This window comes from Drosophila mojavensis, unplaced genomic scaffold (genome assembly GCF_018153725.1).
Source record: "Drosophila mojavensis isolate 15081-1352.22 unplaced genomic scaffold, ASM1815372v1 contig_74, whole genome shotgun sequence".
Taxonomy (NCBI): domain Eukaryota; kingdom Metazoa; phylum Arthropoda; class Insecta; order Diptera; family Drosophilidae; genus Drosophila; species Drosophila mojavensis.
This window is the reverse complement of record NW_025318899.1, coordinates 23791473-23863334: the sequence shown is the minus strand read 5'-3', so window position 1 is coordinate 23863334 and position 71862 is coordinate 23791473. Positions and strand designations below refer to the sequence as shown.

The 71862-nt window shown below is 42.2% G+C and overlaps 5 protein-coding genes across 5 annotated transcripts in view; 4 read left to right on the top strand and 1 right to left on the bottom strand.

Moving 5' to 3' along the window:
• LOC6583459 (glucose transporter type 1) overlaps nt 1-16873 on the top strand; it is an 89228-nt gene extending 72355 nt beyond the window's left edge. Inside the window, 11 exon segments of the mRNA XM_044010114.1 lie at nt 3570-3735; nt 3833-3970; nt 4695-4951; nt 5014-5138; nt 5218-5496; nt 5575-5852; nt 5920-6042; nt 7964-8188; nt 8251-8390; nt 10447-10550; nt 13522-16873. Coding sequence (XP_043866049.1) covers nt 3570-3735; nt 3833-3970; nt 4695-4951; nt 5014-5138; nt 5218-5496; nt 5575-5852; nt 5920-6042; nt 7964-8188; nt 8251-8390; nt 10447-10550; nt 13522-16196 — 4510 coding nt within the window. The 3' untranslated portion in view covers nt 16197-16873.
• A 3812-nt stretch (nt 16874-20685) lies between these two features.
• On the top strand, nt 20686-22413 carry LOC6583457 (divergent protein kinase domain 1C). Its single transcript, XM_002009089.4, has 5 exons — nt 20686-20927; nt 21005-21157; nt 21221-21358; nt 21418-21626; nt 21689-22413. The coding sequence occupies exons 1-5, from the start codon at nt 20778-20780 to the stop codon at nt 22275-22277; spliced, it is 1239 nt and encodes a 412-aa protein (XP_002009125.1). The 5' UTR covers nt 20686-20777; the 3' UTR covers nt 22278-22413.
• A 282-nt stretch (nt 22414-22695) lies between these two features.
• Nucleotides 22696-25791, bottom strand: LOC6583456 (diphosphoinositol polyphosphate phosphohydrolase 1). Its single transcript, XM_002009088.4, has 4 exons — nt 24707-25791; nt 24280-24378; nt 24019-24174; nt 22696-23953 (listed from the first exon to the last, which is right to left on the bottom strand). The coding sequence occupies exons 2-4, from the start codon at nt 24376-24378 to the stop codon at nt 23666-23668; spliced, it is 543 nt and encodes a 180-aa protein (XP_002009124.1). The 5' UTR covers nt 24707-25791; the 3' UTR covers nt 22696-23665.
• Nucleotides 25792-49288: 23497 nt separating this feature from the next.
• On the top strand, nt 49289-50327 carry LOC6583453. The gene is made up of 3 exons (XM_002009085.4): nt 49289-49399; nt 49458-49564; nt 50008-50327. Exons 1-3 carry the CDS (start codon nt 49376-49378, stop codon nt 50237-50239), a joined length of 363 nt encoding a protein of 120 aa, XP_002009121.1. The 5' UTR covers nt 49289-49375; the 3' UTR covers nt 50240-50327.
• Nucleotides 50328-64996: 14669 nt separating this feature from the next.
• LOC6583451 (chymase) lies at nt 64997-66025 on the top strand. The gene is made up of 2 exons (XM_002009083.4): nt 64997-65302; nt 65359-66025. Exons 1-2 carry the CDS (start codon nt 65064-65066, stop codon nt 65945-65947), a joined length of 828 nt encoding a protein of 275 aa, XP_002009119.1. The 5' UTR covers nt 64997-65063; the 3' UTR covers nt 65948-66025.
• Nucleotides 66026-71862: the final 5837 nt, after the last annotated feature.

Genomic DNA, 71862 nt, shown 5'->3' with positions numbered 1-71862 from the left:
AACACTCAGCCCCACTCACTCAGCAATCGACCCCTACTTTGCATGCCAACAAAGTCATAATTATCATTCAACCGCCCTAACCCGACCTCACCGGATGTGATTTAGCTGCATAAAGCCGAACAGCTCATCTGCTCGTTCAAATCGCCCTTTAAAAGTCACTCAATATTTCAGTCATGTTTGATTTAGCTTGATTGCCATCACTTTAGTAAAGTTTTGTTAAATTAATTATATTATTATTCAGTTATTTATTTGTCAGTTTGTTTTTACAAAACTGTTTAACTAATTGGCGGATTGGTCCTCTCACCACAAAAAAAAAAAAAAAAAAAAAAAATGAAAGAAAATACGATACGATATATTTAAATTTAAAGCTGCAACAAATCGAAAAACTCGTGAATCAGCTCCAATTTGTTGATTTATCCATATCACTCCATTGCGACTGCCATTTAAATTGGTGCATTATGCTTTCTGTATCATGTGTTGTCTCATTTTAGCATACAATACAAATCAAATTTGATATCCACAAACAAATGTTAATTCATGCAAATTATACAGAACTGAAAACAACAAAGAACAAATTAAAAAAAAAAACTAAAAAATTAATCAAATCTAAAATGCAACAAATTCAACGTGAACTCCAATAAAATAAAACAACATATTTTCGTAATTGCAAATTGTGTTTGCCGCAAAAAGAGAGAAAACCAAAAATAATAATTCAAACAAAAAGAAATAATATCGAATTGCGTACATTTGGTGAATGTCCCATATGCCAATTGGTTTGAACAACTTTAATGAGTATGTTACAAATGTGTGTTATATTTCCCGATATTTTATTGTTACTATTTTGTTTTCCTTTTACTAAGCTTGACTGTAACTTTGATTAGCTGAGCTGACTACAAGCGCCACTTGAGCTGAGCTGAACTGCCAATGAAGCGGGCTGCCTTATTACTCCTCTATTCACTATATATATCGTTGCCCAGGCGGCCAATATTAAGTGGCTCTCCATAGGATAATACTCTTTTATACATGTACATATGCATGCACATGCAGGTGCATTCGCCACAAAGGACAACATTGTGAAAAGCGTCAGGCTCACGTATAAATTCGCGAGCACCTTAAATGAATACAAAAGGTAACTGCAGCAGCAGGGGCAGCAACTGCAGCAGGAGCAGCAGCAGGAGCAGGAGCAGAGGGAGCAGAAATTGGCACAAATTTTATTAAATGCTCACGTATACAAATCCGTTACACAAAACCGAAAATGCTTGCATCTGACAGACACACAAACACACAAGCACACAAACACACATGCACACATACAAATACACGTATGCGTGATGCGCATACAGATTCCTATAGAGATTCGGCTATAGCCACAGTGATATAGGATAAAGATATGCATGCCAATACATTTGCACAAGCCACAATTGTTTTCATGGAGAACAATAACTTACATGGGATGCCGCTCGTTCGGGCTCTCGTTCTGGTTCTGGTTCTGGTTCTGGTTCGGTTTCTGTTTCTGTTTCAGGCTCTAGCTGTGCTGTGCTACTCGTGGTGCTGCAGCTCGTTTGCTGATGTATGCATAAAATAATCCTTTTATGCTCGGCACAACAATGTCCGTGAAATGCGAAACAATAACAATAATAACAACAGCAGCAGCAGCAGCAACAACAACAACAATGAAATGACAACATGTTGCGAATAACTCTCGCCTGCCTGTACCCCGCCACCTCCTGCCAGCCGCATAGGCGCATTAACATAATGCGCAGCCAACTCAAGTGCATGGCTTTGCAGAGGACTGGCCGGGGGGAAATGGCTCTGGCTCTGGCTCTGGCTGTAGCTGTGGCTGTGGCTGGTCGTGCAGCCTATGTGTCGTATGCGCATTGTGTGCGTCGGTTATCAACGTTATGCTTCCCGTCTGCCGCCTAGCGCCTCCCGCCTCTCGCCTCCTGCTTGCCATCTCTTTGTGGAGCATGTGCAACTGTCGCCTATAACTTTTGCCACACCATGTCCTGTTTTGTTTGTTGTTGCTGTTTGATTTTGGGCGCCACTCGCGCGTTCTGTTTGCACAACCAACAAAAATCACTTCTCACTTTCAGTCATAGATACGTACTATGTACACATAATGCTTTTTGGCTAGCCCCAGCTCAGGCAAGGCAAATGCAAACACACACACACACACACACACACACACACGCACACATGCTGAAATAGTGTGGGCGTTTATTTGTTTGGATGTCGCTGCATGCTGATGAAAATGTAAATTTTATGCATTCCGTAAAGACTAAAAGTCGAATCTAAGCCGGAAAACAGAAGTGATTACTCCACTTGGTATACACTAACACCAACTGCGGTTAGCACAACAAAGGCTGTGCCATTTATAGGTCTCTTTTGGGGATCCAAAGATGCCAATTGAAATTCTCTGCAATTCCGATAAAAATAAAAATAAATTTCAAATAGTTCGACCCGCAGTATTTTTCCGTTTACTATTTGGAATTTACTTCTATTCGGAGAGTAGCACAGTTCTTATTTACAGGTCTCCGGACTCTTCCTGCCTGGCTCATTGCTCAACTGAATTTATAGTCAGCTCAGCTTTATGTAACCAAGTGTATATTGCACTCGGCGTTCCACGCAGATCATTTATCCTTTTAATTTTGAGACTTTTACTGCATAATTCTTGCCCTAACCTAAACGAATAATGCCAACAATTTACTTTAACTCACTTTTTATGTACTTGGTGGCTTGGCTTTTAAGTTGGTGCTGTTGTTGTTGCGCCTTCCGTCGGCTCTGTCTCTCCGCCCCTCTGCGCCAGTGTCCCTCTTACGCTCTGTCCTTCTGGAACCGCAACAACACACAAATCCTTTCGTTTACTTAGAGCTCTCTGCCTGGTTTTGTTGCCTGTATTTTGGCTCTGCTTTCTGTGTTTCTGTTTTGTATTTTGTATTTCGTATTTCGTATTTCGACTTTCGCATTTCGTATTTTAAGTTTTAGTTGCAGCTCAAAGCCATAAAATTTATGTTGCTTCATTCCTCAATAATTGCATAGCTCGGTAAATTTTAATGCAAGCGGTCATAAATAATTTCGTACGGTGCCTTCGTTTGCTTGACTTGCGCCACAAAATAAATTACGTTGATACACTAAATAACTACGTAGTCTGTAGCATAATAAAAGCCAGAAAGGCATTCGCCAGCTATCGTACAACTAAAGTGCATTTTTGCTTGATATTTTCTTTAACTGTAACAAACACAACAACTTCTGCCACAACAACAACAACAACAATTGCGACAATTCTACAAATGAACAACAACAACAACAACAACAACGACGACGTAACGTCTTGGGGCCACTTTGCGTGACTTGGCGTCGGCACGTGACGTCACGCAACGCCGTCAATTGAATTGTATGCATTGCACGCATATGACCCGCACTTGGCCACGGCCACGCCCACCACACAAATACACATACCCACACACACACACACTTACACTTACACTCACACTCACGTGTGGAACGGCCATTTTTGATGGGGCGAACGTAATTGCAACTGCATTGGGGCCTGCATCGCCGTGGCGCAGTTTGCAAAAGCAAGTTAGCGTGATGAGCATGAATCTATCAGCGAAACTCGATGAGCTGCAGCGAGGCGATCGACACCTGGAGACGACAGTCGCCTTGTGCGAAATCCGCACACAGCTGCAAGAGCTGACCAAGTCCGTGGAGAGCTGCCAGAGTGAGGTATCGGAGGTAAGTGGAGCACACCGGCTTAACACCAAATTCAATTGTCTTAAATTCGATTTGCCATTATGTGTGTGTTCGTGTGTGTGTGTGTGCTTGTGTATAGGTCAAACGTGACATGGTGGCCATCAAGCACGAACTGGACACCGTGCAGCAGGTGAAGGAGGAGATTGAGGAGCTGCGCGAATATGTGGACAGACTGGAGGAGCACACGCACAGACGGAAGCTAAGACTTTTAGAACAAGTTTGTAGCTTAAATTATTTGCCATGTTGTGTAATTAAATACTTGAATTTCATTTCTATTCATGTACACCAAACCAAACCAAACCAAACCAAACCAAGCCACAACCGAACCAAAACCAAACACCTAAACAGTACAAAACAAAACAAAACAAAACAAACACAAACATCGAACAAAACGACACTGAAAAGTTGTGCTCATGATACAAATTTCTTGGAATTCAATTCCATTCCCCTATTTGTCTACATCTATATATATATATATATATATATATATATATATATATATATGTATAGGCGCAACTTTCGAATACCCCACATACAGAGACACCGGCTTTCAAGTTCACACATTTTACATGATTATTTTCAGTTCTGTTATGTTTTATATATTCTCTATTGGTTAATAAATTTTTAAGCAGAAATCTAAACAAAAATCGTTTTTTTATTTCAAGTTTATTCTAATAAGTTTTTATCAGTTCACAGTGTAAATCCAATTTGTTGGATTGTCCACCTAGTTTTAATATTTTGTTTTAAGTTGAAATCAAATAGCGATTGGCCTCATCTCAAAGAATATGACGTAACATTTTATTTTTATTTTTAATGCACACTTGTTTGCAAAGCGTTTGAGAAAACCCGCACATACCCAGCCAATCATCCCGGATCCCGTCCCGCCGCCTGTGTAGTCGTGCTTTGCTAATTGAGTTCTGTTTTTGGGCCACCTGTTGCAGGGTCTCACCTTCTTCCTCACCTACTCCATATTCTCGGCGGTGCTGGGCATGCTGCAATTTGGCTACAACACTGGAGTCATCAATGCGCCCGAAAAGAATATTGAGAACTTTATGAAGGATGTGTACAAGGATCGCTATGGCGAGGACATTAGCGAGGAGTTCATACAGCAGCTCTACTCGGTGGCTGTCTCCATATTTGCCATTGGCGGCATGCTCGGTGGTTTCAGCGGTGGCTGGATGGCCAACCGCTTTGGCAGGTTTGTAGTCAGCCGAAACAACAGTAAAAAGTATTTTGGCTAATATTGCGATACACTTACAGAAAAGGCGGTCTATTGTTGAACAATGTGCTTGGTATATCCGGCGCCTGTTTGATGGGCTTTACCAAAGTTAGTCATTCCTATGAAATGTTATTCCTTGGCCGATTTATAATAGGTGTTAATTGCGGTAAGTAAATCACTTTCCATAAATTATATATCTATATTCATTTATGTATGTCTCTCTCTCTCTCTCTCGCTCTCTGCAGGTCTCAATACATCATTGGTGCCAATGTACATCTCTGAAATAGCACCACTGAATCTGCGCGGTGGTTTAGGTACTGTTAATCAATTGGCTGTGACTGTAGGTTTACTATTATCCCAGGTGCTGGGCATTGAACAAATCTTAGGCACTAATGAGGGCTGGCCCATTCTGCTGGGCCTGGCCATATGTCCAGCAATATTGCAATTAATATTACTGCCAGTTTGTCCCGAGTCCCCAAGGTATTTGCTCATAACCAAACAATGGGAGGAGGAGGCGCGTAAAGGTAACAGCAAACAGCAAACAGCAAACAGCCAACAGCTGAGAGTAAATGGTAATCAAATTAATTCGCTTATTTTGGCAGCACTGCGTCGCCTGCGCGCCTCCGGCTCCGTGGATGAGGACATTGAGGAGATGCGCGCCGAGGAGCGCGCCCAGCAGGCCGAGAGCCATATATCGACCATGGAGCTCATTTGCTCGTCTACGTTGCGTCCGCCTCTGATCATTGGCATCGTGATGCAGCTGAGCCAACAGTTTAGCGGCATCAATGCCGTCTTCTACTACTCCACGTCGCTCTTCATGAGCTCCGGGCTGACCGAGGAAATCGCCAAGTTCGCCACGATAGGCATTGGCGCCATTATGGTAACCCGGCTGCAGTTAACCCAACCAAGACTTGACACACTCACATGAATCCTTGCTTTCAATACAGGTTGTCATGACTCTGGTGTCCATTCCGCTAATGGATCGCACTGGCCGCCGTACGCTGCATTTGTATGGACTGGGCGGCATGTTCATCTTCTCCATATTCATAACGATTTCCTTCTTGATCAAGGCAAGTACAAGGGTTGCCATCACTCTGCATAAATCCCATTTAGCATTTGGTATTTTCAAGTACGGCAATTATTTGCCAGCAGTTTTATTTTTAGCATTAGCATATATTGCATATTGCATTTGATTTGATAATGATTTAAAGACGCTGTCTACATATTTTACATCTAATGCTACACGTTCTATACTTGTATGTTTTGATAAATATTTGAATATTGACATCGATATTTTATGCATGAAGTTGTGTAGACCCCCTTTGCCAACAAGCCCTAGAGTAAAACCTAAAAAAAATAAAATAAAAACAAAAAGAGAAAGAGAAAAAAAAAGGGCGGGCATGACAGTTGTCCCGCGCGTATATCTATAAATTATTGATGTGAGATATGTATATTTGAATTTATAACAAACTGAATTTATAGCTGCGCCTCTGCCAGCAATCAATTTGCCATACCCCTCGATCGCATTGCATTTACTGCAATGTGCCTTGTAGAAATACGTTTAAATTAGTGAAAAAATATATATGTATATACTATGTTATTTATGGGCTACCGCTAAGCCACTGCAATTATTAATTTTGTGTAAAATATATTCTCAATCTAGCACACATATTTAGCATGCAATGCACCCAGCAGACACAGATTTAATTTATTGCTAGCTTTTTTACAGTTTTACCTTATGTATTAATAAATCTAGTTTAAGCTTTAAGGCTCCCTGTACATATAGTATTTATGATTGCCATTTTTAATATGATTAATATGAATATATTTCTAAATATGTTAATCTAACCTAAAGCCTGTTGCGTGTCGCCCGTTTTGCACCTAAAGTCAACTTTGTTGCTTGCCTCATACAAAAGTAGTTTTTCATTGCAACGTTTCTATATTGTGTTGTGCCTAGGTTAAGTTGTTGCCTAAATGAGCTGCCCATTTATTCAAGTATTTGACTGAGTCTAGCATGTGAGAGACACGAACCAGCAGTCGGAGCTATCAGCCCATGAGAGGCTTGGCTCCAACTGAACGCGTTCAGGGGGTCAGCTCATTTGGGCAATTGTCTCGCCCCTTATTTAAAAGCTATTCTCGACTTGGCAGGCTTTTGCCCCCACTCACACACACACAGACACAGACACAGACACACCAACATATTTGAAATTGATTTGTTTTCCTATTTTGATTAATTGACAAAGAAAAGCAGACACAGTTTCAACAGCAAAGACAATTCACACGATTTGCAACTTGCAATTTGCAGTTTTTCCGGGCACCAAAATGCAAACAGTTCACAACACAGCCAGCCGCAAGCCAGTGTTGGATAATGTACAAAGCTGTCGCTAAATTGATTCTAGAGCAGAACACGCGCTGACAAACGCTTCAAAGGCCACTTTCAACACACAAACCTCACACTGTCACACCGTCAAATGTGTCCACACGCCGCTTGATTTATTTAAATAGACTCGAACTAAATCCTTATCTATATAATACTACTTATTTAAGATATACATACATACTAGTATTCTCCACTACTTGTACTTTAAGCGTTCTCCAAAGGTGTTACAGCAAAAGAATAAAAGCTCAAGTGACAGTTTGTGACGCGACGAGAACGATTCAACTCTTTGAGAACCAAGATAGCAACTACTTTTACAGTATCTTAACTAAGTATATGTTCCAGTGGACTCTAAGCCCAACTCATGCACATAAGCGCTCAGACTCATATTGTGGTAGAGGGTTTAACTTAACTTACATTACTTTACGTTTCTGGTCCGATGGCTGACCAAATTCCTTGATTTGTTTTGGTTTGTTATCAACGAACAGTTCGTTAAACATCAAGAATATATATAAATATATGTACTGCATACATGTACATATATTTGCATATATGAGAATGAAACAAAAAGCCTACAAATCATCGAGAACGCGAGTACTACGCATTTTGTATAGGAGTTTTTTGGTTATGTGCAGGAAATGATCGACTGGATGTCATATCTGTCCGTGGTCGCTACGCTCGGCTTCGTGGTCTTCTTTGCCGTGGGACCCGGCTCCATACCCTGGATGATAACGGCGGAGCTCTTCTCCCAAGGCCCGCGGCCCAGCGCCATGGCCATAGCCGTGCTGGTCAACTGGATGGCCAACTTTGTGGTCGGCATCGGATTCCCCCGAATGAAGGTGAGTCGCTATATATTGAGTAAAATCATGCATAACCTATTTATATTTCCTCATTTGTGCAGAACTCACTGGAGAACTACACATTCTTGCCATTTAGCGTTTTCTTAGCCATATTCTGGATATTCACCTACAAGAAGGTTCCTGAGACCAAAAACAAAACCTTTGAGGAAATCTTGGCCCTCTTCCGTCATAACAACGGCAGGTATGTACGCGCTTCCATTCAATCATAGACTTTGCACACAGCTCACTGCGATTCGATAACTACATAGTTCTGACTGTAATCAAACCTAAAGAGATTAGACAGACGCCTATTCAATGCCCCAGAGCAGCTCAGCCACATTTCCACAAATCTATTGTAACTAAAACCTCTCCCTAAGTGAAACGAATATCTTTCCTTCAATTATGTACTTGGAAGTTTATTATGCGGTATGCATAGAAGTCGTGTGTAGCCCGCCAGCTATGCGCCTAAGTTGTTGAATTTTGAAATTTATATCTTGTTTATTTTGTTGTAACTGATTGCGTTTTAACGACTGTACTGAAAATAATACCAACCATGTCCATTCTATGTATGCCCGAAACTGAAGGACATTTCGAGATAGTAGACTGTACGGGTAAGTTGCATGAATTTCAGAGAAACTGACAAAACAAAAAATGAAATCAAAAACAAAAACAAACTTAATAAACTCCAGATCGAAGCTTAAACAAAACTACAATCTGAAGCGTTTCGCTCTATTTAAACGTAGCTCGTTTGCTGTACTTTATTAGTTCACTCTAAAAGCAACTTTATTGTACATTTTAACTAATTAAAACAAAACAAAAACAAAAACAAAAACAAAAAACAAATCAATGAAATTCTATGAAAACTTGCGCTCAAAGTTTCATACTTTTTCGGCATGTCTGCTTAACTTTGCCTGTTCTACTCGTTACTTTTGTTACAAATTACAAATTACAAATTACAAACTACAAATTACAAATTACAATAAAAATAATTAACTCTACTACAACAATCAATTAACAGCTGGCTACAGCTGACAAACTAATTAATCAATACAAGTTCATATTTAGCAATTTAAATATACAAATTACTCAAATATTTCATATGAATTTAAGTACTCTGTATACCCTTCTATTTAAATGCCATGTTTCATTATCAACCGTTTTGTAATTCTCTATTCTATCTCTCTCATGTCACCACCACCACCCCAAAATGAAACTATATATGTATGTATGTATGCATATACATATATACATGTATTTCAATCAATTCAATTTCTAATTCATGCAGCGCCCCTACATCTAAACAATCCCCCTCCGAGTCTTTGTCCTGATTGCTCATTGTTCATTCTTAATAAATTGGTTAGTTTAAAGCACCACAAATTTTCAGTGTTAATAACAGAGCACAACAACAACTGACAAAACAAAAACACACACGCACACACAGCGACACACACACACACAGACACACACACACGCACACACACAGTCATATAAGTTAACAAAACATTTTGATTATGTTGCTTGTCCATTTAGTGGGGAGAGTGTCAACGGCAATGGCAACAGTAGCTCCACAGCGGACATTGAGATATCGCAACGTGACTCCAATGCAACGCGAACCAAAGTGCAGTAATGTAGGGCAGCTGTTGTCCCCCGCACATTGACGCCCACGCCCACGCCCATGCCCAGCCCATGCCCAGTTGCAATGTCCTTGCAAATTTAATTGGCATTTCAATGTGTGCACAAGGAAACAGTCGCAATGTCAACAGTCGGAAATCACTTTTTTTTCCTCAATTTCGCTCGAGTTTCGAAGTGGAACTGAGCGGAAAAGTTTGCTTGCGACAGCTCTTGCGATTAGTCTTGTTTACTTTTAATTTATTTGATACGTTTTAATATTAAGTTCTCTTTTGTTTTTCAACTGTTTATCTAAATAAATATTATCATAAGTTATTTGATTTGTTGTTTTTATTATTTTTACTTTGGTTTTGCTTTTCGTTTTCATGTAGCGACCGCGCCTAATAACTTCCAAGCCAGCTCAAACATATGCTCTAAGTTCTTTCAGCTGAGGCTAACCCACCTACACATACACACACATATACAGGTGTAAAGAATACAAGGTCCCGATTTTGATCGCCCCACCTGCTCCTCTCTGTAGGCGTACGCGTATTATGCCCAATGTCTCGTAATGCTGTCATTAGTTTGCAAAAATTAAATTTTAAATACGTTTACACTTAAAACATAATCGTAGAGTGTGCGAATTTCAGGAGTATGCTAAACTGCACAAATAGCTTGGAGCCACAAAGTATGAATTCTGGCATCGAGCATGCCGCATTGATGGTATCTGAGGAGAAGACCCAACATGACTCACGTAAGAATTTTAAAAACGAATTACAAACTGCAAGCAAAATTCCAACTTACGTTCTTAATTTCAATCTATTATTTGTTGTGCAAATTGCTCGTTCAATAAAAACAAAAACAAAAATACAAAAAAAAAAAAAAATTAATACAAAAATGAACCTAAAAACAAACACCAATGAAAACAATACACTATATTTACGTATACATGTTGTACAACAAACACAATTACACACATCCAACATAATGACCTCTAGGTAAACTGAAAATAGATGTTTAGCTCGGCCTAAAACAAAAAGTAAACCCACTTACACTTGTAACATGCACACCAATACACTCATACATGTACATGTATATATGTATATACATTTATATACACCTAAACAATACAAATAAATACAAACATATTCAACATGCCGCCATATTAGTGTTAAACATTGCGTATACGCAATGTCACACCCAGACACAAGCAGCGACATGGTGAAACTCTCAAAAATAATACACTAAATTACGCATTAACACATATTTTTAATAATTAATTAGCAAACATTTCTCTTCAAATCTGAATTTCAATTTCCATTTTAATTTCCATTTAAACATTTTTTTTTTTTACTCGAATCCACACATTTCCAGCCATTTCGATGTGTCTAACTCGTGAAGCATGCAACATGGCATGACTTACGCTCATAACATACATCTCTTAATATTTATTCCTACAAAATTACTATTTATTCAAAATGTATTATTAAACTAGTTGCAATTGTAGTTCTTCTAAAGCCTTGTAGTTATATATAATTATAGTTTTCTTTTTTTTTTTTTTTTGACTGATTGACTAACTGACACTAATCAGAGAAATTTAAAATTATATACAAGTATTTTGGTGTTGAATTATAAAGTATTAAGAAAGAGCCTTAAAAATATAAATCTAATAAAAAAAAACTTTGATCTTTCTATAAAATGCATTCAACCGTAAGATTTACTAGGGGCAAATTATTAGGAAAATATATAAGCTGAACTGTTTCATTAAGACCTTAGATGATCATTTCTACTCATTTTCCTGGTATAATGGTTTTGTTAAATGTATGTAATTGGCAGAAGGATACCATAAGGTATCTTCTTGATCAGAGCGACGATCTATCTGTCCGCATGTCTTAATGTGTCGATCTCATTATAACAGCTAAAGACTTGTTTTTTTTTTTTTTATCAGTTGTATCAGTTGATACTATGTGGGGCTTAGGAGCAAAGGGGCTTAGAAGCAGAGGGGGCTTAGAAGCATAATGCTAATGTAATGCATCATCATCACAATTTATATAAATATTATTAGTTGCTTTTGGCTTTTTCTGTTATGCATGCTTGCCCTCAAATCTCTTCCTTTTGGCAATTTAATATTAGCTTTTAAATGTTTCAACTATTAGAATATATAAGTATTAAAAAATTTGATATAATTTTAACCATGCCATATTTTTCGTTTTAAAACTATTCATAATTATCTGGGAATATTTGAATTGTGCTGCTAAAATTATAATAAACAAATTCGAAATCAACGACAACAATTTACATATTGGAAACCAATTAAATAATCAACTGGATTTATACACAACTACAACTACAATAACAACAACAACAACCACAACAACAATACTACCATCATTCACAATATCAAATAATAATAATAAAACATGAACCTACTGTATGTAACCGATTGGGAAACGTCACTGATTTATTGGCGACAATCTGAATAATGCATGAACCAAAAACAAAACCAAAAACAAAACATTCCAAATCAATTTGTTGCAAATTATATACTAAAGTCTTTGGTACGACTTCGTTCTCGTTGACGGTTGAAGGCATGGGTCCATATCCGTTAAGTGATAGCACCAATCTCTTGGGTCCAACGTCGACGAGCTATGCGAGCGGCGGTGTCGGTGTCGGTGGAGCCGGCTCCACGGCCTGCTACACAAACTACGGTACAAATATACAAACGCCAGTTCCTAATCGCAAATGCTACTACAATGAGTCTGACTACGGGCGAGACGATAGCTTTCGCAGGCACTCGGCGCATGGAAGAATGTCATGTAGGTTAACAGCAACTACACTAAGAGACCCTAAGCCACATTCACAGAGTCCCCAATCAAGCAATTTATAAGACACCAGCTATTGGGCCACCAGCCACAAAGCATTTACATGAAAATGCCTCGCGTGCCGCTTGGACAAGACTTAACACACAATCGCACCCAGCTCGTCAGTTAACCAGTTAACAATATCTGCTCGTATCACTAACCTTCTAGGCTAAGCTGCAACGAACTGCAGAGGGTTCGCTCTAATGCTGAGAACCTTGGTTGATCAACTGCTTTAAATATATATATCATTTTGGTTTGTTTGTTTGTTTTCTTTTCCTATTGTTTCCCATTATAGTACGCAAGTGAACGAGAACTCGGGACCTGCCTAAACCTTGTTGAGCAATAACATTGAATTGGCTAAGTAAACAATATCTAAAAAAAAAAAATAATAAAAATAAAAACCAGCACCTTTCAAGAAACCACTGTACTACATAAAGGGTGCCAATAATGCGAGCAAATTAAAAATCATGCGGGTTATATCTTGTATTCAAAATTGTCCGGGAATAACTTTGAGAACTGCTTTACAAATCACAATTCATTTCATTTCCATAAGTCATTCAGTTGCTACGTTTTTTAGGCTGCATGACATTCGCTCGAGGCGAGAAATCATTTGTAAATTGTAAATCGAAATAGATGAGCGCATGTGTATTATTGGCATGTACTTTTTGCATGCACTGTTAGACTTAACCACTACTACAACTACAACTACAGCTAAAAGTAAATCCAGCCAGAAAACTAATAAACTAGCTCGAATAAATAAGAGAAATAAATCGAATTGAAATCAAGTTTTACTGGAAGCTCTATTAATTGGAAAACTGTTTCGATTTTCATTTTGTTCTTTTGGCACTTTTGCGCTTCTTGTAGCTGCATCCGAGCGATTTTTAGACGGCGGCCGAAGTACACACCAGGGCCGGAGCGCTGCCTCTGCGCCCCATCACCTTCGTCAGCAAGCACCTGCCTGCCAGAACAGCGGGCCTTGACTGAGGAACGGCTCACCTCCTGAAACTGCCAGTGTACATTCAACGAGTCGCGCTGAGGAGGAGCACCAGCAGCACCAGCAGCACCACCAGTCCTCCTCCTCCGCCATCAACTCTGCCGCTGCAGTAGCAGCACAGCCCCAGCATCAGCATCAGCATCAGTCCTGTTACACCTCACACGATTACGTGCATTGTAGCTATGAGAAAGATATCGTATGTGATCAAGCGCCGCCGCTACTGTCGAACAGCAGCCAACACAAGCATGAGCCGCCCCAGCAGCAGGAGGCGGCAGCCGTCATCTCGCATTGCCATCAAGCACAGCAGCCATCGCAGCGCAAGCACAGCCACAGTCACAGTCCGCATCACAGTCGCCACACATCCCCGCACAGCCATCACTCCCACCTGGGCCAGGGTCAGAGCCAGCAGGGTCAGAGGCAGTCACAATCGCACTCGCACCATCATCATCGCCGTCGACGCCGGCAGCACAGCGTCGCTGCTGTGGGGGGCAGCGGCAGCCTGCCTGGCGCCCACACCCATCAGTCGTCCTCGGGCGGCGGGCAGAGCACTTCGCGGCATGTGTGCAGCAGTCGGCGCCATCGCTCCGTCACGGATGTGTCCTGCAGCTCGATTAACGCCTGCCAGGATGCGGCATGCGCCGACCGCGAGGTGCAGGAGATAATGGTGCGCAAATCCTGCTGCAGCTCGTCCCGCACCGAGCTGGCCCAGTACTTTGCAGAAGACCTGTACGGCACTTCGTCGCGCCGGCCCAGCTCCTGCTGCACCAGCTCCGACTACTGCTACCAAACGGACTCCACTAGCCTGTACGGCTCGCGCTCCTCCCTGAGCCGCAACAACTCCATCAAGTCCGCATCGGCCGCCATGCGCAAGCAGCAGCGCCTCCAGGCGCGCCAGCCCAGCTACACGTCAATATCCTTGCGGGGCCTGAATGCCAGTCGGCCCAACAGCCAACTCGGCTCGCTGACCTCCATCTTCGATCGGGCCAAGCAAATCGCCGACGAGAGCAACCAGGCCGAGCACGACCAGCGCCTGGCCACGGTGACGCCCTCCCGCAGCTCCACGCTGGACCGGCACAGCTCGAAGGGCGCCCTGAGCAACGATCTGCCCGAGTATGCCTGCTCGCCGTCGCCCATTCGCTGGAGCTTCCTAGCTGATGGCAAGTCGCCCACTGAGCTGGAGCTGGAGGGCGCCGTGGGTGGAGCTGCTGAGGCAACGGAGCCGACTGCGGAGGATAAGATGGAGGCCTGGCACGTGCCCCAGCCGGAGATGAAGCCGTGCCGCAAGCTGACTAGCAACACGGAGACCAGCAGCTGGAAGAGCTCCCTGTACGATGACAGGCCCAGCACCTCGGCAGCGGCACGGAAGCGACGCGGCAGCAGCTACCACTGCGAGTTCGAGGAGTCGACGACCATACTGTTTCACCAGGACCAGGAGGGGGAGCCGTACAACAACTGTTGCAGCAACTACATACAGTGCAACACCTATCTGGATCAGGACCTGCAAATCACCAGCGAGGACATCCATCAGTACCTGTCCAAGGGCAATCCGATGGCGGGCGATGTGCTCAACAATTCCAAGAACTATCCGTTTCAGCCCAGCAATGCGCTTGAGTTCCAGTACAAGAACAACTTTCAGCAGGGCAACAACAACACGAACAACAACACCAACACCACAAACACGGCTTCAAGCGACGCTGGCGAATGCTTCCATCGCTACGAGCGCAGCTGCCACGCCAGCTCCAGCAAGGAAACAAATCTGAATCAGAATTCAGGTGGGGCTCAGGCGGCGCTGGAGCAGGAGCCGCTGTCTCCCAGCAATATCAACCTCTCGAGCAGCAGCAACAACATCAACATTGTGTTTGGCAGCGGCGGCCAGGAGCGGAACGCCAACGAGGTGAAGTTCATCAACAACCGAGCAGGCGAGCGGGAGCGGGAGGGCGAGGCGTCGGTGAGTGCCGAGGCGCACCACGCCGGCTACCTGCCCTACACGTATCCCAGCTACGACTACTCGAACATGTCCGGCAATTCGCACTTCGAGAAGCCGCTGGCCATCGATGAGCTGCCCAAGGAGTTTGCTGGCATGCACCTGGACGGCGGTGGCTCCACGACCAGCGAGCATTCGTCATCGTTGCACTTTGACTCGTTTGACGCCGCCTCGGAGCAGAACTTGCTGTCGCAGCCCATGTCGCCGGGGTCGCCAGCATCGGTTTCAGTCAATCCTGCTGCCGATGGGTACATGCACCACGCCCACTTCGATCAGCATCAGCCGCATTATCATGGCCAGTACACGCATGCGCATCAATTGCACCCACACATGCACAGCCACGCACACGCCCACGCCCACGCCCATGCCCATGCCCGTGACCATGACCATCACAGCACCAGCACCATCACCAGCACCAACACCAACACCCACACCAACAACAGCAGCACGCTCCACTATGGCACCCACGACCTGGCCGAGGACCAGTTCCGGCTGGGCAACGCCCTCAAGAAGGTGCGCAAGCGTGCACGCAAATACACAGACTTCCTGCGCAAGAAGTGAGCCGGGACCGTGAGCCAGACCCCCGCTGATCAGCCTTACTATTCCCATCCCTAGATTCGCCCTACTTTGGCCGCAAGTATGTGGTCGTCTCGAAGTCGCGGGCGACGCAGCCGCGGCGCTCGCAGAGCCTGGATGAGGATTAGCTGTGGACGGACCATTCGATTGCATTCTCAGCTCACTCTATTCTAAAAGCAATAATTCAACATTTTTCGTCGACACACACACACACACACACACACAGAGATCGCGAAATGAATAAATAACTTAAATTTGTACACTGCCAAATGATAAAGATGATTTAAATAATGTTTATTTGTGGTAAGCTAAATTGTATTGTGCGATATACACACACAGACACACACACACACACAGACACAGACACACTTACACTAAGGCAGATTAAGTCATTCGAGTACGGCAGCCAGCTACCAAATAACAAGAAGAACAACCACAACAACGACTATTTTAAAAATACCTAAGCTAACAGTGCGTATACATGATAAGTATGAAAATTTGTATATTCAACTTAAAGATAAGAACAGGTTTTGAATTTGCATATTTAACTTAAAGATAACTAAAACAAAGAAGAAGAAGAAGAGAAGAAGAAAAAACAAAATCTGAAGCAAATGAAAATAATAATGCACAACTACCAAAGTATAGTTTTAAAAGAAGCAAAACGAAAAACAAAATGAAGAATTAAACATCTTTAACTAATTATTTATTAGGGTAAGTGATCGAAGGAGCGCTACAAGATTTAGAGTTTCAGCAAATGCAGTAAGAATAACAACAACAAAATATTAACTATTTAACTACTACAAAATTATTAACATATGCAAGCAAAGCAAACAACTGTAGCAGACACATACAAATGCAAGCTATTGAGCATTCCACTAAGTCAGTAAGTTAATCTTAAATATCGCATATAGGAAAGTGATTTTCGTTGTTGTTCTTTTTTTGGAATTATTTACAATTTGATAAGCGAGTTTTATGGTTGAAATTAAAGAAGTTTCTTCAGGGAATGCTTGCAATTTATGTATAAGCAATATGCCGTGTTGCTCAAACGACAATTGAACACTTTTATTATATTTTTAAAAATACCAAAATTTCATATTAAATTAAGATACATTTAAGTTTTCCCTACATTTTCTATAATTTCTTTAAGTTTTTGGTTCAATTCGTGTTTATTTTGCAATTTTTGTTGATTGCATGGATCCCAACAACTGTCTTCCAATTGTATTTGATAGAAATATTATAGTTTGAATTTCTTTAAATGTAAACAATTTATATATATTGATTACACACATACACATACACATACACATACATATATAATTTGAATAAATTATTCAATCGAACGTACCTTGCGTGACACAAATAAATCAATACAAAATTAATGGTAAACAAAGGACGAAGAACTGTAAATATTTGCTGTTAGTTAATCATTAAATTAATTTACAGATAAATTACATAAAGAAAGTAATATACTTAATATAATTTGTAGTTATTAGCTGTAATCATAAAAATAGGTAAACCGGAATAATAAATATAAATGCACTGCCAAAAAGGTTTTATAAAAGTAAAAACAAACAAACAACCACAAAATAGATCGACGACGAGAGATCGATTGAAGAAGAAGACGAAGACGAAGACGAAGAAGATGATGATGATGATGATAAAACAATAACTGTTGTAAATATAAGAATGAATACATATAGAGAAAATCATAGACATTTTTTAATGGCACATTAAATAACGAGGAGCATGCGACTTGCAGATTTTTTACATTATTTTAAAGAACTAAGTAAAACACAACAATAAATGAATTACAAACAAATTCTAAAAAAGAAAAAAGGAAAAAACAACAAAAAGAAAAAGCCACGCGGCAGCGATTTTGTAGCAAAATCAAAATCAAAAGGAAAATGTTAACATTGCATAAAACTTAAAAATAAAATAGAAAAATAAATTAATTAAAGCCAAAAGCAAGACACAAATAAATTAGTTAATAATAAAAGGAAAAGACCTGCGCTAACACGAATACGAACGATGTTAACTGGTTGTGAGTTTGAAAGGATAAACAGCCGAGATACTTCCGATCGGGGGAGTATCTGGGATGCATATCACTTGAGCCGAACTAGTCTAATGTTGTGTGCACTAGTCAAATGCAGATGTGTAAATAATACAATTGGAAACCCAACTTAGTTAATTGACGCCCATGCAACTAAATATACACACGCAATGAATTAACTATGCAACTTAACGACAAATTAGTTCATAACGACAATGACAGCAACCAATCCAATTAACGATGCATACAATTTTAATGTTCACTGAATGCAAAAATTAAACACCGTGAAGTTCGCGTAAACAAAACAAAATTAATTTAAAACAGAAGCAAAACAAAATAAAACAATTTATGATAATCATACACAAAGTTGAAAGCAAAACACAACACAAAATAATAAAAAAAATGCAAAGAGAAAACATTTAAACAAAAACAAAAATCCAAAGGACAAAAGTTTGGTTAACAGAAACAATTAGACGAAAGCATAAAAGAGAAAAACAAAGTAAAAGAAAATGTGAGAGCCGTTAGCAGAAAAGTTATACCCTTACGATGGATCCATAGAGAGGATTGGTCGATTCCCTGAACCGGATGGTTTGATTTTGATTCACTTCTTAAAGGTTTTTTATGATTTGTGGGCGGAGCATAGGCGATAGATACAGTTAATTCAATATGTTCTAGCATTTGTCATAACAATATATAGTTGTGTACATAACTATTTAAAATTATGTATTACCATACCAGGGGAGTTATCTTAAGTATATAAATACATGATAAATACTTATAAAGGTGAATAATTAGGCACAACTATACATAGCCACACACACACACAAACACCCACACACACACACAAACACCCACACAACACATGAGCACACAGAATATTAGACAAATATGAGTTTGCGTTAGTTAAAGCAAAATGGGCAATGGAAAATAATAATTAATAATATAATGATATACAATAATAAACTTGAACTAGGTATGTAATTATGAATTTACATTATTTTTAGCAAACCCAAAAATTACAAATTTAAAAACCAAAACAAAAAACAAATAAAAATCCAAAACCAAAAACAGAAACAAATAATGAAAACTCTAATACCACTTAAATGCAAGAAAGAAAAACTTATTGAAATTAAATTGATGAATTAAGTAAATAATTGCTCAATTTAGCAAAGAGTATAAATAAAGAATTATACGTTAAGTAATAATTTCAATAAACACGACTTTTACTAAATGGTGCGAATGGGAATGCATACATATATGACTAATAATTCTAAAGATGATCAAAAACTTGAATAGAACTCAATAATACGTGACAAAAGATCAGTTCATAAGTTACGGCTCGATTAATTGGTAGATAGCTCTCGGGCTGCATATGAGAAACCAGTTAATATTTCATTCTCTTCAGCTTGAACGCAATTTAAAAAATCATTTGAATTTACATTTGCATGTAGAGCTTGCAAAGAATAGAAATAATAGATATTTGTGGAGACTTCTCCATTAAATTAATTTTTTTTTATTAAAAAAAAAAGTTTGCTAATAGTTTGTTACCCAATTAATAAAATTGGAATTACTTGTTACTTCTGTGGGCTTAAATATCTTTAGAAACTTTTATCCGTCTAGGTAAAGAGAAAGATTGAACCGTACTTTGATTTTCAACTCAATCAATAATCACTATAAAAAGCAAGCAAGCAAAAAAGACCTAATATTTATTTTTTAAGCTTTACGAATTCTGTCTGAAACAAGTAGGATTTGTATAGCATAAGCGATCCACAATAAACCATATAATCGCCATTTTTGTCTTCAAATATGCATAAATAACTGGGCATTAAAGAGAGATTTGCAAAACGCATCTAAATCTATTTAAATAAATAAAAGTAGGGCTATTTGTCGACTGATATAGAACTGACTGATATATATTCTAAAACAGTAACAACATTAATACAACGAGCAGTTGTACATACGACGCATTCCCGCGAAATGATCGTATGTCGAAAAATGTAATTTTACAGGAGAAGCTTGTTTTAATTTTTGTATTGTAATCTAGTATATATACGGTTAAATTAAAGTAGATTTACTCCGAAACTAGAGCAAATTCAGTTGTTATTTTTTGCAAGTGAGACAGACGTTTTTTAACCGTTCTGCATTAAAATACCAATTTCGCAAAAAATCAACATACGATACTTTCGCGGGAATGCGACGATAATTCGATTCATTAATCGATGTCAATAATACTGATCTCTAAATAGATCATCTTGGCCTGAAACAAAAGTCGAAATTAAGGATGTTCTGCTAATGCCGAATGAATACAATTCGGAAACTTATGGCGTTATCGATTTCAATGAATTATCGCCACTCCCATATTTTAGCCATCAGGGTGCGTATGTACTGCCCATGCGCAAAACACGGCAAACTATTCGCAGATGACAGTTCCTGTATGCGCTGCTGTATAGTATACAGCGAGTGGGCATGTCAAGGAAAGGCTGAGCCGAAGATGAAAATTTAATGCACTATAAAATATGTTGACTGCCTTGCGTCGCAAAATTCGGCTAGGAATGCAGCGAACGGTTCTAATTGCGGTCCTGTTGGCGGTTGGCGTCTTCAGCTATGCGTTCCTCAACTTATCCTTCTGCTTTAAGCTAATGTCTCACAGGAGCCTCACGCACATGGTAAGGAAGAAAATCTGCAAGCTATTTATATGTCGAGCATCGACTATATGTACATACATATATTATTTGTGGGGCAGTGCCAGAAGTATGAGCAGCACGAGTTCAGCGGATCCCTCTGCGAGGAGCTGTGCAGCAGCCAGACGGCCTTCGACAACTTCCAATGTCCGTTGAACGACATGAAGACCATCTTGTTTACGGCTGAAAAGAATGGCGACATGCTCGCCGTAAAGGTAGGTCAGTTTGATATTAGGACTTCAGTTGCCATGACTACTACAGTTGGCATTTGCACGCAGCTGGCGAAGCACAACGACGACGACTTGAGCTGGACGAACAGCAAGGGCGAGGAGATTTACCCAAAAATCGAGGAGTTCCACGAGATTGTCAAGCTGCACATCATCCTGGCGTACAATGTGACATTGGATGATAATATGGTAAGCATCTGAAGTTCTCATAAAACCAAATAGCTAACTTTGTTCATCTCGTGTGTCAGATACGCGCCCTGGTCAACCAGGAGATTGCGGATAATAACTCACAGCAGATGGTTAGCTTTTGGCGCTTGTTCAAGGACAACAACTACATGATGGGCAAGCTTTTTGACGAGGACTCCGTGTTTCCGGCGGTGTTGGGCTCGTGTGGCCCCTACTATGCCACGGAGGGCTTGGAGATCGTGCAGGCTAATCCCAGCATCATTCAGTATCTGTGAGTAAATGCCAAACATGTATCATTCACATCTGGCTAAATCTCTTTTGCGTACCTGACAGCTCGTCCAATAGACAGCAGCGCCTGAAGCACGCTATCAGCATCATGGAGTACATATTCCGGCTGGAGGAGATGAAGCCGGAGCCGCTGCGTATGTGCAAGATGCAGGTGAATCGCTTCGGACTCACGCCCGACAGGCGCCTCAAGTACCAAAGCGCGGAGCACGTCTATGTCGAGAGCTACCTGGACAAGCGCATATCCAATGGCGTCAAGTGCCACAACAATCAGGACTGCAGCTTCCACTCCTGTCGCGGACTTTGCGACGCAGAGCGCCAGGCCTGCACACATATCCAGCAGAACAACAACTTTCAGATATTCTGCGAGCACGTCCTCTTGGGCAGTGGAACCTTCCAGCCAGGTCTGCTGAGTGGCATACGCTTGCCGCGCTCGCTGCAGAAGCTTGTGAAGATGTGCGTGCAGCCGCCCAAGGAGCATCAGGTGCCAGGCCGTCGCCAGGCGCCCAGTCTCCAGCTGGCGCTCAGGCTTTACAATGAGCTGAAGCAGCTGCTGCAGGCGGTAATCACGGCCTCCGGCTCGGACGTTGAGGTGGACAGTCAGAGCTCTCGGCTGGGCCAGCGAGGAGGCGCTTAGCTGGCCAGGATGCACATGTAGTAGAATTGGTAACTACGCCTGATGGCTTGCTCAACAATTGGTAGAATTTTTACAGAAATTAGATTTAATTAAGTAACACATATAGAATTAACAGAAATAAAAGTTTTTTAACATATGATAAAGCTGTTAATTTTTTTTTTGGTTTTGTGTTTTTATTTTCGTTTTAAATTGTCATAAATTATTGTTAAACTGAAACAGTTTGTTTCTCTATTGTTAAGCTTGCCGATGAAGTATTTTATTTTTCTGCAACTTATTTCGAGTTCACATTGAAAATCAATTGGCCTCGCGGGCGTTTCAAACTTCAATTAAAATTTCGTCTTTGAGAGTGCTCAAAAGTGTATTCCAAAAAGAGCTACATAAAAGTGTTGATTAGTTTTTATCACAATGACATTTTAGGTTTTCAATTTTTATATGTATTTATCATTTATTTATTCTGCCTTGTATTTTTGAAAAGTACAGCGTGCATATGCCCTATTGTTAAAATGTAGCTTGATTAGGAATCCCTCTTGATTTTGCTTGGATTCACTAATGTCACATATTTTTCTATTTTACAATAAGTTAATTTTTTTTCTTCCGGCATAGCTTTGTTTTATATTTTTCCTTGTGTTTTCATACTTTTTCTTGCATAGGCATAGATAGTCAATTATTTTAGCGTTCTAATGATTCTACCTGTAACAGAAGTTTATACAGAGGTTGTTCAATCGTTTAATCGTGGCAGATATCGAACGAAATAGTTTCGTGTGTTCTTCTCTCTTTGTTATAATTTTATAATTTAGAATTTAGAATTGTTTGTTATATGATTTAGGGCGCTTAGCATAATTAATTAATTTTAGCGCTTCCTTAAAGCCATTTCCAATGGTTTATTACAATAATCAAGATGTTTTAAGTAAATTATAAAAGAGTAGAAAAATCTAATAGATATCGTATTTGTTAGTACATGTTTTCGTTTTGCAAAAAGTGCCCTATGCGCTCAAAAATTATTACATTTTTGTTGTAGATTTATTCTCATTTGTTAATTTAGTGTTTGTTTGCTTGTTTTCTTTTTCATGCATTCTCTTATTTAAAGTACATACATTTTTTTTTCTCAATACAATTTCTAAAAACATAAATGTAGCGTTCGACTTAAACTAAACTCGAAAGGGATGCGGACTGCTTAGTCAATTATAATGGGAGCGGGGAGCGGGTGTTGGATTAATGATTTAAACGTACTGAAAATATGAACTGCCTGTCTAATTGTAAATTTTTTAAATGTCAAAATGTGGGAGTGCAAATAATATGTGCATATGGGTTCATGGTGTGTTTCTGTGTCTGTGTCCGTGTTCGTGTATGTATGCGTATGCTGGTGCTTATTCATTCTGCATTTGTCTTTATGCCGTTGTGGGCGACGCTGCTGCAGAAGCGGAGTTTGCCAAGATCGGCGGATGGGTAGCGTTCACTACACGACCTGGCGTGTGGGCATTCTCCAGCGTCTTCGAGTGCTGCAGCTGCATCAAGTAGTGCTGCTGGGTGGGCTTGTGCAGTGCCAGCTGGGACAGTGCATCATCAATGGTGAACCATTGGCGCTTGCGTCCAATGCTACGCGAGTCCTCCCACTCATCGAGCTCTTGGGTCACGTTCATTACGAACACCTCGGTACGATGCATGTGATCGTTATTCTATAAAGCATCATAAATATATATATGGAAACTTGAATTCATGAATTCATGTTGCTGCTCGATACCTCAAAGACACCCAAACAACGTCCCAGACTGCCAACAACGCCTGCCTCCTCCAGAACCTCGCGCACGGCGGTGACCGAGGGCTCTTCCTCTGGCTCGACCCCGCCGCCAGGCACAATCCACAACTCTGGACGGCGTGAAGAAGTCACCAGTAGAACCTGCAATAGATTAGAACATTATTATGCCATTTGATTTCATTTTCAACTAATAATCAAATCTCATTGTGACTGAGCCATAGATCGAACCAAAGTTTCGACGATTACCTCGTCTTCGTTCTCGGCTCGCACACAAATGCAGGCAGCTCGCCGTCTAAAGCCATCCTTATCATAGATGCGTGTAGAGTTGGGTTTCTCCTTGACCATCTGCAAGTATAAAGATATGGTTAGTGTATCGAACAATTCGCAACGATTCGGGCCATATTTCATTCAGCTTTATCATTTTATTTGTGTCGCGTTTAATTTGAATGTGCGCGCACATGAGAATCGTGATTCCCTCTTATCAGACATTCGATTGAGAGGCCGCCGGTAACTGCAGCGCCGGCTTATCAACGATTTATTTATGTGCGCTGTGTGCGTGCCTGTGCGCGTCTGTGTGTGCGTGTGTGCGTGAGCTGGGTACCGTTTGCCGTTTGTGAATTAGCCGTGTCATGAATGATGATTGAAACACTTTCGCAAACATCTGGGTGCTTACCTTTGCGTTTTTAATGTGCGGTGGCTGATAGCTGACTGCTTAGGCACTTAATGGAGAGACGGCCGCCTTGACGTCCCTTTTCTATCTCCCTCTCTCTCTCGTAGTCGCTCCCTCTATAGGCTCGCGCTCGCTGGCTTGCTCACTCACTCTCCGCCTCTTCCTTTTGCTGCGATTGCAACAAGTGTGTTTGTGTGTATGTGTGTGTGTGTGTTTCTGTTGTTGCGTTTTTCGCTATGACAGCTGCACCGGGAGCCGGTCGCTGGTCTCGTGCCGTATTTGCAGGTGCTTTTTGTTGGCTGCTGCGTCACAGCAAATAAACTGTTGTATGTCGGATTGTTCGTGTGAGAGCCGTACGTGTATGTACTGTATGTGTGAGTGCGTGTGTGTGTGTCTGTGACTGTGTGAGTTTTGTATATTGCTGTAGTAGTTGTTGTTGTTGTGTAGTAACGAAAAAAGAACTGCGCGTCGGATGGTTTAAAAGAGATGTGGGGAAAGCGAGAACAGAAAACTTGTTGAAATTAAAACGAGTACAAGAATGAAGAGGAAATAAAGCGCAGACAGGGCAGAATTATTTAACTACTTTGCAGTGGGTGCATGTTGTTGTGGTTTTTTTTTTATGTGTGTGTGTGTGTATTTTGGATGGTGCGTGTGCTCGAAGTGGGATTGTAGTTGTATTCGTGTTGCAGCTTGTTGTTGTTGCAGTGCTTTTTGTTGTTGTTTCTGTCACAGCCTTTGTCCTGCTTTCAGCTGATGTTTGGATAATCGCAGTTGCTGTGTTGTTCGATTGCAAGCCTAGCCGGAAACTTTTCGCAATTTGTTAAATTTGAGCGAGACCGACGCACAGCTGGGCCTTATCTGAGCACGAAACATGCGTTTTCCATTTTCTCGCTCCAAACACGCCCCGAAATTGTGATGAATAGCCGCGTTCGGCAAACAAACACACGTGTCACGCCTTGAACACCGTTTTTTAGTTGCACTGTTACGATTTGTAGCTGCGAGCCACTGTCAAAAGTTAACAATTTTAACAATTTCACGAATGTTGCATCGGCGAACAGCTCGACAAAGAGGAGGATGCAAAAGACAGTGTGACCTCTCTGCGGAAAACGAAACTGCCACTAATTACACCAGTGGGCAGCCCCATGCAGCAGTTGGCAACGCACTATTATATGGTTGGCAGCACTGGCTGCTTACATACAAAAGGCAACAGATGGCGGTAGCTCAAACGCCAAATGTGAAAAAGAAAGAGAGAAAACTTTTAATTTTGTAAGATTTATTCGTATTCAAGATTTAATAATTACAATAGGTAAATATTTAAGAAAATAGAATTCCTAAAATAAATCAAACCAACAAACAAACAAAATTGTATCATAAACATATTTCTTCCACCTATTTAGAATGTATAACAATATTTTAAATAAAGCTAGATTTAAACTAGATTTGCAAATTAAGTTTATTTTATCAACTTTTATTTTATAGTCAAAGTCGTTTAAAAGATCATTAAATAGAACATGCGTATCATTATGGCTTTGCTAATTAAATTGAAGGATTAATTAACACTTATATCGGTATAGTTAATATAGAGATTGAACAGATCCATATAATATCCCCTGATATTTACATCTTATATGTAAAAATCGATATTAATAGAGACTGACAAAATTAATTATTTTAAATATTCCAAACATTAATATCTCTACTAAATCGATATTTATATCCCTATATCGCGGTATGCAATATAATGTTATTGAATTTGTAAATTATTCATAACCATAATATATATCTAAATAAATTTTTCAATCTGTATTTAAAAGGGTAATTGATTACATAAAATCGAGTCGATATTAATCGATACCAATTATAATGCTGATCAACCAGATCGCGAATATATATGGTAATTTATATGATGTTGTAACATAAATATCAATTTAATCTACTGATATCGAAACTGATCAGCACTCACAAAGATATTATACTATTCAGGTATTAAGCTATGCTGGAATGGAGTAAACGACCTTCCTTTCCCATTAAACATCCATAATGAACCGTTTCAATAATCCTCGCTCACTCAGCCATCGATAGCTATCGAATCACTCGATTCACATCGATTATTCATATCGAATTAATAACAGCTTTAAGGTTGTCAACTGGCTGAGCAGGCAACGAGAAATGATTTACTGCCGCAATGGAAGACGTTACTTGAGCGCCTGCCAAAAAACCCGAAGCGGCAGCAGGGGCGGCAAGGGCGCACAAAAAGGGCGTGGCAAAGTTTATGGGCTGGGCGCCTGGAAAACTTGCTTTGCATTTGTTGCAGTCGCTGAGCTCTGGGTTTTGGATATTCGGTTGTAAGCTTTTAATGCAACTACTTAGCGTAGGATAACTGAAGGCCCCCTCTGGGAGGAAGAGCGGGGCAGTGGCCGGGCGGGGGCTGTATGTCCTTGGCTGGCCTTTAGCATTTACTGCCAGCCTCTGCGTTCGCATTACAGTCGCGACACATTGGCTGCCATGGCCCGTGGCCCGTATCCTGCGTCCTGGTCCTGTGCCGCCTCCTGCATCCTGCATCCCACATCCTGCTCCCTGTGTCTGTTGCTCTGCCGCTTTTTGCTGCTCTGGCAAAGCAAATTGCTTATTTCTTAATGCATTGCCATTTCCTTTTGGCTTTCTTAGACATTCCCAGATCTCCTCTCTCCCTCTCTCACTCTCTCTCTATCTCCCTCTGTGTGCGATTCCAATGAATTATGAGCTTCATTTCTTTCTTTGGGTGTTTGGCTCGACGTGGCCATGCAGAAGTGTTAAACTGTTTAACACGCGTTTTTCTCGCTCTTTGACTTTTGATTGCGTTTAAATTTAGACACCGAAATCTTTATTGTTTTTTTTCCCCCTTGCTCTTAACATTCATATGAATTAATTGAGCCGCAGATCAATGAATTTCTGTCTCTGATACTCTGATAACGTTTCTTTTTAGTTTAGTTGAAGTTTCAGTTTCAGTTTGAGTATGTCTGGCTCTCTGCCTCAATCTGTGGCACGCTTTGTTGCACATCAATTCAGAGCCATAAATTTGCAATAGGCGTCCTCTTGGCTCGCAAACTTTTTCTACTTGATGCGTCCGGCGACCACAATCGAATCAAGTGCAAAAATTTACAATCTGCCAGGGCTGCATTGTCGCATTGAGCTGCCAATTGGCACCAGGGCTGCAATAACTAAAGATTGAATACATTCCTTCGTCATTTAAAGACTTCAAATAAGGTGCGCGAACTAAGCTACTGGGACACTATAAAAACTGAACCGAAATCAAATAAATATTTAGCTGACTAAACGATTGAATGTCTGATTGATAAACGGTTTTAATTTGAGCTTTTGTCGTTTTCTGTCCGGAAAGTGAAATTCCCAACAGAATTTACCACTTTTCGCGTCTCTGCAGCTCAGAATATATTTTGGAAAATTGTAATATCAGATATCTGATATCATTCAAATTTATTTAAGCTGTGAAATTTTGTGAAACATCGATAAATCCATAGCCAAACATCATTCCAAAAATTATCCTAAGAGAGTTATTTAAATAGTTCTTAAAAACTAATGAATAATAATCAATGTTTTATTATTCCGTTATTTAACTTTTTACGTGTAAGCAAAATGACGAAAAGAATTGTTTATAAATCAAATTATTCAATCGATTTATCTCAAATATTTCACTTGCGTAAAATATAAATATATATAATGATTATATATAAATATATCACTTCAATTCCTTTAAAACCTCTCAAAAGACCATAAATGTAGTTTACAAATTTATTTATTTAATTATTTTTTTATTTTTTCAAAGTACAGCAAGTGTGAAAATAAAACTCAGAATTATTTTGCTGTGGCCCTAAATGACCGCCTTTTGTCTTGCATATGACCTTAAGAAGGTCCAGTAGCGATACGGTCCGAATTAGCCTTGGCAGTATTTTGATTCACTTAATTCGCCTTATTCAATATTTGTAAAAATATTTTCTTTTTATTTTAAATTATATATAATTTTGGGCTAGTGCCAGCGCGTATAGGTTAATAATACCCATTAGATCTTAGCAATACATCTAATCTTGTAATTAAAAGTATTTTAATATGTATATATGCTTAATTTTAAATGCTGAGCGCGTTGGAAATGGGAATTCGAGATATTATTGATGTATGTGGGTGTCTCAGAAAGTACTTAGATACATATATTCTTCATTAGGACATTACATGAAAGGATGTACGTATCCCCATCTGTCTATTAAATTTACTATAGACTCGTGTAATGAATACAGGATTTAGATAATAACGTAGCCGGAACCTCCATCTCTATAGCATTTGTACTTGCTCATCTTACAGATCTTTTTAATTAAATGGTTAAGTTCCACTCTACTCTACTCGAGCTATCAAAATAGTGCAAGTTCCGTTACGGGATATCATAATATATGTATTTATATTGTATACTTTTTCTTTTGCTTAACGTTTAGATTAGACTTCTTCTCTTAACTTTCGAGTATCTGTATCGATGCCAATGATTGCTCTTTGGCATCTTATATCGTGTCATCTCTGGCGTTACGTATACGACCCGTTGCATGCTGAGATTTGTGGCTCTTCAATGGAGTTGAGTTGAGTTGAGTTCAGTTGAGGTGCGGCATTGCGACACTTACTGCTAATTGACAGCGAGTCGAAATTCAATCAGTCTGCTCTCATTCAAAGGCAATCCAAAGCTGCTGACTGCAGTCCTGCCGCAGGTGTTGATCCTGTCATTAATTTGCTATCGCTGTCATCAGCAGCCGCAGCGGTTGCTGCGCACGTGCTGCCAATGCTCAATAGAACGCGGCACGGAGTGTTGGCGGTGCGGATGCTTGGCTATGCTGGCTGGCTGACTGGCTGGCTGGCTGGCTGGCTGACTGGGCAACATATTGTTTCATTTTGGGCTACTCTTTCTGCTGGCCCGCAGAACAAAGGTTCACCTACGAACGCAATTTGGCAACAAATTCGCAAAGCAGACAACGGACAACGGACAACGGACGACAGACAACAGCAACAGCAACAAACAACAGAAACAACAACAATGAACAGAATTATACAATTTATGCGATTTACGAGCTCCGGCAGTTCCTTCAGTCCAGCCTCAGCTTCAGCTCCTGGTGCTGCGCTCGTTCCTACTCCGCCCGCTCACCCGCTCGCCCTCTCCTTCTGTGCCCTTTTTGCCACGACAGCCGCAAAACTATTTCTATTGCTGCGGCGCCGTCGCCTTTGCCTTTGCCATTGCCTTCGCCTTTGCCCCTGCCCCAGCCCCAGCCCCTGCCCCTGCCCCTGCCATCGCCACTGGGCAAGGATATGCCGTATTTCCGTTTACATAATAAATTTGCTAACCACGTTCTGTCGGCGTCGGGACCTGGGCCACCAGCTCCACCAGCGCCGCCAGCGTCGCTTGGCATCAAGTGCCTGCGGTTGGCATTTTTGTTGCATGTTTTTCTTGTTTCTCTCAGTGTATCTCGTTGTTGTTTTTGTGTGTCGCCATCGCCATCGCCCGGGCCACCTTGCAGTGCCAGTTGACAAAAGGCGGCGCAAAAAAATTGGACAGCAGCCGCAGCCGCAGTCGCTGCCGCAGCAGGCGTTTGAATTGAGTTCTGCATTTGCTTTTCCTCAGTTTATAAACTTTAACTTGGAAGTCACAGCAAAGCAGAGCAGAGCGAAGCAGAGCAGAGCAACGCCAAGCCAAGCCAAGACAAGCCAAGCACAGCACATATTGTGTCGCTCTGGCAAGTGTCGCCTCCACCTGCGCCTCCCCTGCCCCGCTGCACCACTTCCTTTCCACTTGATTGACGGAAGTCAGCGGCGCAACAACTTTTGCTTAATCATTGGGCGGCGCTCGCCTTGCCTCTAATTAATCTATTAAATGCAAACCAGAGACAGCGCCTACAAAAAATGCGTCGTCGAGGAAGTCATCTTACAGCCGCTTGTTGGCCAGGCCAGGCCCGGGCAGGCAGCGAGCCCCAGCTGCAGCCAGTCAAACGAGCTGCTTCCGTTTTCCGCTGGAAGTGAAATCTCTCAACGGACGTCATAAAAATGCCAAAAGGCGAGCAGCACAGCTAAAACCTACGGCCTCTGCTTACATCCATTCTAATTTGAATTCGGATTCCTGATTGAAGTAATCAAATTAATCTACACGAATATTACACCTGGGAGTGCGTAAGCTTTACCTAACTTCATTTCATCAATCACATTCATTTCATCATTCATTTATCATATTTTATGAAAGTTTACATCTCGATTTTTTTACATACTCTAAATAACTTTTTAGTTAATGTCTAATTAAAAAAAAAAAAAAAAAATAATAATAATAAATAAATAAAATAAAATAAAATAAATAATAATAATAATACTAATACGAAAATATTTTTAATAATTTTATTGACAAGCCTTTTTAACTATGTTTGCCAACAAAATGGTAAATATTAATTGTTGATCGTAGATATAAAAGAGATATTTTTGTATTTAAAAATATATTTTCTTATATTTATTTATTTAAATATAAATATCTGGTAGACTAAATACTTTTGTACCTTAATTGTTTCTATTTATGTTTTTATTATTATTTAATATTTTTGTTCTATTCAAAATCTTTGGCTTTCAAGCATCTAAGCTAAGTTTGTCAATTTTAATATTAAATCCTTACTTAATTTGCAGGACTTTCTGAATGCAAATAATAGAGATATTAGATAGAGATCATGTAATGGAGAGTACAGTATGTTTATTCTCTATAAGTATTTACAAGTATTTTCTAACGGGATATGTGAATTTTATAAAGATTTATATTTAGTGTTTTTTTCCTTTATAATAGTAAACTTTCCATAAGGTATTTCTGGTTCCAATTACTTGCCAGTAAAATTTATCAAAGTTGAGTTAATTCTGTTAATCATATATTTCTTTCAGGAACATAATTTAGTTCAGTTCAATTGTTTATTTGATTATTTTGGTTTGTTCCGAACATCGACGGACTGACGGACGCGCAGTGCTCAACGCCAATATACACATTCACACATTAAATATAACTTGGAAGGAAAATAAAGTTTATAGCTTTATCGCTAACGATTTATAGTAGTTAAATCAAGCTGGCAGCTGGCTCTAGCTCATTTTGGTGAGGAGGCGCCCTTCAATGGCGAGTGTGGGCAGAGGCTGCGCCCACTTGTAGGTGCCACAGGCTCATCAGCTCAGCTGTCGCCGTGGGGTAGGTTCAATAACCCGCGGCTGCAGACTTTGCAACGCGCTGCCTGCCACCTCTGCCACCGCAGCCACCTCAGCCACCTCTGCGAGATCTGCCAGCTCGTCCCGTTGCTAATGGCTTGCCACACTTTACATTAGCGTCACAATTTATTGGCCGGCTGTTGATGCCAATGCTGCTGTGGCTGCTGCTGCTGCTGCTGCTGCTGGATTCGCTGCGTCGGCTGCTTGGCTGCTTGGCTGGCCGGCGCGTCGTGACGTGGTCGTGGGTTGACTGCCTCCCGGCCCACTTGGCCGTATGCTTTACGCATGCTTGGTAGCTAAAATGGTCATAATAATAATAAAAATTTTCTGCCCGGCCAGCGCGGGGGCTGCGGGGAGGCGTCTGAGCGCATGTTTGACGCATCAGATGACGGCAACAGGTTACGCAGTATCTGAGCAGCATCCCATGCTGATCTCGTTGCAAGTGCGTAAGCAGCAGCAGTCGAAGTTGGAGTTGGAGTTGGAGTCGGAGTCGGAGCAGCAGCAGCAACGACGACCGGTTTATGGTTTATGTCAATGCATTGGCAGGTGTATGCTGCTCCATTTATGCCAGCTCTAGCTCCAGCCGAGGCCCCAGCTGCCCCGAAACTGGCTTGGATGCATGTATTTGAATTGATTTTGGGAGGCAAGCGCAATGTCAATATGGCCATGAATTTATGTTTAATAAATGCAGTCAACTGGCCACTCTTTAGGCTTTCCGCATTCCTCGCCCAGTAGTGACTGTTAACACCCACAAGAAGACGCTGGCCAGGTCGACGGCAACAGCAACAGCAGCAGCAGCAGAGGCAGCGGCAGCGGCAGCCATTGTGCAGCCAAAGCCGAAGCTGTAGCCAACAAATTCTCCAAGAGGCGGCGGTGGCGGCTCCTTTGTGCCTTTGGTGAGCGCGCTGCAGTTTTAGATTATTTGTTGCTGACAGCTTCATGAAATATTTATTATTATGGTATGAGTATGGGTATGGGTATGGGTATAGGTATAGGTATAGGTCGGGGCTATGGCTTTAGTTTCGGCTTGGGCTTGGACTTGGGCCTGGGCTGCGCTCTCGGCCCGCCTTTCCGTCTCTTTGGCTGCAGGTGTTGGGGGTGCAGCAGCAGCAACTGCTGCTGCTCCAGACAATTGCCTCGGCATAGGCAAAGCAGCTCGCGCTGGCTACCAAAATTGAGAATTGAGGTGTTTGCCGCTGCGCACCAAACTTGAAAGTCAAAACGCCGAACGCCGCACGACGAACAACGAACACTCGAACACCAAACGCCGAGGATCAAAGAGAGCTCCAGAGCCGGAACAATGCTGCGTTAAAGGTAATTGTTTGTCAATTACTTGACTCCCGGCCAAGCGCGTGGCCATTTTTGCATTGGCCGGAGAGAATGTAGCTCAGAGACTGACTGCCTCGAGCAGCCTCGGTCTGACAATGTATTTGTATCTGTATCTGTATCTGCATCTGCGCGTGTATCTGTGCCTCTGCTCTGGCCCGGTCTGGGCCAATTATAGCTGCCTGCTCGTTAGCATACACGAACTGTATCCGTATTGCCATCGCAATCGCTGCCGATAATCGCGCAGAGTGTAAAATTATTTAATTCCCGCTTATCGCTGCCGCCGCTTGCCGACTGCTGCCTGCCCCCGTGAAGAGTGTGTGAAAATGTTGCAAGTTCAAGACTTTGTTATCTGCCATACGCAGAGGTATGGATATGCCTGATTTGTTATACTCTATTGCTGTGATTTGTTGCAAGCCTTTTGCTGTCTAATTATCATTCTTATGGTATAATGGATTAGAAATTGGTTTGCTCTTATGCAGCGATTGTACACCTTAAAATGAAAATATAGTTTATGTCAGCAATTGAAAAACTTACTTGCAAATCTATTACTAAGCTTCCCATCTTCGCATGCACAGCAAACAAGAGTCCACTGTTCAAAGACTCAATATTATCAATCCTATGTTCATAATATTATAGTATGCCAATAGCTTTTAGAGATGGCGATAGATAGTTATTAAAAGTAGCGAGAGCTCCTTAAAAACGGCAATGGAGGCAACACTTGAGAATATAGGGCATCTATATAGTCTAAGCTGGAAGATATAAATAAGATACAATTAAATGCGCATTGCTAGTCTAACTAATAACTAATATTTCATATTTACATATTTCAAATAATAATAATTAAATCAAATAATAATCTGGTAACAACACTAAGTCCCCTAATTTTAAAGTTTAAAAACTTCACTCTTTTCAAATATTCACAAATATTCTAAAAATGAGTCAAAAATAAATTAAATCTTGAGCTTTCCCATTGATTGCATATTAGCACCGCTTCAACATGTTCAACTATCAACTGCATTATAGTTATCAATAGCTATCGCCTTCCACCTGTAATTCCTATTGGGCTACTACACACATACATACATATTCACACTTATAAAAGCATGTATCAGTATTTGGAGAATCTCTCTTTTTTAATGCAATTCAAGAAGAGTGTTATAAATTCGGGGTTTTAACTGCATCTAACTCCTTTGTGTTGATATTGTTGTTCGTTTTGTTTCGTTTTGTGTGCGTGCGTATAGGTGTTTGAGTGTGTGTGTGCCACAGTTACACAGAAAAGTAATTTCGAGCATGTTGCCGCAATCAGACGATTCTGCCGCCGTTGCCGCTGACTGAGAGATGCTTTGATACGGCCTCGTTCTGCTGGCTGTGCCACATAAAGTTGCAGTTGAAGTTGAAGGTGTTGTCTGTGGCTTGGTCAGTGGCTGCCACAGCGACTGCCCCTGCCGCTGCCTCTGCCGCTGCCGCTGCCTCTGTCTCTGCCCCTGCCGCTGTTGCTCTTAATTGCTTGCTATTTTCAAATGCTGGGCGCTTTCAATTTATCACACGTCTGTGACATCTGCAGTGACATTTTATTAGGCGATAACGATAAATTTACAAAGATTTATTAAGTGGCAGCGGGCAGTGGGAAAACTGCGTCAGCGTCGCCTGCGCTAATTCAAACAAATTAAATGAAAATCTCGAAAATTATTGATCGCATGCGGCATGAGGCATACGGCATACGGCCTGTGGCAAGTGGCAAGTGGCAAGGGGCAACGAACGCGCTAATGAGCTGCTCAACTGCTCAGTTGCAACGATCAATTTGTTGTCATTGTTTATGCAACAAAAGCATCGCAATCATAAAGGGGTTTACCCGGCGTGTTTATAGGCACAGATTGCTCTATTGCCAGGCATGTGGGCAGCGTCGGCTGGCGGCTGGCGGCTGTCGGCTGGCAACGCCATGCGGGTGTTGGTAATTGACTTGGATGCACTCATAACTGACTCCGTTCAGCGAGTTTATTCAACGGGCGTTTGGCAACTTGCAACTGCCAGTCACCATTGAGGCAGGCGTGGGTGATCCTAGACGGGCGGAGCAGCAATCCTTAACAGCAAATTATGCAAATTTTGTGACTGCCATGAGATCAGAGAGCAGAGACCAGAGCAACTGCTGGCTGTTGTCTGGCCAAGTCTGGCCTCCGGTCTGGTCGGCTCTGTCGTCTGCTCTTGTGGGTGGACAATGTGACAAGCGTCGTCGTGAAAAACAACAGTTTACTTGCCACAGAGTCTGCCACAGCCATAGACCCTGACATGCAGCGCGCTGCTCGCTTCTCGCTGCTCGCTTCTCGTTTCTCTCTGCTTGCTGCTTGAAGCGCTCTGCCGCACTCGAGGCCTCCAGCCCAGACAGTTTTACTGTCTTAACCGAAAATTTATATTATTTCATGCAATTTGTCATCGTTTTGCCAGCAGAAGAAAGATGGCTTTGTATGGGTTTTGGTCTTCAGTGTGCAGTTTCTCTCTTTGAGCCTTGCATCATTTACTTTGTTGCACGATATGCGGTTGCTTAGCTAAACACGGCATGCGACTCTACAGGCGGATGAAGTGGGAATCGCCGCGGCTTATGACAATGCTGAAATGTGATCACGTTTTATAATGTTTGCTAAATGACAAAACAATTAAAACGATATCAAGCGCGGATCATTAACGAGGCTCTGACTCACTGTGGGCCATACAAACTCCAAGTTCTTTACTTCATTGACTCGGGGCCCAACGGAGCTACAACTACAGCAGGCAGCAGGCAACCTTCCACAGAAATTTCTGTTGCCATTCAATTACAAAATGTTTTATGTATTACATACAGTGTACCAATAATAATCGTACAGCAGCAACATTGTTCTTTGGAAATGAATAAAAAATACTTATGAATACGTACATGTACATGAAAATGGAATAAATTGAAATCTAGTCCTTGTTAACAAACTTTATTAATTAGGCGTATATGTTGATCACGTTAGGTTAAAAATGAAACGAATCTTTAAAAGAAACCTTTTCGGTATCAATAAACAGTTAAATTCGTATGAAAAGTATGTATAGTACCTATTGCTTATAATGGATTTGTTTTGGCATCTACAATATTATCATATATTATATATATACATCCACAGTTGTAGAAAAGTGTCTTCCAAACCATTATTTAGTTTAGTTTATAGTTTAGATTTTATGATAAATTGATAATAATTGATGATAATTTTTTCAAAATATGTTTTCAAAGTACAACTGGATCTAGATTATAAGTCTAGAATTTTTAGTATTCATTTTACTTGTAATAAGACGACTTTAATAGATTTTCATATTTTTTTCAAATATCAAAGTTTTGATTGTAGAGGTGTTAAACTATCGATAGTGGGCGCTATCAATCGATAGTGTCCGACCATCAATAGCTTACCATCTCTATATTGACGATGATCAAACAGTCCGTTAATAATTTAAAAATGTACATCGAACCCATCCAAACCCGCTTTCGTAACGATGTCTATAAAGTCTATATAAACCAAACTCAACGTTTGATTGGAGTTGATGTAGTCGAATGGAGCTTCAATATTTTCCTTGTACACATGATATTCGCAACTGGGCTCGCTTAGCAATTTCTTGTCAATTTTCCAGTTAATTTTATTTCTTTTTTGTGGAGGAGCCCGCTGAATGCTGCGTGCGACATTCAGAAAATATGTGGCACATTATTGTGTTTGCATATTTACATGCAGTTAGAGAGTTATTAAATTGGAAGATTTATGAAGCACGCGTGGGCGTTGCGACGACACGCGTCGTTAGTTGTCTTAGCGAGAGTGGGAGTGGACGTGGGCGTGGGCGTGGGAGTGGGTGTGTCACTCGCTAGGAATTAGAAGATTGGAGCATGGCGCGACCTTTGGCGCTGTTGTTGTTGTTGCGAAAGCAAAGAGAATCTTCTGAAGCGTCGCTCGACCGCTCACTCACTCTTTCTCTCTCTCTCTCTTTCTCTGCCTCTCTCCCTACTATGTCTTTCGGCTTTATAAAGTGAGGCTTGAAACCAAATTGATATTACACTAATTAAAATGCAATAAAATATCGCAGAAATTGCCATTCATAAATCATTACGACTGCCGCAGTTGGGGCACAGAGCAACACATGCTGCATGGCTGGGAGCCCGACGCGGAGCTGAGCCGGCCGTCGGGAGCTCGGAGCTGGTAGGTGGAGTGGGACTTGCAGCAATATACAATTGAAGATTGAGGTGTGAGCCGACAAAGGAAATAACGCTCCTGCAATTTGCTGGCAAAAAGCGATGCGCTCATCATCATTAGAGCTTGGGCTGGAGCTTTCGACCGGGCCCGATCCCAGCTCACATACTATTTGCTTTATGATTTTGTTAATTCAGCATAGATAGCCGCCAAGTGGCCAACTGGGCTTGCCTTGTGGGAAAGTTGGCATTGGCGAGCGGGAGCTTATTAAAATCGCGAGTTTGGCTCAAATATTTTAACAAAAGCTGCCACATCTGGAAATTATATGCGTAATTTGCGAACAATGGCGTCGTCCCCATGTACGCGGCTACCTGGTACGTTAATCGGCAATCAATATACGATACGGCTCCGACTGCTGCCGCTGCCGCTGCCGCTGCCATCGGAGCCACGGGCAGCTGCCACAGGCGCGCCCATTAAACATAAACAAAATTAAGTGACCATTAAAATGCCATAAACTGGCGACGGCGACGGCGACGGCGCTCATGGCCATGTCGCTGGATGGGCCTGGATTAACTCTGGCCAGCGTCGAACGGGCGGCATTTGAAAATCTGCACCAAGCGGCAAGCATCCCAGCGTCTGCATCCAGCATCCCAAGCGACAGCTTCCACTTCCAATGCCTTTGCCCTGGATCAGCATGAAGGGGCACTTTCGTTTAATGCTGTTGCTCGTCGGCCCACATAAATCGTGTACTTGCCGCTTGTAGCTTTCAATTTGTGAGCAGCCGCAGTCCGCAGTCCGCAGTCCGCATGGAGCTCGGAGCTCGGAGCGGAGATGCAGCCTTGGCTGGACGCGATTTGCCAATGCTGAGTGAGTCCAGCAAAATGCTGCGTGGGCGCATCGCGCCACTTGAGTCAAGCGAAGTAAGGCGCTGTCGCATCACAGCGGCGTCCTCCCACCTCGTCTGACCGCTTACGCAAAATGTTTCAATTAAGCCAAACAGAGCGTCCCAGACGTGGCAGCAGCAGCAGCAGCAGCAGCAACAGTTGGAGCTGGAGACGTTGCGCCGGAAGTTGCCTGCGTTGGTCGAAGAGCTGAGAAATGGCAGCGCGGCACGCAAATCATCAACCAAACCCGCTTCGGGTCCCAGCCGAGTCGAGGCCGGGATCCCACTCAGCCAGGTGCCAAGCCGCGGGTTGCCCGATCTCATTTCAGTGCTGGGCTAGCTGCTCTAAGTATGGGCGCTGTTCTTGTGATTGATTTATCGGCTCTGCTGCCCAACTAATTGAGTTACATTAAGGCGCTGCTCTCTTATTTTTTCGCCGCTCTCACACACTGTCAGGCGGTCTGCGTTTGACGTTGAGCCGCTGAGCTGGCGATGACGAGGCTCGGCGAGGCTCGGCTAGGCTCGACGTGGCCCGACTTATATGGCTAAAACGCGCCATTAATTGCAGCGCCACTTTAATATTTATTGTCAATTATTGTTAGTTTAATTGTCAATTATTAAAAATTGTTTCAGCAGTCGTTGACGACGTCGCTCACGTCTGTCGATGTCTATGGAAAATTGATGCACGCGGCGTATGCGCAATGCACTCCGCGCTGCCAACGGAGTTTTCTGCCAGGTCTCAATCAATGCGTAGCTCAGGTGCCACATTGGATTCCCAAGCATCGGGCAGCTGTCAAGGCTTCGTGCCGGCTTCACACGCTTTTTGGGCCGCACCGACCGCGTCGAGCCGGGTCGCTTAGGGTCGGCCAGGTATTGCATGTGGGAATGATCAGCATCGAAGCTGGGGCCAAATGTGAGTCTCTGCTTTCCGGTTTTTCGGTAGCCAAGGGAGTGCGTAATCAATTACCTCTGGCAGGCGAATTCACAAGCTCAGCTGAAGCTCCATCAGAAGTGATCTCTGAGTGAAGCCAGAGCCTTGTTATTTCCATCGTCTGCACCAGAAGCAATCCAATTATGAACCCTCTTCGAAGTTAATTTAAAACTGTTTTGCCAGCTGCTCTATACTTAAATATATTTATTGAACTTAATCCTTAGATTTTACACAATAATGAGCATATAGTCTATACGTTTTATATATTGAATATAAATATACAATTTTAATTAATTATATTATACAAGTTTAAATCAGTTAATTTGCATTCAATTCATTTAATAAGTAGAATAAATATAGATACTAAATTTTATAGTACGTGAAGAATATAAATTTACAATTTTAATTAATTTGTTTATATATGCTTATATATTATATTATATGCTTAAAATAGATAACTTTAAATAAATAATAGTTAAATAATTAAATTAAATATTCATTAATACTCATTCAATAAGTATAACAATATAGGGTATTTATTTTGATCTATAAATTGTATAGCATGTAACGTATATAATACAACTTTGATTAAGAAAATGTTTATTTTCCTTATAATAATAAAAACAAACATGATAATCGATGATCTCAACATTCTCCTCTCATCTGCTGTATCGTTTGGCAGCTATAATTTCATTTTTATTGTTTCAGGGTATTTCAGTTTCGATAGGCCTCGCATTTGCATCGTTACGCACTTTACTGCTTAATACAGGCGATGATGAGAGAACGTCTCCTCGATTGCAGGTGCCAACAGCTGAGGTAGCCGTTGACTCGATTTTTACAACCTGGCACCATTTCATATTGATATATATCAGGTGCAATCAACGTCTGCCGATTGCAATCGCTACTCTTTCTCTGTCTCTCTCTTCCTCTTCTTTTCTGGCTCTCTTGTGCATTGACAAAAGCTGAGCGGCACGATCAAGGCTGAACGGCGGGGACAGCTGCATCTGATGGGCGCTGATGCATCGGGCTGCGCTCTCGCCCCTCCGATGGTTACGTGGCGCTGCTTCGGCTCATTATTTATTGTTCAGCTGCCCCCGTTGGCCTGCCCCGCCATCGAGCGGGCATTGATTTTGTGGGCAGCTGGCGGGCTGCTTGCGTAATTGCCCGTGTGGCAAGCAAATTGGAGTCCGCCAGGCAGCCGCTGCAACTGCACCGGCGTTGCCAATTGTTGATTTAGTGGCACCTGGCAGCGTCTAATGCAGCGATTGATCGCACAATTAACGGGTTAAACATTTTGACAAACTGCAGAATGCCAGACGATTTGTCTCAGCCAGGTGGTCTCTGGCCTCTAGTGGGTGGCGGGAGTTGGGCGTGCCCATGGAGCAGAAATGCAATAAGCACGCGCGTAAATCAACAGGACATGCCGCAAAAAGATGGGCGAGGCAAGCCCCACTTGCCACCTGGTCGTTGCTTCTAATCAAGTCGACGAGACGAACGACGACGTGGACAACGGCTGCTTGTTGTGTTTGCATCCTGGCTGCTCGCCTCATAAAAACCAAATGAATGTCTGCCATTGCAGGAGCTGCTGCCTCGCAAAAACTTTACGACAAGCCCCACAAATTGGATGATGCTCTTGTTTTGGGGCAGAGACTCTCGCCTCGCCCTATACTGCGGCGGGTATATTGACTAGGCTTAAAGGAAAGCAACTTTATAAATATATATTTACATAAATACAGTCCGTATGCTCCCCACTTCTAAATGCTATAGGTCTGCTAGAATACATTAATTCCTATATATGTATATATACATATCTATGTCTGACATAATGGAAGCGTATTAGTAGTTCGTCGCTTGATCTGTCTCTTGGCTTCTTGTTTTATGGGTCATACGGCAGCCACTTGCACTCGCATCATGTCGACGCTGATCACCAGGGCAGGTGGCACAGCGCCTGAAGAATGCCCACATCTCGGCAATGCCCGTTGGCCATTTGCATGCTCATGGGCAGCCTATATACACACAGCCATACACACATACATACATACGATTTTCGGGGCAGAAATGAAATGCAATTTTAGCTAAGCACAGGGCTCTTATCATTTGCGTAGCATCAGTGCACAAATTAAATAAAATTGCTGTCAAAGAGCCAAACGGCGAAACTTGTAGGAGGAAGCCACCACCGCTGTCATCTGCCGATTCCAATCGTCTGTGCGGCTGCTGTGCTCCGTTTGGCAGCGCCAGGCGGGCGCTTCTGATTGGTATCGCCCAGGCACCGCCCGCTGCAGCGACGCCTCGCACCGACCGACTGCTGCAGGCTGCAGGGCAGCAGTGCTTAGTTTCCCACACTCACGCAGCCAATGCGACATTTTCTAAATCGAATAGATGCCAAAAAATAAAGAAAAAGCCACTCAAAGACAAACCGCAAAAGACTATAAAGATTTTTAATATGCGAGCGTCAGATAACCGAGGTGCACCGAGAGACGCCCGACGTTGGCGCAGGGGCCGAGCAAAGCGCAGCTGCTGTTGCATTAATTACACCGCACTGCGCCTTGGGGCAGGTCGGCAACGGGGACATCAGACGGAAACCAGCTTGGCCGGCTCTGCTCTCAGCTCTTAGCTGCTCCCTGCTGCCTGCTGTCTGCTGTCTGCTGCCTGTTAACTGCAGGCGGTTGGTTCTTAACTGGCCTAGCGGAAAGCACCCGCATATTGCCGTTCAAGCTGCGATAGACGGCGCATAAAATTCATAGCTTTTTGAATGTCATTTGTCGTTAATGGACCACAAGTTTGTTTCAAATGCATTTGAGAATGGCCCAACTGAAAGCCAACTCGAATAAATTGCAGCTACAAAATTGCTACGTGCTGACGTTGTTTCAGCTTTGTCACAGCTCAAATATGAAATATGATAGATTCGAGATTTATGAAATACAGAGTGGAGCTGTTAAAGCCATCGATAATATCAGTGTACATAAATTTTTGCGATAGATCAATGTTGATATATTTGCCTAACTAAATTGATAGCTGATTTTATTAGCTCTTTATTATTGTTTAAATTTCCTATAGACACAAACCATAATGTTAATAATAAGATATTTAATAAAATTAAAAAGAATTCTGTCTCTTTCATTAGTATCGATGATATATCATGTATAGCCACTATCGATAGTTTTCATAGCATATTCAAATTATTATTTCAACATACACATGTAGGATTTTAAAATATGTAAATAACCTGATAAGGAAAAAGATATTCATGGAATCCTCATATTTGGAATCCATATAATAAGATAGTTTCTATGGTAATAATTTTCCTTATCCATGCAATTTCATAGTTTTTTAGCTATTTATGTATTTTCAATCAATTCTTTCCGCAGATCATTAGTAAGGAATTGCAAGGCGCAGATTTCATCTGTTGCTAGCTCCAATTGCTTAAGATATTCCATTTAAGACCAGCGCCAAAACAAAGCCAAGCAATTGTAGCCCAGAGCCGCCTGCTTACCGTATTGGTTTATACATCCGACGGACCATATTCACTTCAACGGTTCTGAGGAAAACTGTCACATTTATGAGGAGCTTAAGGGAAACGGGCTGCGTATAAATTATGCCTTGTAGAATGTATCTCATCGGCACCCGGTCCTATTACGTCCTCCCGTCCGTGGAATGGCATCAGAGACCATTTTCATTGCCCTCGGTGCTGGCAATTGGCGATTACGCCGCCGCGATAAGCATATTGGTCGCATGGAGCTGGCCTAAGATTCAGTCGCTGGCGCACTAAAGTGGCAACAGCAATTTGTAGTGGAGTGAACGTGTAGTGACCAAAACGGCAGCAAAGTTTTTGCTGCTGCTGCTGCTGGTGCTGCTGCTGTTTAATTAATAGAGAGTTGCTCCATGGACTCTCGAGTCTGGCGACTGCTGACCACTTGCATATGATCAATACGTGTTGATTAGTGTCTGGTATCGGGCTCGTATCTCGGCGCTCGGCTTTTATGGCGCGCTCTGCTGACAATTTTTTACCATATGAGCTACGGCCTTCACTGCAGCTTTTGTCACATAAATCAAGCTGCAGTGCAGTGCAGCTGCAAGTCAAAGCAAAATCGCCCAAAAAATTACAACAAATAATACAGAACAAAATCAATTGCGGGTGTTGCCCGTTCCCAGGCATTGGGGCAGCGGCAACGGGTTTCGCTCTGCTCTCTGCCTCTTTGCCTCCTTCGAACGACCTTAGAAAATATGCAATTGTCTGGCATTAATTTATCGCCAGCTATGCATTTAAATTGCAGGCATAAGGCCATTGAAATCAATGAGCTGCTAAGGTCGTGCCTCGTGTCTCGTGTGTGTGGGTGTAGCTAGAATTTTCAATGCCCAGACAAACTCCATAACAACTGCCACGACTGCAGCGGCTGCACCTGTTGCAGCTGCAACTCCGACTTCAGCTCCAACTGCATCTCCGTCCGTCTGGCTGCCTGACTGTCTGTCTGTCCGTCTGTCGACTCGAGGCCCCAATGCGCATGCAAATTTGTGATTAAGGTCAGCTGGCATCATCAACTACGGTCGCAGCGCCCGCCTCGGGTTCATCTCTAGTTCGTCTGCAATTGCGAGTGGGTGCTCAGGGCAACGGCAACGGCAACGGCAACAGCAACGGCAACGGCAACGGCTGTTGCCAGCCAGACGCACAGCCAGCGGCGATGCGTGCACGGCTCGACAGTTAATCTGTAGATGTGAATGGTAAGGGGTCTGCCCAAGTGTTCATGCGACTTGGCCGGGGCTTCGACTTTCTTGGGCATGTCTGCAAGCATAAAGTGAAATTTGGGAATGAGAGGAATTTTTGATGTTAGCTCCAGCAAATATATATAAACACACCTGTCGGACAATTATAACTCTAATTGTTTGATCCTCAGACCTTAAGAATTTGAAAATTTTTTTTCATATTTCCAACTTAATCAAGTTGCCTATATTACTTAAGAGAAAATCTGAGAGAAAGCGATTTATTTTCATGATTACGGCTTGCCTTTTCTGTGGACATTGCTATAAGGAATCGGCTGTAAACAGTCTATGAAAAATATAATTCCATCTTAAATTGTCAGACAAGACACATAAAGTTAACACAAACAGGAATTCAAAAGGAATTCATCATGATAGATAGCTGAGCTGTTGCCTAAGTTTCAGATATTTCATATAAATAATAAAAATATGTATAATATTAGATGTAAGTAAAATGAAACTGTCGTGAAGAATAGAGTGGAGCAGCCTGCTAATTTGTTTGTTTTCAATCAAAGAAGTGACAATGGCCTCGAAATTAGATATCAGCATGTACCGCTACGATCTAGAAGCGTATAAAGAGAAACATCAATACCAAAACTCAGGGCTTGTAGATTGTATGAATTATGCATAATATTATAAATATGCATAATGATTTTCGTAAATTAATTGGAAGACTTCTTTGAACACGGCCGATTATACCGAATAAGCCATCCATGAAAATCCTACTTTATATCTTGATTTGTTTGTGTTCAACGATCTTTAATTTTTATGCTAAGCAAATATGTATTAGTGGAAGCTAAACTGTTTCAAATGGAGGGATTATTGGCATTATACTATGTTAAACTAATTTTTCGCTTAACGATCTACATATATATGATCATAGTTTTCAACAACCTCGATCTCCATTATTGATATTAATATCGATGGCAATTCCACTTCAGATTCTGATTTGTTTGTGTTTTACAATCGTTACTATTATATGTCAAGCATTTATATTTTAGAGGGAGCTAAACTTTTTCAAATGAAAGGATTAAGGGCATTATACTATTCTAAGCTAATTTTAGCCTAACAAGCTATATGAGATCATAGTTGTGAACGACCTCAGTCTGCATTATTGATATGAATTATACATGGCCTGGGAATCGTTACGTTTATTGTGTGTCGAATCGATGAGTGCTGTCCGAAAATGCTCGCTAAGCCTATAAAACGGTCGTCAAGTTTTTATTAAACAGTGTTGAGCAAAACAACCTGGATTGGCTCACGATATTAAAATGTCGGCAAATTCGCAGAGTTGTGTATCCAACTGACTTTATATAAATAATTAAACCTTTTGTATTTCTATAGGAGCCATTTCCATCTTGGTCCTTTAATACATTAAGAACCCCAATTTATTGAAACCTACATGATAAGTTCGCAAAAATTAGTAGGAAAAGGCCACCAGAGTCAGTGGTTCATCAATGATTTCTGATTGAGTAGAGTGCATCAGTAAACAGCATTATCCTGTAAGCTAGCCTGCCTGTTTAAGGACTTTCCATTTTTTATGGGCTTCGAGAAACAAAACCAAAAACATCGCAGTTAATAAGCAATATCTCAGCTAAGAGCTACAAGTCGGTAATGGTCTGTTTTATATGGCAGTCGAAGCAGTTTCCGCTCTCAGAGCGGTGCACAATCTTCCAGGTGGTAGTTAACTAACACCGCGGGGCACACTTCCGGCCTTAAAAAGTGGGTCATAAAAGCATTCGCTCGGAAGCATGTTTATTAAATACGTTTCGGCCTTTGCTCAGTTAATGGACTGCAAAAGTGGATTTACCTTTTACCAACAGCTTTCAAAACAATATGCAACTCGTGCTTTATATTGTATAATTAGGAATTTCAAATTTTATTATATTTTTGTTTTAACTGACAAATATTAAATAGTCCGCAAAAGCTTTTTAATGCCTTTCGCTTATGATGTATGTGCATATGTGGTTGTAATTTATATCACACTTGACATATTTATTCGTACATTAAAGTAATTGTTATATTTCAATTAGAAATTTTGTATACACTGAACCTATTGAAAATTAGAAATCAGGGTATAATGGGTTTGTTAAATGGCATAAAGCATATAGATTTTTAATCAGAGCAATGAGCTGAGTCGATTTAGCCTCGTCAGTCTGTTCATCTGTCCATATATACCACGCGTAGATCGATAACTACTCCTATTTTGTTATTATCAATAAAAAACCTCATCGAAACTCAGTTGTAAAGTTGTGTATGCACACTTCACTTCACTTTACTGCACTCCACGACTGACTCGCACCAGGTCTGGGCGACTGAAGAGAGGCCGTAGCTGCTGCCGTTTATATAGGGCGACTTTCACTCAAACCCTAAGTCGCGCTCAAATGTTGTGTCTAACGCCAGGTAGGGGTCGTTGCAGTCGAGCTTTAAGTGACCAATGGGAGCACTCTCTCCTGCTGCAAGCATTCAAGCTTCGATTTACTCAAATATAAATACCAAATGAATACTGATGTACTATACATATAGATACCTGGAAGGATCTTTAGTAGAGACAGACAGAGCGATTTACAGACGAACTGATATATAGGCCAACGCTCAACTGCTCAAGAATGTATGGTACGAGCCCAAACCACTATTAATTCGAACAGCATGTTTTTTTTGCAGTGCGCAATGTTTAACACACTATATTGTCAATACTACTAAAGATAACACATACCAATTCATTTCGTCTTAAAGATAATTTTATTCTCTTCATGATGAAAAAAAAAATAATGCTCTCTTTCCAACAACAACAAAAATATGAGTAATTTACTAAAACGGTATACTTAAGAGATAAGAAAAAATTGACCACTATTAATTCGAACGCTGCGTAATGTGATTTACTATCATATTCAAAACAATAATTTAATTAATATTAGAATTGTGTAACGTCGCCCTTGGCCTGAATTACACATTTGACTCGTTTTGGCATTGATTTTAACAAAGTTTTGCAATGCTCTTGAGAAATTGAGTCCCACATCTCTTGCAACTTGATTTTCAAGTCTGCAATATTCCGTTGTGGCTCATTTCGAAGCTGGTTTTTCATTAGCCACCAAATATTTTCAATTGGGCTTAGATCTGGACTATTTGCTGGCCAATCTAAAACCTCCATTTGATTATATTGCAGCCAATTTTTGGTTCCCTTAGCTGTGTGCGATGATGCTCCGTCCTGCTGAAAAGTGAATTCACCGCAATCTGATAGTTTTGGTATTGATGGCAACAAACTATCTTGTAAAATATTAATATATTTTTCAGCATTGAGTGTCCCTTCAATGAAATGAAGTCTTCCTAATCCCTTGGCAGATATACATCCCCATACCATAGTGCTCGCAGGAAACTTTGTTGTTCTTTTAAGGCAGTCTTTATGATATGTTTCTGACTTTTTACGGATGACGCGTTTTCTCGTATCGCCGACACTAACATCAAACTTAGCTTCATCGCTAAATATGATGGTATCCCATTGCCTTTGAGTCCTTTCCCGAGCCCATTGCAAACGCTTCTTTTTGTGACGAAGCGTAAGCAAGGGTTTTTCCTTGGCCTACGAGTAAGATTACGAGTAAGTTATTGGGTACGATGCACAGCTAATAACAAAACATACTTTATAAAAACCATATCCAATACTTTTTAATTGCAGTCGAGTCCACTCTCGGTGGACAGTTTTGCCAATTGTCTGCGACCACTCAGAAGCCAAATTTCTTAAAGATTGGCGACGATCAGCCTTAACAATTTTGGCCAGTTGTCTTTTGTCGCGAGGTGTTATTGCTGATGTTCGGCCTCTATTCGCAATGTTATTTTCAATATTCCCATTTTTTTTGAAAATTTGTATCACCCCATGCACAGACGACTTAGGCAAATTTAATTGCTTGCTTATCTCCGTAAGTGTCTTTCCAGATTAAAAATAATCCCTAATCAATACTCTAATTTCTTTACAAATTGGTTTACCACGTACCATCGTTGCTAAACTTTCATTGATCTGCAGCAATTCTAAAATTTTTTTGCATGCTGTATTGTGACATTATTTGCCGATCATAACTAGATAGTGATTCCGTTACATTACATTCCGTTACATTAGTTGCTTTTGTTTTGCTCTTCTTGAGATTAAGGTAAGCTTACGCAGCGTTCGAATTAATAGTGGTCAATTTTTTCTTATCTCTTAAGTATACCGTTTTAGTAAATTACTCATATTTTTGTTGTTGTTGGAAAGAGATCATTATTTTTTTTTTTCATCATGAAGAGAATAAAATTATCTTTAAGACGAAATGAATTGGTATGTGTTATCTTTAGTAGTATTGACAATATAGTGTGTTAAACATTGCGCACTGCAAAAAAAACATGCTGTTCGAATTAATAGTGGTTTGGGCTCGTATATGCTTGATAAGGTTTAATGTTCACATGCTAAATAACTTGTGTAGACAGCAGTTTCATCTCTTCTATAGTTATTTAAAGGACTAGGACTTCTTCAAAGTCTATCTCAATTTCTGGCCATTTTATGTCATACTAATTTTTTCAATTCATTTATTATCAATAGGCTAGATCACTCTTAAATAGGCTAGATGTAGTCTGAATAGGCTAAACTGGCAACACTGACTGCAGCCTCATGCGTGTGCGTGTGTATGTGCATTTGGTTTCTTGGTATTCACTCGTAGTTCCAAAAAATCGGACATATGTATCTCTAATAAATAATTCGGTATTTACTCAAATCGTGAATGGATTCGCATCGTCTGAGAATGTTCGAGTGGTTCTAGAGAACATCGAGTCTATCAACTCGTCAATGTATTATTTCTTTTATATTGTTTGGCTAATAGCAAACAGTTTTCTACAAATTTCCATTTCAATACTGAATATATTCAATTTAAATTCCAAAATATGCAACTCTTCTATATGTGAGTCTAATACGCATATCTTTGCAGCTGAGATATTTAATAAAATCTGAATAATTTAAGTATTTATAATTTTCAACCAAAACATATTTAGATCTGTTCTCGTTTAAAGAAACTTATTCGCCAATAGCTGTTCTATGGCTGCAAAGGCGCGTTTCAAAGTTTGGCCATAATTATTTTGGCCGCGCAATTTAATGCGGCTTTTGTGGGTGACGCAGCCTTCACACAATTTCAAGCTTAAGGCCGCGATATATTAATGCTGTTTTTTTTTTTTTTTTTAATAGCCGTCAAAAGGTAAAACTCGTTTCAGTCTTATTTAATTTGAGTGTAGCGACTACGTGCTCGGACTTGGAGATGAGTCGCTCTACGGTGCTTCTCTAGTTGCTTGCCGGATTCAGACGCTAAAAGATCGACAACAGCATGTCTGCTAATTTGTTTGCATTGGTATGTTTATATTTTCACTCAAAATGTTTATTCAAATCATATTTCGTTTTTAATGCAGTTTCTAATTGCCTTGATTGCCAATTTGGCAAGTGCGGCTATAGTACCGCGTCTCCAAGACAACTACGTTCAGCTGGAGCCCATCAGTGACAACAAATATACGCTCAGGTAGATGCACTTATACATATTAAAACTTATCTCTATGTTTAAATATAATATAATAGGTAGATATAATAGATAGAATAATGACTTTTTGCCTTCGCCCTTCCGTCCGTCCGTCTGTGCAGCAGTCTGTTTGAGCGAAAAGTATTTCGAGGCTTAAAATCTCTCGACTAGCAATATACTTAAATAAGGGGTCAAAGGGTCTAGGGTGAAGGGGTCTGGTAAAGTCAGTGAAACAGTATCTCTCAGTTTGGGACAACAACAAAATATTGCTACATATACTAGATTTATTTGAATCGTTGCGAATTGAGGAATGAGTGTGTATTGAACCTCTTGATATTTTGAGTGAATATAGATATTTGTTTCCGCATTCAATACTTCGATAAAATATATATATTTAAAAATTTCAATATTTTTCTAATCTTGCCAATCCAAAACATCCCACATAGAATCAATGAAGGTGGAGCTCTGCGAGAGGAGACCGTGGAGCTGATCGCATCTGGAGAGCCGATAGTCAAGGGTCAGCTCATACAGCAGTACGCCTCGCCCTCCGGAACTTTGACCGTTACCTACGAAGCAGGCCTCAATGGCTATGTGGCCAAGTACAGTTTCGTGTCGACAACAGAAATACCTCCTGTGATTGGCCTCAGTCCAGGCGCGTTGAAGGCTGCATCTGGCTAGCGAGTCCTACTTAAATGATCAAAAGCCAGCTGGAAATATATTGTAAATAAATAATAAATTGTCGCTTAATATATGATTTGCTATTGAAGAGAGGATTGTATTCTCGCCCTGTTCACTTTCTGAATTCAAATTGAACATAATTCCTTTTCTTTGCTGACCCACACGTCCACTGCAATTTCCCGGTGTTTGTCGGTGCGCTGGGCTTTTCACATCTATGAAGTTGATGGCTCCGCTACGGCCGCCTGACTGCGGGCTGCTTTTGGAGCACCCCAACTGTACTCTGTGCACGCAATCAAGCGGCAAATCAACAATTTTCCATGGCAGTGAAGCGAACGGTTTGGCTTTGTGCGGGTGATTGACGCTTGTTGCATGCAACAACCGCTGTGGCAACAACTGCAGGCAGTCGATTTTAAGTGGTCGCAACGCAACCGCAACGCGAAAATACTTAGCGAGTAGCCCCTCGGGTCGCACTTTCAACAGCCGGCGGCCAGGCAGGTGAAATGTTTGCTAAAAATCAACAGCTTGGCTAGGACTTTCTATTGCCACCTCCTCCTTCCCTAGCCAGCTGGTCGTGCTGGTGGCGGTGCTGCTGCTGCTTCTGTGCGTGTGTCAATATGCGTGCAACAAGTTTGCCTTGGCGTATTTTTTTGTGGGTGCTCCACACTTTAAATTTATTACAACTCGATTACTTGTACTTACCACGTTTCTTTCCAGATGCCAGATATCGATCAGGGTGCACCGTAGGCCGTGCCGCAGGCCGCAGGCCGCTGTCGCTGTCGCTGTCGCTGCCGGTGCCGGTGCTGGTGACGGTGCTTGACTCGCATGGCCATCGATCGCCCACAACAAGACTTCTCTTGGACTCTGGCACCGCATGTAAATTAGCATATCGTGCGCGTAATCTGGCCAACGGGAGGCTCCACTTCGCATCCTGCTGCTGCGGCATGTGAAGGCGTCATCGAAATCGGAATCGCACTCACCGTCACAGTCACGCAATGGGCCGAAACCGAGGCCGATGCCGAAGTCGAAGCCAGAGCTAAAGCCAAGCGCTGACCACTGTGTGGGCAGCTGAACAGTCTGTGCTCCAGCCTCAGCTCCAGTTCCAGCTCTGGACTGGACTGGACTGGGCTGGACTGTTTGTGCGTGCTGCATTCTGGCTTAATGACATTTTATCTCTGACGATGGCTGCCAAAATTATACATACGCCGCGTGGCCTGTGCAAAGTGTTTGTTATGCAAGCATAAAACAGCTGCAAATGCTTGTTTTGTTTCCAGTTCAGAATTTTTATGCAATTGGCAGCGGAAATTGCTTTGCACATTGCTTTTTATGACATTTTAATATGCAAAAGTTTTAGGACAAAGCCAAATACCTTTCGTCCTGCAACGGGCTGTGGCCGCCGCTCACTTGTCTATGCATGCTGCCTGCCAAGTTTCATTTTTTTTGTGAACTTGTGGCCAATGACTGGCGACTGGCGACTGGTGACTGGAGGCTAGTGGCTAGTGGCTAGTGACTGGTCAAGGAACCCAGAGCGAGCATTAAGTCACACCATCAAAACGCATTTAATTCAGTTTTTATTGAGTTGGAAATCCAATTAGCAGCAAGTTTTGGCCATTTTAAAGACAAACTCAACGAGCAGCCAATGCCAAACTCTGTGCCCAGAAACACTTGAAGACAAACTCTCACACGTTGCTTATATTCCCGGAGCGTCGCGTCGTCGGCTCGCTTTAGCACTTGCCCGCAATATGCCATTAGAGCGCACGAACTTTAGCCCTGCTGCGGCTGCTGCTGCTGCTGCTGCTGCTATTCCTGCTACGGCTGTGGTTTCATCCGCATCCGCATTGGCATCCGCACGGGCGACACGTTGAAGCCGCATTGTTAACTGTTGACTTTTCTTAAACTTTTGCCAGTGTCTCCGGCACTTGCGAGCGGGCGGGCAGCGCATAAAAAATGTATACCAAATCCCTGCACTGCAGCTGCAGCATTACGTGGTTAGCGAATTTATTATGCAGTGCCAGTGGCATTGCCTCAGCCACTACCAGAGTCAGTGGTGGCAGTGGCAGTGGCAGTGGCAGTGGCACTGCCAGCAGACAGCCAGCAGCAGCAGCCACCGCCACAACCGCCAACGCTACATTTGTGTGTGGGCCATTCCCAGCAGCCGAACGGAGCAACTGCCCAAGAAGCGACTGCCGCTCACAGCAGCTCTTAGCTGCCTTATCAACTAATTGACTTTTAACAAACAAATCGTGCAAGAAATCATATTGAACCGGGCGCTATTCATTAGCTGTAAAGCTGTGAGACGCTCAAGTGCACATGGAAATGTTCCTGAGGAGGAGGAATAGCTGACTACCCGATACTCTGTCTTTTTGCCTTTAGAACATTTGTTTAATCCTTTCATAACAAGTGCTAGATTTGTTAGAGCTCATCGAAGGAATCGATGGATTTTAACCAATGTTGATATATCGGCTAAAAATTAATATGCACAAATATGAAAAATTAAATAAAATAAATGCTTATGAATGAAGTAGTGATAGTACATAATAAACTAATAAATTAATTTTTAATGAAATACGGTTGACATTATCCATCGATGGTTGAAACGATCGAGTTTCGCATCTCTAACGACTCCAACTTTTCTATTTCCCGAATGTCGAGATTTGAAATCAGATTGGTATAATCCAGTACAGTTAGAGTATTGTAAGTCCTTAAGAAGAATTAAGAGAAAACGAGCTTACAGACTTCGCCTTAATCTAGGGTGATTGAACCAAAAAACACTTGATATTTATTTTTCTTGCAGTGTGGCTCCAAACTATTATATGAATCATAAGTCAACGAGCTGCAAGCTGACTGAATTAGTTTACGTGATCCCATAGAGTAGAGAATGCATAGGAAACAAAGGAGAAAGAAAGCTTAAAGAATGCGCACACATGGAATACGGACTCGGACTTGGTCCTGAACTGACTCGAACGCACTTGCTTAAAAATTCTATTTCTTAAACGTGCTCGCTGCCTCGTTGGCATCCTAGTGCCTCTGGGTATGACTGCGGCTCCCGGCCGGCTGCGGACTACGTCTATACATGTGTAGCAATATCTGTTTGTATATATGTATGCTCCACATATACACACATACCTACATATGTCTGTGTGTGTATGTAGGTACGTACGTATGCAGTTGGCCCGGGTCTGACTGTGTCTTGGCTGCCGCTGTGCAAATTTAAGTGTTTTGTACGTGCGCCAACAGCAATTGGCAAATTCAAAGGCGTGTTAGCATGCCATCAGCAGTCGAAGGGCGAAGGGCGCAGGGCGTGTGGCGTGTGGCGAGGGGCGAGGGGCGTGAGGCGGTCGCGCTGAGTCTCTGGGCGAGCTGCATACCCAGGAGGGTGTTTGCGGGCGAATTATCCTTTCAATTTGACTTGGCATATGTATGTGGCTCCAGTTGCTTATATGCGTGTGTGTGTTTGTGTGTGTGTGTGTGCTCGGCGAAATCACATTTTAAATTTGAAATGTCTTGAGATTCTCTTTTGCCAATTCGCATGTCCTTTGCCATATTGACGTATGCCTTGCGCCCAGTTCCGTTAGCTGCTACTTTCGTATGCGCTGGGGCAAATATCGCAATTGATTTATATTGAAAAGTCTTGGTCCGTCTGTGTCCGGGGCAGTGTCTTGGCCACTTCCTGAACTGTGGATTGTGAACTCTGGGCTCTGGGCTCTGGGCTATGTGTTGTGTGCTGTGTGTTATTGCTGTGGCTTTTAACTTTGAGGCCGTCGAGCTTAGACAGAGCGGAAGTCACATCAATTGGCCTGGCAGAGGCTGATATGGGTCGTCTGCTGTGTAGGAGCTAACATGTCTGCAACATCTGCTAATGCCACAAATTGCGGCAAACGAGTTCTGCGGCGGGGCAACTACAGCACCACGGCACCGCAGCACTGGCTGCAACATTTAATGATGATTTCATGTAGGTGCCGCCAATAAACTCAATGCTTAAATATTGCATTATTAATGCTACATCGGCGACAATTCTGCAGACGCTCGCCCATTTGATTCATAATTAGTTGGCTGTGCCACAGCCTGTCTGCGGCTGACAACAGGTTGCAGCTGCTCACTCGCCGCAACGTTGACACATTCAGCCGGAGCCAGATTGACGACTGGCTAAACGTTTTATAGCCGCAAAGTACCGTTGCAAATGCGACGCCGACTGCGAACAAGCCCTGCAGGCTGCAACGCAACGTCACAACTTGGAAACTTTATGCAAAATACTATTTGGCTTTGATGGATGGCAAATGGAAACGAAGCAACTGACATTGGGCCACAGCTAGCAGATCTGAGCTGTGTGTTTGTCAGAGAGATGTGCATCCCCTATTCCCAATTTACTAAATAATAAATTAACTCACATACGTTTTAAACAGATTGAGAAAGAGATCGATTCGGATAGATAGAAGATAGAAAATGAATGGATTTTATTATTCTAACAAAACATTAATTTCTAATCGACTCAGGCATATTTAAGAAAAATTCTATTTATATGTTAGTTATATAACACTTGGATCACTAATTTCATCATTTAAATGGTAATTGACAGCCTGACCAAGCATATAGTCATAGATATTCTCTTCACTTATTCTATTCTATTCTGATGTGTTTTAAATGCGACTATGATGTATATAATGAGGTGACCTTTTATTGTAGTGATTATAATGATGCTTACTTGAATATTATCAATCGTAATCCAAAATCGTAATCCAAAATTTTGTAATACAATAATAATACAGGTATTATAAGAATTTTTAATTGATCATTCCAATTCGAATTGTAGCATTATTAATTATTTTGTTAAATTAATAATCACAATATTAATGATAATAAAATTTAAAAAATTAATTTTAATGACCATGTTTATATTTAAAGATTTGTCTGATGGATTAACGTCTAAAGACGGAATTCTTTAACTTTCCCACAATCGAGATGTTTGAGGGAAACATTGGATTAGTCAACATGTCAACATTTCTGTCACATTGCCCAGGCAGACCATGGCACAGTACTTTAGTCCAGTGCATTTCACCATCAGGCTCTGATCACAGTGATTATGAGGTAAATGCTTAGCCAGCCAATTTGCCAACGTTGCAAATGAATGCCCAAAACAAATGGACACGCAATAGCCATAGTGGATGGGCGTAGAGGGAGGGGAAGGCAAGTTGGGCCACCTGAAGAAATTGCTATTCATACGAGTTACGGCTGTGGTGGTGTGCTTGAGTTGGTGACCCATGTGGTGCTTGGCAAGTGCATAGTCTATAACAGTTATAGCAAGTCCACGTTGCATGCAATTATCCAGTGGAACACCTTCACTTGCCGCACATTGGCTGCCACCACACGAGGCCGTAAAAGGCGCGCTGTAAGTCGAGTAGACGGGACGACCAATGTATCGATGCGGCAAATATATAGATTTTATTTTTATTTAATTGAAACATTTTTAGCTGCGTCAAGGCGACATCGACGATTGAAGTGCCCGCTGTCGATGCGATCGATTTGCATGCCACTGGCTGGGATCAGTGCTCCGGCCACAGCTTCGGATGCGACTGTGGCTCCGGGTCCGTTGCTGACTCCATGTTGCGATGCTTGTCGCCTGTCACATTGACAGACGCTGAGTTCCCCCCGCTACCAGCTCCATCTCCATCTACATATCCATCTCCATCTCCATCCCATCTCCATCTCCGTCTCCATCTGCGAGTGACTGACAAACTACAACGCAGACGCGTCTGCATCTTTGTTTTTCTTTAATTTTTTACTTAATTAAATTTGAATTTGTAATTTGCGCTGCGCTCAACTATTTTGCGTCGACGTCGAAGTCGACGCCTGCAAAATAAATCTGCAAGCCATATGAGCAATGCAGTGTCTGTTGTTGTTGTTGCTGTTGTCGTTGCAGGCCATTGCCATGCTCTTGCCATGTTGTTTAGCATTGAAAATGATGTACAAGTTGCTGTTGCTCTTGCTGTTGCTGTTGCTGTTGATGCGTTGGTGTGGCGACCAGACCAACGCCTGACCGAGCCTCGAGCCTCGCCGTCCCGTCTTTGCCTCTCCTCTGTCTGACTGTCTGCCAGCCAGCCAGCCAGCCAGCCAGAGTGTCTGTCGCACCGTCCGCCAGTCAGACTCTAACTGACTGTGCCTATCTGACTCTGACTCTGCACTTGCAGCAAACACTCCCACCCAGAGGGGGCATGCCGCAGTTGTAGTCAGCGCGCTATAAGATTTATCACATTGTTCCACAGATTGTCTGCAGATCTTATATATGCACATACACACTATAAAGCGAAGGATGCGGCGGCATTGCACCCGCGCCTACCACAACATATTTCCCAATACCAAAACAGCCCGCGAACGCTAAGTGACGAGGGTTGCTCGGCATATACGGGAAAGTGTCAATAGAAGTTGAAAAGCACTGGAACGAGTTGACAAGCAAAGGAAGACCATAGCTATAAGTAAAATAAATACTGTTTCGGCCTTTGGTTTCACTTATAAAATATAATTGGATTCAATTGGATTCGATTAGACACTCCGTGGTAAAGTTAATATACTTACTTGACCTACTGTTTGAAATTAATATTTAGAATTAAATTATAGTATTCCAGCAAAAAATTATCAAAATATCTGGAACCAAGATAAACATTTATTTGAAAAATATAAAGAATAAGGTGCAGCATTTGGGTTTGTTTGGTTTTTTCTAACAGGAGTAAAGATTTGGATTTAGTCTTTGTTTTCCATAAAATGTAAATTGAATTCTACATAATTTAAATAAATTTGTTTGTAATTATTTTAGAAATACATTTTTTTTTTAAATTTATTTATTTATTTTTTTTTTTTTAGGAATAAATTATGTTTTATTAATTATACATAGCCTTTTAGGAAAGGCAAGTCAGTGATTCAACTTTTGGTTTTATTTTTCCTCATCATTAAATATTTATTTATTTTAGATTAGAATGCATATACAATTAAAGCTTAAACGAGAACATAAAATATACATTTGGGTTGTTAAACAGAGGGTCTTAAACATTTAAACACTTCTTATAACTTGTTATGGAAACGTAGTCTTTTGAAATTTGAAATTTTGATTTCTAAGAGTCTAGTTTGCATACTCAACTTGATCCCCACTTTCGTAAACTCTTCGAGTGCCCTTCTGTTGGAGCTATAAGTGCAGATAAGATCAGTGATCTGTGAGTCTGTTGAACTTCAGTGCAAATCGCATATTCGTGAACGGGTGAAACTATTTGGTTTGTTTTTCAGCCTGTCTACCAGAATCTGGGAATCCGAGTGCGCGCATACGCGCCCGCTATTGCAATTGCCAATGTAATGGGCATGATATGCATTTTCCCAAATCACACTAAACAGATGTCGCATAAAAGGAGCAGACGACGTGGCTGTAGTCGCAAGTTTGTCGCCCTCGACGCCGCATTGGTCCAAGTCCAAATTCGCAGATGTCGGTTGTGTTTGTGGGGGAGTTTTGCAATGACCCCTCTCTCTCTGTCTCCCTCTCCCCTCTCTCTCTCTCTTCACTTCTCTTAGACTGTGTCTGGGCGGCGACTTCCCTGTAGCCTGTCACATTGCATGATATTGGGTAGATTTCCAAGTAAAAACTTTTCCTCTATGTATAAATAGATGCGACTGCTCACTCGAATCGGACTGCTGGAGTCGCTAGCTAACCAAGCATAAAGTGTAACAAATTTTTATGTTTCAATCTGACAAATTGCTAGATTTTGTTCCTGGTAGTGGCTCAGTGGCTCAGTGGATCGATCGGTAGGCTGGCTCAGGTAGCTGGTGGGCTCGCTTGGTGGTCGGTCGGTCGTTCGATTGCCACATCAAATCAAATATTTTAATGTGCTGCCAATCGAATTGATTTGGTTTCCAGCTCGATTCCCAGCCACACGCATGCAGCACAGTCACAAGCTGTAATAATAAAAATCATTTAATTTCAATAATTCGAAAGTTGCTTTCGAACTGTTGTCTTAATGAAAGGTTTTAGGTTAAGCTGCGTGGCTTATCGCTTGCTCGTGGCTGTGTCTGTGGCTGCGGCAGTGGCTGTGGGCCTATGTGGTGCCAAACAACTGGCACCCACTGTGCGCGCACAGTTCTCTATGCAGCTCTCTGTCGGGCTCACCAATTCGAGTTAATTACTTTTCACTGCACTTGACTTTGGTCACACGCTCAATCTGCCACGACGACGACGACGACAGCGCTAGCTGCCCGTGGCTTTTCTCACCAGGGAAATCTGCCAACCAGGAAACACACAAAGACACTGAGATATACACAGATCCGAGCTTGCTGAGTGGCAGCAGCAGCCGCTGCAGCCGCATGTTAATTTTCCGCATGCTAAACTTTTAGCACAGTAGCAAATGCAATGGCAGCGACGCGGGTGCCGCTCATGACTGGATGTGGATGAGGATGAGGATGTGGATGTGGATGTGGATGCAGATACTGATGCTGTGTGCTGGTCAGTGGTCAGTGGTTTGTAGGTTTGCTGGTTTGTTGGTTTGTTGGTTTGGCTGGCTAGCCTGGGCTGGCCATTGGACGTGCCTAAATTGCCGCTAAATTGTTATCTATGAGTGCGGCGTGTGCGCTGGCATTCGGCAATGCCTCCGCTTTGGCATCCACTCAGTCTCGTAATTAAAAACACATTCAATGTGCGCAAAATCACAGGCCAACGAGGCCATTCAGCTCGCCAGCAGATGCCAGCGATTTCCATTAGGGCTCTGCACCACACACTCTGCGCCGCTCTGCCCCGCCCCGCTGCAGCGCGCTGGCCAACAAACATCCGACTGCGCCATTAACTCTCGTTGTTTGACACATAATTCCATAACTCGCTGCCAGATCGCGGCCAGCGGGCTGCTCGGTTTATCTGCTCAGCCCACCTCGTGCAATTAATCGCTTTTTGGCAGTGCAAACAATTTCGATTTATCGACGGAGCTCACGCGGCGCATGCGTACAGGCCGAACGAGCACCGTCTCGGCTCGAGTCCCAGACCTGGCCACGACCACAGCTGCCATGGTGGCCACAGACGCTGTCGCACTCGCAGTCGCAGTCGCAGTCTGGGCAATGCTGTGTGTGGGTCGTGCGGTTTTGATTGTAATTGCATTGCATTACATATTTTTATTATGCCTCAAGGTCGTGTCACTGTAACGGCATGCCGATCTATATGGAATATTGGACAAGTTTTATGTAAAAATAATCAATTGCAGATTTGTTTTATTGACTTTATTGGCGGACCCGGGCCCTGAGCACCATTCAACAGATGCATGCCACACGATAGGCGCATTAAACTGACAACTCGAAGCGATAGATATTTTCTATTATTCACTGGCTCCGTTTGGCAGGTTAATATGATACAAATAAGTTATTCGCAGGAATTGCGACATAAATTACGGAAATTATTTAAAGTCATAATGAATTCTATTTTGGAACTGAACATTTTAATGTTATTTAATAATTTAATACAATAAAGCATTTGGGTGCAATCAAGTACAGAATGCAAGTTCCACTATTACACTTTAATCTAAGATTTATTTGAACTAGATTCTTAAGTATTATTTTTTAAATTAAGTGACTTAAACAGCAACAAAAATGTAATTAATTGTATTACGTTTTTAAGCAGTTTTGTTACCAATCATATAAATCTTATGCTACAAATTTATTTTATTACACGAGTTAACTAAGACTTTCAACTGGGATATTTACAGTTTAGCTATTTAAGAATTTTTATTTTACTTATTTATTATTTTTTTGCCTACAAAATCTTGATAAGACTTTCTTACTAACTTCTTATTATGTAAATACTATGTACATATATATCAAAGATATTTAAATTTGATAAAATTAGAATTTACATTTTATTCGAGTCATCATTAGAATCATCCCCAATTTAGTCTCTTCTCTACTCCACAGCTGTGGAGAATATTTAGCTTAGGAGCTCTGATATCAAACCACTTCCCAAGCAGATCATTTTCAAAAGATCAGGAACTCGATTGGCTTTTTTGGCGATTTGGCCTTAAAGGAAATATAATTCAGGAAGCAGTCGTCAAACGTTGAGTATTAAGCTGAACATTTAAAAAGAGAGATATCTACTAATCCTAGTGAATGTTGTTAATTTGAAGACCAGCAGAAAAAAAAATATATTATTTTCAAAGAGAATTTTTCAACATCATGTTATTTTCAAATTTTGTTATCAAATTTTTAAAACTTTTGGCTACTTTTAAAAAGTTTATTTTTTTGTTAGCACGTCATACATACATATACATATACATATATAGAAATTTATATATGATTAAATTGTAGCTTTTTTCCAGCTAGCTCAGCCATGTCTATTAAAATTTTTAACCTAAGCGACTATTATATTCCTTTTGCGAGCTGCCTGAAATCTGACAACCATCGCATGACTATTTAAGAAAAAATGTCAGTTTTCTAATGAAATGCAGCGCACCCAAGCCACAGTGCAGCCCAAGCCCCAGTCCAAGCCGCAGCCCAAGCGTAATTGCCATGGCATTCTGCCGAGCACTGTCACTCAGTAACTGACAGTGCTCGTATTCGTATTCGTTTTGGCAAACAACGGCCAGGAGGAGTCGACAGCTTTCAGCAGAGGCGACGGGTCGGGTCGGGTCGGAAACCTACAGTATGAAGTGTTTTATGACATATTTAACTACCATAATGCACATTATCCACTTTGCGCAAATTGCCGCCCCCTGCGACTAGCGCCAAATATATATTAGCCCACGAGTCGCGAAAGGCAAAAAATAAAAGAAATCGTATAAAAAATGCTAGAAGAACAAAAAAAAAAAAAAAATCGCAAAAATTAGTCTAGTTGAGTACAAAGAACGACAGCGGCATAAAAAATGTGGCAGCACATAAATAAAAATTTAATTTTCCGCCTTTTTTATTTATTTTATTTTATTTTTTTGTATTCAGCGCAACACGCGATGACGCGACGGCTGAGCCAAACTCTCTGCAATTATGTAGAGTAGGGAGTAGGAAACAAGGATGAAAAAATTACCAAAATATATTTAAGAGCGTCGCATGGCATTTTATTTTATTTATATGGCCAGCTCGACAGTGCTGAGCCGCGCGGATTTGCATGAGGATTAGTGCAAACATTGCGGCACGCTGAAGGCCCGAAAACTGAGCGCACAATCTGCTGGGACCTCGCGACGTATGTGCAATCTGCGCTGCCCTCTTGACAGCCACCAATAGCCAACTTCATTAGGCACACAAATTAAGCGATAAAGCTAAAGAAATTCATTAAGCAAATTCTCACACCGACAACAACAGCAACAGCAACAACAACAACAGCAGCAGCAGAAGCCCCCCAACTTGGCGAAAGGTGTTTACTAAAATGGCTACAGAAAATGTTGGCATGGGCAAGTCGACTCTCAAATGCGCACTCTGGGAGGTTGATAGACCAAGTATCGCTTGGGCTTGGCTATCATATGATTCCCATGACTTCAGACACTATTCGAAATCTGCTTAGGCAATGAATAAGTTGAGACTTTTCCTCTTATTAAGACATGAATATTTAATATAGTTTAAGATTTTTATATATTTATTTGTTATTTAATTTTGCATTATTCATATTTTGCATTATGTTTTCACAGTAATTCTAGCAATTTGAAGTCCTTGAGAATTATATTTGTTATAGTTTTAATTATGCTTTTTACAATAAAGTATTCAGTATTATTCTTAATATAAAGGCAAGTATAAAGGCAATTCGAAGTCATGAGCCCTGAATCATGTGTGTTTATTTAATTACTAAAATTATTATAATTTAATTATTATTAATCTATATATCATTGAAAGAGCCAGCAGCTAAGGCTTGACTAGTTTTATAAGTCATTCAGTAGGGCGTCAGGCATCGTGCCCCATTGATCAGATCAGATCAGTGATCAGAAGTCTCAGGCTTTAGATGAAAGTCAGTGTGGACTTGCGGCTGAAAAGGGTATACAAAAAATGGAAAGGCATTGGTTTAACCAATTGCCAAAAAGTTGCGCATGTGCAGGCGAGATTGAGATTCGATTCGATTGGAATTGGGGATTGTTGGACCATTCAACTGGTTGCTTGACTGCCTAACTGCCTGACTGCGGCTTGGCCGTGTGAACGGTCGCTTTGTATGTTAACTACACGCATGTAAAATGTACTTTCGATAGTGATCTCTCAGCCGCAGCCGCCGTCGACGTCGCAGTCGACGTCTCAGTCGCAGTCGCAGCCCCTGTTGCTGTTGCTCTTGTCGTCTCAGCGGCATAGGTAAAGTCTTTTCGGGCTCTTTCATGGTTTCCATTAATTAATTGAGCGTGCACTCACCTGGTTCGCTTCCTTGCCGCCCTCCCGCCTTGCCGTGCTCTAAGTGTTGGCTTGCGTTTGGCCTTTGTTTGCTTAGGCCAATCTGCAGCGCTGATCTCTCGAGGCGTTGCGGCTGCAGTGGCAGCTACTGAGCGCGAGGTGCTGCGGCATCAGCGTCTAATGCATTGTCGATTGCCCGCTAATCCATTTAATTATTATTTATATCAAGATTATCGCACAGAGCAACAACAAAGAGTAGCTCTGCCGCCACGCCGCTAATTTTAGTTAATGTTGCAACGCCGCCGCATTGTCTGTTCTAGCTAACTGCGACGGCGACGGCGACAGCGACTGAGACTGAGACTGAGATGGCGACAGAAGTTGGGGCTGCGGCTTTGGTTGTGAGGCAAAAAGTGCGCCGAGAAATGCAATTAAAGTCATTTGCTGTTGTTGCTGGCGACATAAAATGCCGCTGCTGCGCTCCCCTGCCCTCAGCCGCCTTCAGTCGCCTTCAGCCGCCTTTCGCTGCCTTCAGCTGCCGCTGCGGCGTTGGCGGCGTCGCCACTTTTTGCATGCCGCAAAGTTTTGTGCGCCTTTTTATGCCCATGGTGGCAGTGCCGCCGCCAAGAGAATGAACGGTGCGAATGCGATTGGAACAGGATGCCAACTTGCCAGAGACAAAAAAAGCGTCGGTCTCTCAGTCGGTCGGTGGTCGTTGCTGACTGTTGGCTGGTGGCTGTTGGCTGGTGGCTGGTCGTTCGGTGGCTGTTAAAAACCTCCTACTTTCCTGCATTTCCGCTCATAATGATCATGATGATTGCATGCGTGGCTGATGGGATTTGAATGTTGCCAGTTGCCGCTGCCTCTCACAACTCTTGTGTAAGCAAATACATACAATGCAGCATATGTGTGTGTGCGTGTGTGAGCGTACATGTGTGTAATTTGCACCAGCATCGTGGGAGCGCACCTTTCCTTCGTGATTTGAACTTAAAAAGTTTGTTTGACCGCAGGCAGCGGCTACCGAGCTGACCAGACCCAGGCTCAAGTCCAACAGCGAAATCTAAGCATGGTCGGAGGCTGCACCTGTTACCCAACTGGGGCCATAAGTTAGCCAGTTGATGCGGCTTGATAAGCGTGCAGCAACAGCTCGTAAACAGCAAAGTTTTGTCTAATAAATTCACCGCTTGCACTTAGTAAATTTTCGTGGCTCGCATTATTTTGAGCACTTCATCATCAAATGCAGCGCAGAGTTGGCTCTTTTTTATGCTCAATTTACTTTGGCCCAACTCGCATAAATCGTGGCCAGCAACTGGGCAGGCGAAGGGGTGAGCAGCAGCTCCGGCATCCAACATCCAACATCCAGCATCCAAGGCAAAATGCTACCCACAATCCGCACACAAAACACTTAAGTGCCATAAAAGAGATTTTTATTATGTCTTGTGCGCTGAGCTGAACCCCCAGAGCACAGGTAATTCCTTTTATTTTACACCATTTTCCATTTTCTCTTTGTTTTCTGATTATTCTACATATGCTCGGATCCCATTGACCAAGAAGTTTGCCACGAATCTGTGAACTTTGCAGGAAACCGCAGCTTTGCTCTTTGAATTTATTCTTTTATTTTATTTATTTTTTTAATGAAAATTATTAATTAACTGAAGCTAAGCTCTTATGCCTGTTTTAGCATTTGATGTTGTTATAAAATAAAATTAAAATCAACAATTTATTAAAGAGGAGCTTTTACGCCTGCTCTAGCATTTCCCGTAATTTATACCTTTAAATTTTTTACTTGGGTTTGTTAGGTCTAATTATATATGTATATACTAATATGTAATAAATATACATTAAATATAAATGAATAAATTAATAGAATAAATAAGAAACTTTAATTTATGTATAAAATCATCGTCATTTTTGTTAATTAAAATAAATTATATAGCTAGTAATAATGAGCTCAGGGCATTATAATCTGTGTAGCTCATAGTTGAAAAATAAAAAATAAATATTAAATATAATGTATATATAACTATGAGCCATCTAGTCACAGTCGCAAGGGTATTGCAATACCGGCTTGTCGTGCAGTTCTCTTCACTCATCCAATCTGCCTCCTCTCCTCCTCTCTGTTTGTCTGTGCAACGCAGCTGCAAAAGTGTGGCAGACTGAAGATGTTGCCTGACTCTGACTCCCGCAACCGCTGCGGGCTGCCATGACCCGGCTTACCTGTTGCTAGCTGTTGGCTGTTGCCTGTTGGCTGTTGGCTCTTGGCTCTTGGCTGTCTGCCGTCCGCTGTCTGCTTGAGCAGCTTATGCAAATTGTGTGCTTATTGCCCAGCCATGTGGGTGTCAGGCAGTCATCCAGCCAGCCAGCCAACCAGCCAACCAGTCAGTCAGTCAGTCTGTCAGCTATCTGGATCGAGATAGACTTGTTGCCTTTGTTGACATTTCGTCAGACTGAAAGCGACTGGGCTCGCCTGGCAGACAGAGTCCGAGTAGGCTTGGCAGCAGTGATCAAGGCTGTTTACAGTGTAATGCATCTACAGATTGCGCTCATCTGCTCGCTTATAGCACTTGGTGTGTCCACCTACTATTTGCCGCATGACCATGATGAGACAGCGGAGCCCAGCAGCCATCCTCAGGCCAGGTATATAGTGTCCATACAGACGAAGCTGCCCAGATCCCGCTACTTTGGCACCAACCACGTCTGCGTGGGCACAATCGTGGCGCCCATCTTTGTGCTAACCACCACACACTGCATTTATAACAGATCGTAAGTACCCTTGATTATATGCTGCGCTCGCTTGAATGCTTTGGCTCTCGCTGCAGACGCGTCATGCATCCCGACGAGCTGCTGATCATCGCTGGAGCACCCAATCGACAGAAGCCCACGGAGCACTCTCGCCTCATGCACGTGCAGTCGGTGTACCCAAGGGCAAGTTCAGGCATTATACACAACCTGGACTTGGCTTTGCTCCGGATTCGGGACCAGGACACCCTCGAACTGAATCTTACACTCAACCTGGGCATCGCGAGTCTCGCCACTCTCCAGTCCTCTGGATACCTGAGGTGCACTCGCTTTGGCTGGGAGCGCGCGGAGACCAATGAATCCCGTGCAGGCGTCTTAAGTCCACGCACCCTGCAGCTGCAGCCACAAAAGTTTTGCCTCAGCCTATTTCCGGGCTTCTACAGGACCCATTGGCTCTGTGCCACGGCCTTGCCCAGCGCCTCGCAGAACGTTTGTGGGGGCGATCCAGGTGGGCCGCTCTTCTGCGGCGGTCACCTAGCAGGCATTTACATGCGTGCAGTCGCCGCTATCCTGCCCTATTCGTGTCCATCGCCGCGTACAATGACTGGATACAGAAGGCCTTCTCGGGAGCCCAGAAGGCTCTACCATACATTCTATGGCTTAGTCTAAGGATTATTGGAATTGATTTAAGGACCGTGCGTGGTTTGCCTAAATACCACCTCGTATTAAACTAATTGTTACATTCAATGGGCCTTGTTTAAAACCCATTCACAGATTCCATTGCTTTCGACTGCTGCCTATTCATTAGGGGTTCATTAGTTGCAATCAAAATAGCCAAATGGACAAGAAACAATTATCGCGGGTACGCCTGCCCAGCCACTGCAACCACAGCAACCACAGCAACCACTGTAGCCACTGCAACCACTGTAAGCACTGTAAGCATTGCAAGCAGCCGCTGCCATCGAGAGACACCAATAGACACCAGGCCGACAATCTGTTGACCTTCGACGGCTCTTGTGACGCCCGCCCATAGACAACAGCCGAGCCGAGCCCCAGCCCGGCTCCAAGTGGCGATCGCGGCGAAGTCTCTTGGCCAACAAAGTAACAAGTAACAAGCTGGCCAAGTCAGGCCGGGCCGGGCCGGGCCGGACAAGTCTCCCTCTTGCTGTGTCCCTGTCGTCTCTGTCGGCCCCGCCAAGTCCATTGCAATCTTAGACTCAGTCTTGGACCGATCTCAGCTGCGCCTGCGTCGCTTTCAATGGCGTTATTTATGTTTATTACCTCTAAGGTCGTTCGTTTCTCGATGCTGGCCGACTTGTTGCTGTTGTTGTCTGTGGCTTGTAGCAGTTGTTGTTATTGCTGTTGCCGTTGCTGTTGCTGTTTGTGTGGTTGTTGCTGTTGTTGTTGCTGTCGCCGCTGTTGATACTATTTTGTACGCAGATATCAGTAAATTTAGATTTAAAGTGAATGCGCGCGTTGAGTGTCAAATGCGCCAAGTGTCAAGCGACAAGTTGTTGCCGTAGTAATTGTTGTTGTTGCTGTTGTTGTTGTTGTGGCTTGTTGCAGGACATGTTGCTTGAGTGACGGTCCGAGCAGGGTGCACCTGCACCTGTTCCTATCGTTCGGACTGCACCACTTACAGTTACAGTTATGAACGGACGTCCGTCCGTCCGTCTGTACGACTGTCCGACTGTCTGTCTGTGGCTCCATGTCCAGCCCGTTGCCCATATAAGTCGCGGGCATAAATTTCCAATTGTTGCCCGCCCGCTTATGAAGACATTCAATAAGCTCGCACGCATATACATTATTTACGAGTCTGTCCCGAATAGCCGAAACGCCAAGCACTGCGAAACGCACAGATTTTTGTGCTAATTTTATCACTTTGTGTGTCGCTCTGCCGTCACGACTTCTGACAGCACATAAATACTCATAATTTATTAATACGGTAAATGTTGCATGCAATAAGTTCATGGCGACAAAGGCAGCCACGGCAACAAGTGGTTGCCACAGGTCGCAATTGAAGTTCGGCCGTATGAGGCGGGCTGCCAGAGTCAACCAACAGTTAAATACCCTTTACTGCAGATGAAATTGCAGTAAGATCTCAAGCTTCCTCTTGTCCGAGAAGAACTCCGAGAAAAATCAGAGAAATATACACACATATGTAAGACTAGTGATTATTAATGTATTATTAAGAGGCTACATGACCATTGCAATATTCTAGTCCTAAGCCTACTAGACTACACTAGTTATAGCCGATGGCGCTTAAAATGACTCCACGTCCCGCACTTGCCATATCAAGTATTGATTGAACCCACTGGAATTTTAACCACCCATCTATTACGTATCTCCATTAAAACAGATTGCAAACAATACATAAATAAAAAAAAACTTCAAAGACATACATATTTTATCTCTTATTTAGTTAAAACAGTATTATTATGAGGTCAATTGGGGTAATCCGGAATCGTAGATGTAATTAGGTATAGTTAAGTAATATAAAAAGTATAAACTAAATGGAGAAAATTAAATATCAATAAATGATTAGAAAATAGAATAGGAAATGAAGAAAGACAAGGAGAGAGATAGAGAGAGAATGAAAGAGAGAGAGAGAGTGAGAAAGGTAAAGAAATCAAATTGAGCAAATTTTATTTGACATTTCTCTAATATCATGGAGGTTGATAAAGAATCTTTATTGTTTGGAAGTAAATAATGAAACAAATCTATCAAATTTCATTCCAATCTGTCCAGAGAGCACCCAGAACCTGTCAGAAATATATTTCGAACCATTGTGCTTACAAATGCTCTTCTATAATCAACAAGCTCTTCTTAGGTAAGTGTATGCAAAAGTGAATTTAACTTTAACTGGAGCACACGCAGTTGCAGCGAGTCTGCATAAATAATAATTTCATCATTGTGCGGCTGCGATGATTTATTTTGCTGACTCTATAAGGATTGGCTTACGGTTTTGACCAACTCCTGGTGCCCAGTTGCTGGCAGTTACGGCGTGCCGCTCTCTGGCTATCTCCCTATCTTTCCATATCGGCTCGTTGTCATAAGTGTGAGCGATTTATTGGCATTGTCCCTGGAACACTATGAACTGGCAACAATTGCACTTTACTTTTTCTCAATTCCTAATTCAATTTTGCTCCTGTCCTGGCAGTCCCCGTCACTTTGGCCTGTCACTTGTCGAAACTGAATAGAGGAGAAGACGTAGAAGAACAAGAAGAAGAAGAAGAAGAAGAAGAAGCTGGTTGGGTGCTTTTTTGGATGCTGCTGGCTGCTGCTGCAGCAACGCCTTCAAACTTTGGCCTCAGATTAAGGGGAGAAAAACCTTTGGCGAAATATTTATAGCAATAATTTATTGTAGTTTGGAATTTATTGTCTACGACACGTTTCAATTGCTCGTCTGCTGTTAGAGCGAATTGAGAATTGTTGCGGCACTTAGCGAGCATGTTGCTGGCGGCGACGGCGGCAATGCCAGCGACTGTTGCAGCATTTGACACTTGCGAGATTTATCGCTGCCTCTCCGATGCATTTCTAAGATGCCTGAGTTGGCAGCTAATGGAATCTTAATTTAGCAGTGCCAAAATAAAGCCAGCCGCATCAGCAGCGGCAGCGGCAGCGGCAGCAGCAGCAGCAACAGCAACCACAGCCAAAGTAACAGCAACAGCAACAACACATTCACAAATTCCATGCCAGTTGGCACCCTCAAAGCAATTGAAGCCGGCCGAACATTTCAGTCGACTTGTAAATTGAATTAAAATGATTCGCGAGAGGGTAAAGGGTTGCCGGGCTGTCGAGCTGTCGGGCTGTCGGGATGTCGGACTGTCGGCAGGAGCATGCGGCCCAGTCCGGCAACTTTTGGCAGCTACTGTTTGCAGGTGCGTGCGCGGCAATGAAATTAACGCCGACTGCAGCATAATTACAATATAAATGGGCAGCCTTCGCCATATATGGAGCAGCCTCAATGTCAAGTTGCGAGCACGTAATTGGCGATCGAGTCTGCAATTTGTGGCCATTTGCTGGAGTTGCGGTGCGCACAACTGCTGGAGCCACCCTCGTTGCCGACGGCCAATGGCCGGTATCAGCTGCATAATGCATGCTGATTGAGCAACATTTTTGCGCAACCCACTGACAAAACAACGCGCCTATCGACAGACAACAATCAACAACAACAGCGGACCACTGCAACTGCAACCACATCCTTTCCACCTCCGCGTCCGTTATGCAGCTCACTTCCTGTCCAGCGGCCGCACAATCTTTCATTCATGAAATTTGTTGCCGTTGTCATTGTTTGTGTTGCAAATCAAATGCCCGACGGCAGCAGCAACAGTCGCACCAGCAGCAGCAGCAACAGTTACTGTCTTGGTCGCATAAATTGCTGCTGTTGCTGCCGTTGCTGCTGGCGGGGATTGTTGCCCCCGTTCACTGTTCCACTTTGGCCAGAGCAAATCTGCAGCTCTGCGGCTGTGAGGCTGCGTTTTTGACGCAGTTATTTTAACGAATTTATTTGCAGCGCTTTCATGGTCAGCGCAACAATTTAATGTAATTTAAATGACGTGCCCAGCACACAGGCACAAGCACAGGCACAAGCACAAGCGCAAAGGACAGGTGCAGATTCTGAAGAGTTTGCTCCATCTTCAGTATTCAGTCTTCAGTCTTCGTTCTTCGGTCTTCGGTCTACTGTCTACGTCTGTCTGCTACAGTGGGAGTATGCAGCCTGTTCGCATTTTTCAGCTCGGCGGCGGCTCCTTTGTGGCGACATTGACGACAACGTCGACGCACTCAGCACTCGGCGGGGGACGCGAGGCAATGTCGCTATCAAGTTTTTGGGCGAGCGGACACACATTTTAATGATGAGTCGGACGACTCTGGAATTGGGCCTGTTTCTCTTGCTGTTTCTGTTGCTGTTTCTCTCGCTGGTGCCCTCGATGGCATTGCAGTTGGTGCTGGTGCTGTCGCTCTGCCGGCGACTGTTGCTGCTGAGACAAGGGAAATGCTAATTTGCGTATGTCGCTTTTTGCAAGTGCCGATCGAGTTGTGGCTCTTAACGAGCTAACAAGAGTATTACACGTCGCTCATTGAGCACTCTTTAATGCATTCGCCATCAATCGATCAATATCAAATATTTATATGTTTCAATTGCAGCACTGTGAGAATTAATTGCTGTATTTGCATATCATACTTCAAAATATTCCAAATGATTCAAGTAAAACAAAAAATATTTGACAATAATGAATATATTCAGTTTAAATTTGATTCAAAACATTTAAAGTTAGTAAAACTGTGCGAGAGTATTGAAACTTCGTTGTTTCGCATTCTCTGCAATTCTTCGCCCTTGTCTTTCTCTGGGCTTTAATCAGTCATTCAGTTGGCTAAATTGAGTCGCCAGCCTCATCGTTGTCTTCTCTATGGCCTCTCTTCCCCTTTCCGCTTTCCTCTTTCCATTTTCCCCTCTCCTCGTCGGCTGATTTGGAGTTTCGCTTTGGCTCATTTGCGTGGGTCGATTGTTCGGCTGTCAGAGTCGATATTTAATTGCTTATTAATAAGGCTTATTAGTCGACTGGCCGAGCAGGTGCAAAGACAGTAAATTAGTTACGGACTCGGCTGGCAATCAGTGAGACAAGCCAATCGCCGTGTGAGACTGGAAAAAGCCACCAACCAAGTCGAGATAGAGACTCAGATAAAAGTCGAGAAAACAGATTGAGTCTCGATTTGATTTTGAATGAAATCGGGCGAGCGACTGCCACAAATTATGCGCAATCAATGTACAATCAATTGAAGGCAGCAGACTCAAACAGAAAATAAAAGCAAAGGGTATCGACGATGACAATTGATTTCAATTTGCAATCAAATTGAAATGAAATCAATGACAAAACAAAAACGACAAAGGCGACAACTTACACCCGCATAGAATTCGAGTCGGCTTTCGTTTCGCTGTTCGTTTAATTGATGTTGCTGTTGTTATGGTTGCTGTTGTTGCTGTTGCTGAGGGGTGGGAGTGGGGAGCAGCCTTTGCCTATTGCGTGACGCTGGCTGTTAGAATTGTGGCAGCCAGTTGGCGATTTATTTCACTTGCGAGCCGGGCTGCTGCTGCTGCTGCTGCTGCTGCAGCATTGCCTTTGGGGAAACAATAAAATAAAGTGGCAAACAGTCAACAGCTACAGCTACAGCTACAGCGGCAGCAACGTCATCATCAACGGCATGATGATGGTGTGAAACTTTTTCAATTGACTCATGCGGCAATTGTGTCAATTTGTCAGGCATTGATTTCGATATCGGCTTTGGTTTCAGCGACTCTCGCTGGAGAATGTGTGGGCAGCGGTCATTAGAGTTTATGATGATATGCGGGCGGCCATCCCTCGGCCCAATCACTCAATAATAACAGCAACAGCAAGAGGTACAACAGCAACAAGAGCAGCCCCTTGTCATGTCTTGACCACGCTCAATTTCCATTTTATGCGCTCGCTGTGCAATTAAGTGATTTATCATTTGCAGTTGGTGGCGGTGGTGGCGGTGGTGTTGTTGGTGGAGCTGAGCTGCGACCAATAGCCAACTTAATTTTAGCGGCAATCAAGCAATAA

What these genes read in the sequence shown, in the direction of transcription:
- LOC6583457 (XM_002009089.4), top strand. Translation starts at nt 20,778, where the DNA reads ATGTTGACTGCCTTGCGTCGCAAAATTCGGCTAGGAATGCAGCGAACG. An exon ending in TGACATTGGATGATAATATG is followed by an intron (nt 21,359 to 21,417) that starts GTAAGCATCTGA and finishes CTCGTGTGTCAG; the next exon opens with ATACGCGCCCTGGTCAACCA. An exon ending in CCCAGCATCATTCAGTATCT is followed by an intron (nt 21,627 to 21,688) that starts GTGAGTAAATGC and finishes CGTACCTGACAG; the next exon opens with CTCGTCCAATAGACAGCAGC.
- LOC6583456 (XM_002009088.4), bottom strand. Translation starts at nt 24,378, where the DNA reads ATGGTCAAGGAGAAACCCAACTCTACACGCATCTATGATAAGGATGGC. An exon ending in GAGCCGAGAACGAAGACGAG is followed by an intron (nt 24,175 to 24,279) that starts GTAATCGTCGAA and finishes AATCTATTGCAG; the next exon opens with GTTCTACTGGTGACTTCTTC. An exon ending in GTTGTTTGGGTGTCTTTGAG is followed by an intron (nt 23,954 to 24,018) that starts GTATCGAGCAGC and finishes GATGCTTTATAG; the next exon opens with AATAACGATCACATGCATCG.
- LOC6583453 (XM_002009085.4), top strand. Translation starts at nt 49,376, where the DNA reads ATGTCTGCTAATTTGTTTGCATTG. An exon ending in CTGCTAATTTGTTTGCATTG is followed by an intron (nt 49,400 to 49,457) that starts GTATGTTTATAT and finishes TTTTTAATGCAG; the next exon opens with TTTCTAATTGCCTTGATTGC. An exon ending in GACAACAAATATACGCTCAG is followed by an intron (nt 49,565 to 50,007) that starts GTAGATGCACTT and finishes CATCCCACATAG; the next exon opens with AATCAATGAAGGTGGAGCTC.
- LOC6583451 (XM_002009083.4), top strand. Translation starts at nt 65,064, where the DNA reads ATGCATCTACAGATTGCGCTCATCTGCTCGCTTATAGCACTTGGTGTG. An exon ending in CACTGCATTTATAACAGATC is followed by an intron (nt 65,303 to 65,358) that starts GTAAGTACCCTT and finishes CTCTCGCTGCAG; the next exon opens with ACGCGTCATGCATCCCGACG.